The 72089-nt window shown below is 44.2% G+C and overlaps 4 protein-coding genes and 1 pseudogene across 4 annotated transcripts; 3 read left to right on the top strand and 2 right to left on the bottom strand.

Annotated features, from left to right (window-relative positions):
• Positions 1–8199: 8199 nt before the first annotated feature.
• LOC123057634 (disease resistance protein RGA2-like) lies at positions 8200–9912 on the bottom strand. Its single transcript, XM_044480563.1, has one exon. It carries the CDS (start codon positions 9848–9850, stop codon positions 8360–8362), a length of 1491 nt encoding a protein of 496 aa, XP_044336498.1. The 5' UTR covers positions 9851–9912; the 3' UTR covers positions 8200–8359.
• Positions 9913–35242: 25330 nt separating this feature from the next.
• On the top strand, positions 35243–43470 carry LOC123057633 (receptor like protein 22-like; annotated as a pseudogene).
• Positions 43471–43847: 377 nt separating this feature from the next.
• Positions 43848–47136, top strand: LOC123056653 (receptor like protein 22-like). Its single transcript, XM_044479973.1, has 3 exons — positions 43848–44694; positions 44789–45004; positions 45287–47136. The coding sequence occupies exons 1-3, from the start codon at positions 43848–43850 to the stop codon at positions 47134–47136; spliced, it is 2913 nt and encodes a 970-aa protein (XP_044335908.1).
• Positions 47137–52303: 5167 nt separating this feature from the next.
• Positions 52304–63100, top strand: LOC123059930 (receptor like protein 22). Its single transcript, XM_044482486.1, has 2 exons — positions 52304–55634; positions 60942–63100. The coding sequence occupies exons 1-2, from the start codon at positions 53597–53599 to the stop codon at positions 62813–62815; spliced, it is 3912 nt and encodes a 1303-aa protein (XP_044338421.1). The 5' UTR covers positions 52304–53596; the 3' UTR covers positions 62816–63100.
• A 2934-nt stretch (positions 63101–66034) lies between these two features.
• On the bottom strand, positions 66035–69855 carry LOC123059928 (aldo-keto reductase family 4 member C10). The gene is made up of 7 exons (XM_044482485.1): positions 69562–69855; positions 69389–69439; positions 68154–68230; positions 67940–68027; positions 67020–67292; positions 66640–66888; positions 66035–66350 (listed from the first exon to the last, which is right to left on the bottom strand). The coding sequence occupies exons 1-7, from the start codon at positions 69670–69672 to the stop codon at positions 66267–66269; spliced, it is 933 nt and encodes a 310-aa protein (XP_044338420.1). The 5' UTR covers positions 69673–69855; the 3' UTR covers positions 66035–66266.
• Positions 69856–72089: the final 2234 nt, after the last annotated feature.

The raw sequence follows: 72089 nt of genomic DNA, 5'->3' as shown, positions 1-72089 counted from the left end.
CCTAATATGTATTTCCAAATCCCCACCCCACCCCCCCACCCCGGATGTGTGTTATTATAGGATCTTGCGCCTATTATGACCAGCAGCTGATATTTGTTGGATTGGGTATCATGTCGGGAAATTCCTATTTGGCACTGCAGGCGCCGTGCAGCAGGTACTCGCGGACCGGCCCATCTCGCCCCCATTTTTCTGTTTTTTTTACACGCAAAACTGTGCTCGTGAGGAGAATCGTACTCAGGGTAGAATTATTCGCCAACAACCACCGCGCCACTATGCCCGAAGTGATAGCCTTTTCTGCGACCTTTTTTATATCTTCGTTCCTATTTCATTTTTCGTTCTTTCTGTTTCTGTTTTTTTCTTCTTCCTGGAATGATGATGTCTTTAAAATTCGTGAAATTTTCTTAAAATGGATGATTTTTTTCTCAAAATCCATTATTATTTTTATTCAATTCAATGATTTTTTTCAAATTCGATGAACTTTTCAGTTTTGATGAACTTTTTTGAAACTGGATGAACTTTTTATAAAAATGGATGAACTTTTTGCAAATCAATGTACTTTTTTCCAAATTTGTTAATTTTTTCAAAATCCATGAACTCTTTTCAATTTTGATGAACTTTTTAAAATTGGATGAACTCTTTTTGAAAATGGATGAACTTTTTTCAAATTCGATGAACTTTCTCAAAAAAGGATGAACCTTTTTCAAATCAATGAATTTTTTTCAAAATCGATGAACTTTTTTCAATTTTGATGAATTTTTAAAAAATTGATGAACTATTTTTAAAAATTGATAAGCTTTTTCGGAATGTGATGAACTCTGTTTCATAAAATAAACAACCATTTCCAAAAAAAATTCAGATAATTCAAAATATAATAAATAGTGCAGATACAATGTTCTTTAAGTTTTTGCGTTCCTATTAATCACTACCGCTTAGCAGCTCTGGTGGTTAACAAAGCACTTCGTTGGTTGTCCTGGCATGGCCTGGGTTCGATTTTTGGTAGCCGCACCTTTTCTGTGTGCGTTTTTCGCGAGACTTTTTTCTACTTTTTTTTTTCTGAACAGGAGCTCCCATCATGTCGTGGCTAATAGCCTGTGTTGGGCAGTCTCGGGATTGAATCCTGCAAGTTGCCGATTTTTTTCATTTTGTTGTGTCGATAGGAAACAACAAGCGCACGTCGGTGGGCCGGCCCAGGAGGGCTGCCTGTGCGAACCCCTGCCATTCTGCCGCAAACTGCGGCAGCTAGGATGTCCCGTATGAACTTACCTCTCCCAATGGCATCTGATGATTCTGAAGCATAACTATATTTTATATCCCTTCTCTTAAAATATGTGGGCCTGTCAGCTCAAATGGCCTATGATCATGCAGCCCATTTTGCACCTTTATTTTTTAGAATATTATTGATCTACGGATTACAAAATTGTTTCTATAATTTGAAATAATATAAATATTTGTAAAATTAAATTTAAGATATTATATAAAACTGTACTGCATTTTTTTGGCAAAGACGGTACTACTCATAGATGACCAATTTAACATAAAAACGGAGCCGCTAGGACTCGAACCATATGAGGAAAATTAACATAAAAGGGAGATGCTTGGTCTCAAACCTGCAACCAATGAATAGAACACATACCGATCTAGCAACTACACACCTTTGAAGCTCTATTGTCTAGTGTGGAGTATGGATAACAATATTTTTTGAACCAGGATGTATGTGGAGCTTAAATGGGCTGCGGATACTACGGCCCATTTTGCACACGCTATTTTCTTTAAGATGTTTGTAAAACTTAAGTAATGAAGTTATGTTCAAATATTTGTGTGTTAAAAATATTATAAATAAAAAATATAATTATTAAATAAAAAATTATAAGCCTGAGTATTGTATAAAAAAATATCCAGTAAAACGTAAGTAATAAAAACATTTAAGATATTTTTTAAGATATTCTTAAACATATGTAATAAAATTATGTTCAAATATTGGTGTGTTAAAAATATTATACATACAAACGATGCTTTGTGAATAAAAAAATTAAGTATAAACATGTGTGCGTACTAGAGACGACTGAATATTCATATCATCGGTTTAAATTTAAAACTATGAATATTTATAGGAACATGGAACTATACAAATGTGCGTAAATGTTTTGCACAATTAAAATAATATTGTTGAATTGAAATTTTACAAGTATTTGTATTATTTTAAATTATACAAACATTTTTGTAATTCATAAATATATAATTATTTTTCAAATAATACACAAACAGTTTTGAAAGGAATTTATTTTTTTGTATTTACAGTGTTTATAACATGCGAATTTTAAACATTACTTTTACTACTGAGATCATAATTTACATAAAATTTCTTAAAAAATGGAAGTAAATGCAAAGTGCATAATGGGTTGCACTGATCATAGTTCATTAGAGCTGACAGGCCCACATGTTATAAGCGACAGAATATATAATGTAGTTATCCTCTAGGATGTTTTAAGAAAAATAGTTATCCTCTAGACTCATTGGATATCCTTAGGCATGGTGGTTACAGCGTGCGCGCGTCTTTAGTTGGTGGCGGGTTCGAATCCTGCCACCTCGTCGCCTGGGTCTCACCTGGGCTTTTCTGCATACTTAAAGATAACCAGGGAGTTATATGAAAAAAATGTACCCAGCCACTGACATATGGACCACTCTCATGTTTGCATGCCACACAGACATGGTGTACACCAGATGTAGTAGAAAGCACCGTATTTGCATCACACAACAAGTTAGATGACCATAAATACATATTTTAAAAGTCTTAGCATCAAACTTAACATCCAACGCACATTTATAACTAACACCGATATTACCTCATTGTGAGAGACTATAACTACCATAACATAGATGTTTGCCTGATAGGGGGTATTATGTCAGATTACGTGCACTAATAATGTTGCTTACAATTGTGTATGTTTATACAAATTTCCTCACTAAAATATTGATCAATTTCGCATGGGTTTTCTGTGGAAGTATATGTAGTCTCTATTATGATTTATAAACTTTTCTCATTGATAATTGGTGTGCCTGAGTTTGAGTACTCGCTACCCATTCTGTCAGTTTGGGACATATGAACTGAAATGAGATCGAGCGACTTTCCTCACAAAAATAGCATGTTCCAAGTTGTAGATACTAGAACAAATCTCCATCATAAATATTATCATCGTCACAAATAGGGGATGTAAGAGTTGGGTAAAATTGTCAATGACAGTGTATTCTAGATGATGAAACAAACCTTACCAGGCTCGCATCTGGATGATGAGCGGGGTGTGCAGGCCACTAGCCAATTGGTTGGCACTTAGTTCCCTTGCCATCGCACTATTAGTAGAAGTATGAAGTATATATGAAATCTGAAATATCAACTGCTATGTTGCCTATCAAAACTGTTAAATTCCATATCCTGTAGTGATTGTGTTATGTGGCCTATGAAAACTGCCACGTTACCTATCATCAGGTAAATTGGTGTTCTTGTGAAGCAATTCATCACAATCAGCAAGAAACTCTTAGTTTTCATGTCTTAGTAAACTAAGCTTTCTATTTTGTTTATTTGCTGTTCATTTTAGTCCCGCAAAGAAATATTTGGGGATGCGGTTTTGATTTGCTTCAATCTGTAGTTATCGGCAGTATGCACGGACTAATCAGCAAAACGTCAAAAATTGACCGTAACAACTATGTACAGAACCGGTCCAACAAATATTGGGCCTCTTTGCGAATCAAATATATCAATATTTATACTAAATTTTAATCCTTGTTTATAAGTCAATTTTCCAACTCACAATGATAACTAATTGTTATGGTAAATTTAAATTATTACTTTTATAATAAAAATACATTTCTGAATAAAATATGCCTTAAAACATGTTTAAATCAATTCAACTTAAATGTGACAATAATAAATGACAAAATTCCATGTCCTCTTGTATTATTTTGCGAATCTTGTATTAATGTAGCATATATGTATGTTTGTGTCGTTAACTATCTTAATATTATGTGATATACAAAGATATGTTGATAATGAATTTTACGATTTGATATATACAAATAGAAAAATCTAGAGTACATGAGATGTTTATGAGGTTGCTACCTAATAATTGGCATGCTGCTTTATTCATATTTTTGGTCAAATATGTGAAACATATTATGGTGGGTTCAATAATAATGTTGATGTGCTGCATGTAATATGTACTTGGTATTCAAATACTATTACTCCATGTTGTACAATTTTTAAAGTGCTTACCAAAGAGAGGGACCAGCATTATATAAGTAAAACTGATTTATAATGTGAACTTGCTGTTACAAATTGGGTCTCTTATTTTGTTTAGATATCCAACGATCTCTATATAATTGGAGACACTTGGAGGTAACACTTTTTCTCTAATAATGTTTTTAGGGGTTTTCTCTAATAATGTGGTGATTAATATGCACACTTAGTGTAGTGTGTGTGCTCGCGCGCCCTCGCCATTGGGCCTGAGATCATCGTTTTCTCGCCCCGTGGGTTCGCTCTAACATCAAGGAGCAACAAAACAAGATTGGTGTTGGCTATGATTACTCACACTCACTAAAGAAGACAACCGAGAGTAGAGACTCAAATTTCAAGCCATGTAGGAGAAGCTCAAAGGTGCAACTGCTTGGGACATTTTATGGAGGTATGTCTATATAGCACACCTTAGTTAGCGTCTAACTACAAAAGGTCGCCCAGTGGATGACCAACCTTGGTCATGCTCATGGTGTAGTTATTAGGAGACTTATTTCAATTTGTTTTCGAGAAAGATGTCCAGCTTCTTCATTCCAATCATCATGGGTCATTGCTTCTTCGTGTTTTAGGTTGTAATTTACATTGTTAGATATTAGATTGGTTCTTACATTCCATTGATAAGTGTGTGCTTGATATTAACTATTCATTGTATGTACCTAGTATTTTTTTTTGAGACACTGTATATGTACCTACGAATAGTATTTATTGTATGTACATAAACGGGCCCCTATGTTTAATTACCAACCGTAGGCCTGATAACCATCTATTGATGTTTACCCCCATACTTCAACACATGACACCATGTTAAAAGCGGTCCCAAGATGTGCGGTCTAGTTTAGGTGTGGCTGCACCATGGCTCCGTGCAAAATTTCCGACTTAGTGAAACTTGCGATGTGTTTTTTGGGTGTATTGTAACAAGTTAGTGCTGGTGCTTGTAGTAGTCTCGAGGAATTACTCAAACAGAGTTACTATAATAGTAAACATTATGTGCTTAATTTCTTGTTCAAAAACTCAAAATGATTGATTCTTATTTAATGGAAGTTCTTGATCTTCATGTTCTATCGTAGTACAATCTCCGAGTGTGGCTTGGTGATGATTTTAACTGAAAATGGTTTAGGGCTCATCCAAGGCGAACAACAAGACATGGTAGCATTAGAAGATTGCAGAGTGTCAAGGTGAGGAAATGAGTAGAGAGAGCCTAGCAAGAGAAGATCATGGAATCTTTCAAGACGATTTTGTCCTCATTCCTATTTCCAACTATGTTAGCACTATTCACAAGTAACTTCTCTTCGACAAACACGCGAAACCTTTCTTGATTACATTGTTTACTCGGGGTGCGGGTGGGGGGGGGGGGGGCTGCTCATTCTGCTTGCTATGGTGTCGTGGCATCGAGTCGAGGATGGACCAGGAAGGACAACTATGGTGTCTCGACTTATACTGGGGCGGTTATCTATGTGTTTGGTGTGCTCGTGTATTGCTATGTTCTACTTTGCAGAGTCCTACCAGTTCATGGCCTTGTGCAGGAGTGTCGTGTCTATTTCATCTTGGGAACAACCATGCTTTGGGAAAACTTGTTCAAGGTCAGTATTGTATTTTTCTCACTCGAGTTTACTTACTGAATTGTAATTATTCACTGCCAGACTAGCATTAAATGCTTGGGGTATTACGATGCAGTGAGGTGCAGTCCACTTTGGAGGTCAAGCAGTTGAATTTCATTGATTTGGCAAACCCGCAGAGGATTCGGAGGCACCTTTCTTGTGCATAATTGATCAACTGTAGAACATCTCTTGTTGAGCAAAAACTGGAAAGTTGTAGTACAACCTTTGTTGAGCTAAACTGTTCACCTGTAGCACATCTCTGGTTGAGCAAAACTGTTCAAGCTACATCACATCTTTAGATGCTTAGATCATCCATGTTTTTTTAACACAGATCGTCCATCTTGTTTGCTGCTTGTCTGCCAGAGTTGTAGCAGAATGGATACGAACACTCCTTCTTGAACATAACTATCCAGCATCTTCTTTCAGCTTGTGTACATATTCCTTCGTTTGAGTATTTATGGATACTCACTTAAGTGTACATATACATATTCTTTGAGCCACCTTATAAGCACATACTCGCTCCGTCCCCAAATCTTGAGACACTTAGTTTAGGACGGAGAGAGTATTTCTTTGTTTGTAGCCTAATTGTATAGCCGATCAATTTGTGGCTTAACTGTAATGTCGTTTACTTTGTGTCTTAAGTGTCCATATTCCACTGAAGCATCACCGAAGAAAATTTTCGTAAAATCTAAACAATGTTGGCAACATTTGAAAAATGTTATTGAATTTTAAAAAGTTCACAAATCAAAGAAAAAATAGTCTAGGATTATAAATGAAGAAATTAAAAATGAACTCCAAATAAAAAGAGACAAGAAAAGGAAAAACATTTAAACCGATGGAGACAAACAGATAAGAAAAAAAAACGAGTGAACACAAAAAAACTGTTTTCTGTATATTTGGTCCAAGGCAGCACGACGTGGGTTGGTGCTTCTACTGCTCTGGTCTCTCGGAGCATCTACACCCGCGGACGCGTCCCGACACATCCGAGTACCTTTCATCCCTTAGATCCATGCAAAGCATGCAGAAGAAATCTGACGTACTACGCATATCATCCTGGTCTATACTACGCTTCGTCGTCAGAGATGTGCAGATCTCTGTGTCGGGCGCCGGGTAGATGGGATAGTAGGACGGCTCCGGCTCCTCCTCCTCGTCCATATAGGAGAGCATCTCGTCGACGTCCGCTCCCTGCTGCGCCTCCGCCTTCGCCTGGAGTGAATCGAGGACTGCCTGCTCCCTCGCCTGCCGATCCTACTCCGCGTCCTCCTCGTCGTCCTCCTCCTCCGGATCCACCGTGTTCGGAGGTAGCCCCGCGACAATCTGGGCTTCACGCCTTGCCCGGATCTACTCCAGGAGCTATAGCCGGCACTCCGTCGTTAGATAAGAATAGCTCCTGACCCGTCGGCGTGTTGTCATGGCTACTTGATTGTGGAGACGAGTTTCAGACCGACATGTTTCCCAGTGTTTTTCTGAGGGACCCGCATGTCAGTCCGATGTGGCGGACGCACCCTGTGGCACCCGGGCCTCCCCATATCTGCCTCAAATTTGCGCTGGATATGAGGCTTGCCGGTCAGCCCAGGCGTTTCTTTAGCACAGTAGAGGCGCAAGCGCTCATATACACGTGCATACACTCACCCCTATAGCACATCCGACAGACTGAGCCGGCATATCTATCTTAAAATTTACGAAGTCGCCGTAGGCACCTCGTCGTCGACGGGAACGTCTCCTCTCACTGAATGCGCATCGCCGAAAATCCTGAAATAAATCCAGGAATAAATGCGAGCACCAGGATTTGAACCCTGATGAGCTGGGGATACCACAGTTCGTCTAACCATCCAACCACAGGTTAGTTTGCGTCAGCCCGGGCGTTTAAGACCCGTTTGAGGAGCCCGTCTGGGTCACAATTTTTTGACCGGGTCGTCCGCTTGGACTTTTGAGGCGTCCGGCTGTAGATGCTATGATCGTCGCTCTACGCCCCATGCCAGTGTCTCAACCTTGCTGCGGTGTGGTCGTGCCGGTCCTCGCTCCTGTCCCCTTGGGGAGCTTTCCCTGCTCTCACCGGTTCCCCGTGGCTCACCGCACATTTTTAAATTCATGGATTTTTACCAATTTTGTTCATTTCATGTAATCTACTTGTAATAAATTATTTCCTCAAGAAAAGACTTGTAATGAATTATTGTTGGGCCCATCTTCTAGATGCAAAGTCGTGGTGAAGTGAAATTCTTCTCGACGAAAGAATTGCTAGTATGATAAAAAGAAACAAATGGAAGAAGAGGGAGACTAAACAGGAAACGGAAAACAGAACTGAAATACAGGTAGCCAAATAGCCAAACGCCACTAATGCCACGAGTCATTTTAGCACGTTTCTATTCAACATATCTGAAAAGCAGGAAGGTAGTTACACTACACAAGCGTCATATTACAAGATCAGCAAGATCACTATCTAAACTGGAAGCAAATGTTATACTAGCATATAAGATCAGATAGGCACTCGGCGTTTCTTCCTCCCGGACAAGTTAACACTTTGAGGTAGATCTTGAACAGAACTTGCAACGAAGTGTTCAAACCTTGTGTAAGGGGGTATCCTTGATTCCCATGCCAACAGACTGAACTCCCCTTTTGGTCTGTTATTCGGGTTTACCAGCAGTTCTCCAAGTGTCACCGTTTCCTTTTTCAACAGATCATTATTAGTCAGTCTGTTGCTGCTATTAGTACAGTTGGTGATGCGAACTGCAGACGACGGATGCAAAGCGAAGTCAGTTATGTCCACCGGATGACCTTGTTCAAAGAGCAGATATGGATATACACCGTGCTCGGATAGGTTCTTCTGAATCACTCGTTTGGTTTTGCCCAGTACGCAAAGCCAGAATTGAACATCCAGATTCCTTCTGAACACATCCGCGAATGCATTCGTCGTGACGAGTGATCCTCCTGCCTGAAATATCTTTGCAAATTCTTCCGCGATCCGCACTAGCTGCGGGTGCTCTGATGGGTCTGCACTGCCAAACGTGAGTGTCTTGAAGAGGTACCAAAACTCCTCATAGGAGAGGTGACTGAGACAAATTGGCTTCACTGTCCCAAATCTTGCTATCCTTTGAAGCTTGCTTATGATGATCACCTTGCTTCCTTTGCTCATTCTTCTAAGAAAGGAGTAAAACTTCGCCCAATCCTCCTCAACTACATCTGAAACAAAATCAACAACCACCAAAGTGGTCCCTGATATGGTCCTCCTTCCATGCTCGATTATTCTCAAGAGACTATCTCCGTTTAAATGCAAAATAGAAGCGAAATATGAGCGGGCCCTCTCGTTGTCGCAGACATGAGCAACCAACGTTTTCTTTCCGACCGCGACGCCACCAATGATCGGGAGCACGGCTGGAAAATCACCGGGAGGGTCATGTTGCAGCAAGAAGCTCAAGAGTTGCTGCTTCTCTACGTGCCGGCCAAACATGAAGTGGTCCGTATAAAGGTAGGCATCATAAGGCCTGCCAGACATCCGCTCACATCCACCCAGAAACACAACAAATTCTGCCATGTTTGCGACAACAATCTCCAAGCTTTTCAAGGCACCATGTAAGTCCGGGTGAATGGATCTGTCCTTTTCTTTAGACGCAGTTCTTCGAGGACGCTTGAAAGGGAAGGATAAATATGAGACGCTGGATGAGTCGCTAACCTCGTCGATGATACTACTCTCAAGTAGTTGTTGGACATTGAAGGCGTCCAGTACATGATGGCCTCGGTACATGGCCTCCGAGAGCATCTTGAGCTGCATCAGCATCCCGGAGTTGGCGATGCATCGCCGATCCGCTTCCTCGACGACGGTGCCAACTCTAATCAGGAGATGCTGAAGCTTCTCCGCCAACTTCTCCTCCTCTAGTTGTGTATGGCTATGGGACTGATACTTGTTCATCAGGAAGGAGATGAACCGGCTCACAAGTTCACTTGTAACGGCAGAAATGGCGACCTCCATGGCGATGGAGTTGATTGTTCGCGCGGAAAGCGATAGGGAAGCTCGGCTTTCAGATGAGCTTGGTCGTGATGAGTGCAAAGGCTGCTTGCTTGCCCGAATTGGCCTCTGCCACTGGACACACAAGTCTCCATCCGACATCCGTGACATCAAGGGTCACACCGCATGGCACGCCAACTACGACGGTATATATCCATAGAATTCAGCTGTTCAAAACACACTCGTTCTCCCTCCGTTCAACAACATGTTTTTCTCATTTGCAAATATTAGTGGTAACATTTTATTTATACTAATTAGAGGCTATTTCCAATCACCATGGTAACTCGTTAATTTAGAAAAGGCTTGATGATTCAGACGCGGCGATTTGGCTCCCTGATGCCCCTGTGGATGAAGAAATTTCAAAATAATTAATCTGAATCCAAACTTTTTTAACATGCAAGATGCACATGCCAAACTTAGCGGTGTTTGGACATTTGAGTAGCTTTCAAAAGAAGAAAAACAGGCATGTGTGGAAGTTTTAGAAAATGCATTGTTTGAAGCTCATTTTGTCTTTTTTGCCACGAGCTCCTCGAATCTCATTTACCCACGAAATTTGGCATGCACCTGGCTCACTCAAACAACTTGCATGAAAAAAATCAGATTTTTTTGAACATATTTGCTATTTTTTTTTATTTTACTGTTCAGTGGAAGCAGATGAGCCCGGGCTCAAAGATGAATTATCGTGATGATTCTTACTACTCATTGGGAGACCTCCACCTCCGTAAATTTTATTTCTATAAACTTCGTCAAATTTTACAGAGTTTGGCATTAAAATCTAAGACAGGCTACATTTTGAGGCGAAGAGAGTACAATTCGTCTATAGAAATTACATGTAGCTTTTTTAGGGAGAGAACAACTTGAGCATCTGCACTGACTCGTCACTTACTTCAAACAGATTGGGCTGTTTTACGCCTTGTCGTCGACAGGAACGTCTCCTTCCACTAAAAGCGCATCGCCGAAAATCTTGAAATGAATCCAGGAATAATGCGAGCACCAGGACTTGAACCCTTGTGGGCTGCGGATACCACTGTCCCTCTAACCATCCAACCACAGGTTGGTTCGCATGTGTTATAGCTTCAAAAGGTTGTTGTTTCTACTTCAGATCATCACACAAGGGAAACTAGTTCAATTTTTTCTAGGCAGAAAACTAGGGTAAATCTTGTTTGGCGCTATAAGCGTCAAGGAGAGTGCAATTGGTTTTTGTTTGAGACAAAGAGAGTGCAATTGGTATGAGGGGCACACCCCCAGCAAGCAGATTTAGGTAGTGGGCTGTCCCATGTAGCAGGGCATGTTTGAACACCCCCCCCCCCCCCCCCCCCCGCCCCCTCCTCCACCGCCTGATTTTGTGAAGATTCTAGAAAGTTTAGCGCGTGGTTTTTCTTTTTCTTTTCTATATTTTCCTTCCTGTTCTTTCTGGTTTTTTCTTTTTTTCCATTTTCCTTTGTTTTATGTTTCCTCTTTTATTTTTTTATTTTAAAATTCATGATTAAAAAAAATTGCAACTTTTTTCTAGCTGTGACATTTTGAATCAACAATTTTGTTTCAAATCTATGGACACTTTTATGTTCACTAACAATTTTCAAATTTATGAACATTTTTAACTCATGAGTATTTTTTTAAAATCCATGAACATTTTTTATTTCACTAAGGCCACATAGCAGTAGCAGCCAAACTTGCTCAGAAAACAAATGAGCGCCAAATTGACCGATGAGCGAGCGAACTGTTGGGTTTCATAGTAATTTCAAAAAAATTCCTACGCACACGCAAGATCATGTGATGCATAGCAACGAGAGGGGAGAGTGTTGTCTACATACCCAACGCAGACCGACTGCGGAAGCGCTGACACAACGTAGAGGAAGTAGTCGTACGTCTTCACGATCCAACCGATCAAGTACCGAAACTACGGCACCTCCGAGTTCGAGCACACGTTCAGCTCGATGACGATCCCCGGACTCCGATCCAGCAAAGTGTCGGGGAAGAGTTCCGTCAGCACGACGGCGTGGTGACAATCTTGATGCACTACAGCAGCAGGGCTTCGCCTAAACTCCGCTACAGTATTATCGAGGACTATGGTGGCAGGGGGCACCGCACACGGCTAAGGAATAGATCACGTGGATCAACTTGTGTGTTCTAGGGTGCCTCTACCTCAGTATATAAAGGACCAAAGGGGGGGAAGGCTGGCCGGCCACAAGGGGTGCGCCAGGAGAGTCCTACTCCCTCCGGGAGTAGGATTCCCCCCCCCCCCCCCCCCCCAATCCTAGTTGGAATAGGATTCGCGGAGGGGGAAAAGAGAGAGGGGGGGCCGGCCACCTCTCCTAGTCCTAATAGGACTAGGGGAAGGGGGAGGCGCACAGCCCATGTAGGGCTGCCTCTTCTCTTTTCCACTAAGGCCCATCATGGCCCATTTAGCTCCCGGGGGGTTTCGGTAACCTTCCCGGTACTCCGGTAAAATCCCGATTTCACCCGGAACACTTCCAATGTCCAAATATAGGCTTCCAATATATCAATCTTTATGTGTCGACCATTTCGAGACTCCTCGTCATGTCCGTGATCATATCCGGGACTCCGAACAACCTTCGGTACATCAAAATGCATAAACTCATAATATAACTGTCATCGTAACCTTAAGCGTGCGGACCCTACGGGTTCGAGAACAATGTAGACATGACCGAGACACGTCTCCGGTCAATAACCAATAGCGGGACCTGGATGCCCATATTGGCTCCCACATATTCTACGAAGATCTTTATCGGTCAGACCGCATAACAACATACGTTGTTCCCTTTGTCATCGGTATGTTACTTGCCCGAGATTTGATTGTCGGTATTCCAGTACCTAGTTCAATCTCGTTACCGGCAAGTCTCTTTACTCGTTCTGTAATACATCATCCCGCAACTAACTCATTTAGTTGCAATGCTTGCAAGGCTTTAAGTGATGTGCATTACCGAGAGGGCCCAGAGATACCTCTCCGACAATCGGAGTGACAAATCCTAATCTCAAAATACGCCAACCCAACATCTACCTTTGGAGACACCTGTAATGCTCCTTTATAATCACCCAGTTACGTTGTGACGTTTGGTAGCACCCAAAGTGTTCCTCCGGCAAACGGGAGTTGCATAATCTCATAGTCATAGGAACATGTATAAGTCATGAAGAAAGCAATAGCAACATTCTAAACGATCGGGTGCTAAGCTAATTGAATGGGTCATGTCAATCAGATCATTCAACTAATGATGTGACCTCGTTAATCAAATAACAACTCTTTGTTCATGGTTAGGAAACATAACCATCTTTGATTAACGAGCTAGTCCAGTAGAGGCATACTAGTGACACTCTGTTTGTCTATGTATTCACACATGTATTATGTTTCCGGTTAATATAATTCTAGCATGAATAATAAACATTTATCATGATATAAGGAAATAAATAATAACTTTAATATTTCCTCTAGGGCAATTGCACCAGTATTGTCACAAAAGATTTTCATTGGACCCGATGCACTAGGTATGACACCTAGATCGGATATGAACTCCTTCATCCAGACTCCTTCGTTCGCTGCTTCCGAAGCAGCTATGTACTCCGCTTCACATGTAGATCCCGCTACGACGCTTTGTTTAGAACTGCACCAACTGACAGCTCCACCGTTTAATGTAAACACGTATCCGGTTTGCGATTTAGAATCGTCCGGATCAGTGTCAAAGCTTGCATCAACGTAACCTTTTACGACGAGCTCTTTGTCACCTCCATATACGGGAAGCATATCCTTAGTCCTTTTCTGGTATTTCAGGATGTTCTTAACCGCTGTCCAGTGATCCACTCCTGGATTACTTTGGTACCTCCCTGCTAGACTTATAGCAAGGCACACATCAGGTCTGGTACACAGCATTGCATACATGATAGATCCTATGGCTGATGCATAGGGAACATCTTTCATATTCTCTCTATCTTCTGCAGTGGTCGGGCATTGAGTCTTACTCAACTTCATACTTTGTAACACAGGCAAGAATCCTTTCTTTGCTTGATCCATTTTGAACTTCTTCAAAATCTTGTCAAGGTATGTGCTTTGTGAAAGTCCAATCAAGCGTCTTGATCTATCTCTATAGATCTTTATGCCTAATATGTAAGCAGCTTCACCGAGGTCTTTCATTGAAAAACTCTTATTCAAGTATCCCTTTATGCTATCCAGAAATTCTATATCATTTCCAATTAGTAATATGTCATCTACATATAATATCAGAAATGCTACAGAGCTCCCACTCACTTTCTTGTAAATACAGGCTTCTCCAAAAGTCTGTATAAAACCAAATGCTTTGATCACACTATCAAAACGTTTATTCCAACTCCGAGAGGCTTGCACCAGTCCATAAATGGATCGCTGGAACTTGCACACTTTGTTAGTTCCCTTTGGATCAATAAAACCTTATGGTTGCATCATATACAACTCTTCTTCCAGAAATCCATTCAGGAATGCAGTTTTGACATCCATCTGCCAAATTTCATAATCATAAAATGCGGCAATTGCTAACATGATTCGGACAGACTTAAGCATTGCTACGGGTGAGAAGGTCTCATCGTAGTCAATCCCTTGAACTTGCCGAAAACCCTTTGCGACAAGTCGAGCTTTGTAGACAGTAATATTACCGTCAGCGTCAGTCTTCTTCTTGAAGATCCATTTATTCTCAATTGCTTGCCAATCATCGGGCAAGTCAACCAAAGTCCATACTTTGTTATTATACATGGATCCCATCTCAGATTTCATGGCTTCAAGCCACTTTGCGGAATCTGGGCTTACCATCGCTTCTTCATAGTTCGTAGGTTCATCATGATCTAGTAGCATGACTTCCAGAACAGGATTACCGTACCACTCTGGTGCGGATCTCGCTCTGGTTGATCTACGAGGTTCAGTAGTATCTTGACCTGAAGTTTCATGATCAACATCATTAGCTTCCTCACTAATTGGTATAGATGTCGCAGAAACAGTTTTCTGTGATGTACTATCTTCCAATAAGGGAGCAGGTACAGTTACCTCGTCAAGTTCTACTTTCCTCCCACTCACTTCTTTCGAGAGAAACTCCTTCTCCAGAAAGTTTCCGAATTTAGCAACAAAAGTCTTGCCTTCGGATCTGTGATAGAAGGTGTATCCAATAGTTTCCTTTGGATATCCTATGAAGACACATTTCTCCGATTTGGGTTCGGGCTTATCAGGTTGAAGTTTTTTCACATAAGCATCGCAGCCCCAAACTTTTAGAAACGACAACTTTGGTTTCTTGCCAAACCACAGTTCATAAGGCGTCGTCTCAACGGATTTTGATGGTGCCCTATTTAACGTGAATGCGGCTGTCTCTAGAGCGTATCCCCAAAACGATAGCGGTAAATCAGTAAGAGACATCATAGATCGCACCATATCTAGTAAAGTACGATTACGACGTTCGGACACACCATTACGCTGTGGTGTTCCGGGTGACGTGAGTTGCGAAACTATTCCACAATTTTTCAAATGTACACCAAACTCGTAACTCAAATATTCTCCTCCATGATTAGATCGTAGAAACTTTAATTTCTTGTTACGATGATTTTCATCTTCACTCTGAAATTCCTTGAACTTTTCAAATGTTTCAGACTTGTGTTTCATTAAGTAGATATATCCATATCTGCTTAAGTCATCTGTGAAGGTGAGAAAATAACGATATCCGCCACGAGCCTCAATATTCATCGGACCACATACATCTGTATGTACGATTTCCAACAAATCTGTTGCTCTCTCCATAGTACCGGAGAACGGTGTTTTGGTCATCTTGCCCATGACACTACTAGAAAAAGGGCTATAGATGGGATTGATACTAATGGAGCACCACCTACTGATACGCCATTAGAGTTGAAACTACTAATGGCGCACCTGGCCCCGGGTGCGCCATTAGTATCAAAAAAAAATTTAACTAGTGCACCTGTCCAAACATACTAATGGCGCATCCAGACACAGTGCACCATTACTAGTTGTAACTAGTAATGGCGCACCTGCCGGAAAGTGCGCCACTAATGTTGTTTTTTTATTATATTTTTTATTCCCTTTTTTGCAAAACTATTAATGGCGCATTGTTCCACCGTGCGCCATTACTAGTTTAAACTAGTAATGGCGCACTATGGGACAGTGCGCCATTAGTATTTTTTTTGCAAAACTATTAATGGCGCACCACCAGGAGGTGCGCCATTAGTAACCTGGATTACTAATGGCGCATTTAGAGTTGGTGCGCCATTAGTAAGTGGGCAGCAACAAGATATTTTGGACAGCCTCTCCTACCCACACTCACTTTCTCCCCACTTCATTCTCTCCACCTCCTCCTTGTCTCGGGTGCCTCCTCTTTTTCACCTCATTTCCACCATAGATTCATTCAATTTAAGTGGTTAAATTACCTTGTTTTGATAGGTAAGTAAGGGGGGAAGCTATATTTATGTTGTTCTCCCTACAACAATGTGCACATGCACTTTTTATGGCCTAGCTAGATCTATGTATGTTCGTGGTGTTGCATATGTTTGTGGTGTTGCATATGTGTTTGTGTTTGGAGGTGTACCGGTATTTGAAATTCGATAGTTGCCAATATTTTGCCGGAATGTTGATTCATTTCCGTTTCGGCGAGAATTTTGGCATTAAGCATTCTTTTTGGTCCTATTTTTAGGGAAAGTCATGCCAAATTTTTTCTTGGTTCTAAAATATCGTTTTGCTCTACCCCGCAGGCGACCATGGTCCGCATGATGACCGAAGGCATCGTGAATAGGTTTTTGAGGTCCGCGAAGGCCGAGATGCTTCAAAAGAACGAGACGGAGATAAGATGTCCGTGTCGAAGATGCAAGCTGAAGAGCCTTATTGCGGACCCGGAATCCGGGCAGGTGCGGGACCACCTGCTCTTGCGTGGTTTCATGGATGGCTATCGGTGGCAAGGTGATGAAGATGACTACGAAGTCGTCCATGGGGGCCGGGCAAGAAATGAGGAAGGGCAGCAAGACAACCACCGCGGCTCGGGCGGGCGAGAAGACGAAGAATCCCCAGGAGATGATCACGACGGTGATGCTGTACACAGTCATCATGTAGAAGATGCAGGACATGATGATGAGGAAGATGCCGGAGCAGTCGACGGGCATGATCATGAAGATGATGATGCCGGCGGAGCAGACGACGCTGGACCATCGATGGGCTGGGTGCAGGACCCTCATATTCAAGAGCTGCTTCTCAAGCAGACGGATAACGCAAGAGCTGCCGCCCGAGAGAAAGCCAAGATGGATCAACTTGAGTTAGACGCGGTTACTCCATTGTATGAAGGATGCAGGCCCGAGGATACCCGCCTGAAAGTAACGCTCATGGCTCTGGAGATGAAGGTAAAACACAAAATGACCGACGCATGCTTCGACGAGAACATGTCATTCTGGCACGAACGTCTTCCCGAGGGGAACAAGTGCCCGACCAGTTTGGAGGAGGCGAAGAAAATCGTGTGTCCTCTGGATTTACCGCACGTGAAATACCATGTGTGCATGAACAATTGCATCATTTATCGGGACGAGCACGCGGAGTCTACCATATGTCCGGTGTGCGGCGTCACTCGATACAAGAAGAGGAAGAAAGCTCCTCGAAAAGTGGTGTGGTACTTTCCGATCACTCCTCGTCTGCAGCGGTATTTCGCGGACCCTAAGGTAGCAAAGCTCCTGCGTTGGCACGCGGATAGGGAGGAGAAGAAGCGAGAAGATGACGCAAATGATCCGGAGATAGATAAAAAAGACAAGATGCTGAGTCACCCTAAGGATGCGAGCCAGTGGCAAGCGTTGAACTTCGAAGACCCAGAATTTGGGAATGATCCAAGGAACATCGTGCTGGGCGCGAGCACCGATGGAGTCAATCCGTTTGGCAGCCAGAGAAGCACACATAGCACCTGGCCTGTGTTTGTGTGGATGTACAACCTTCCCCCCTGGTTGTGCATGAAGAGGAAGTACATTCACATGAGTATGCTAATTGAAGGACCGAAACAACCAGGGAACGACATCAATCTGTATCTGGGGCTGCTGAAAGAGGAGCTTGACACGCTGTGGAAAACGCCAGCCAATACGTGGGACGCCGCAGAGAAAGAATATTTCCCTATGAGAGCCGCGCTGCTCACGACGGTGCACGACTATCTCGGTTACGGATATGTCGCGGGGCAGGTGGTCCACGGATTTTCTGGATGCGTCAGGTGCATGGATGACACAACGTATCGCCAGCTAGATAGAGATCCCGGGTCTTCGAAAACCGTGTTCATGGGACATCGAAGGTGGCTTCGCGACGATGACCCGTGGAGAAAACGCAAGGATCTGTTCGATGGTGAAACCGAACCCCGAGGACGCCCGCGTACGAGGAGCGGCGAGGAAATAGACGAGCTGTTGAAAAATTGGAAAGACTGCCCACTGCCGGGAAAGAAGCAAAAGGCGCCAGAGCCGGGAAAGAAGCGAAAGGCGCCAGAGCCGCTGCTGAAGGTATGGAAAACGAGGTCTGTTTTCTGGGACTTGCCGTACTGGAAGATCCACCGTGTGCCTCACAGCCTTGATGTCATGCATATCACGAAGAACGTGTGCGAGAGTCTGCTTGGTACCCTGCTCAACATGCCAGAGAGGACCAAAGATGGGCCGAAAGCAAGGGCAGACTTGAAATCAATGGGCATCAGGCAGGAGCTTCACGCTATATATGATGATCATGATGATGATGATGATGATGAGGCGAAGCAGGACACGGAAAGTCGTCACAAAGGCAAAAAGGCCAAGAAGACCGGAAATGACTACCCTCCCGCGTGCTTCACTCTAAGTCAAGAGGAGATCGAGCAGTTTTTCACCTGCCTCGTAGGAGTTCCTTACGGTTACGCGGGGAAGATAAGCAGATACCTAGACCCAGCGAAGCTGAAGTTCAGCGGGATGAAGTCTCACGACTGTCACGTGCTGATGACGCAGATACTTCCAGTTGCAATCCGTGGGATCATGGACGCGCACGTCCGTGAAACCCTATTTGGCCTATGCAACTTTTTCGACGTCATCTCTCGGAAGTCTGTTGGCGTGAGGCAACTCAGAAGGCTACAGGAAGAGATCGTGGTGATACTATGCGAGCTTGAGATGTACTTCCCGCCCGCATTCTTCGACGTTATGGTGCATCTGCTGGTCCATATCGTGGACGATATCATCCAACTCGGGCCGACGTTCCTGCACAGCATGATGCCGTTCGAAAGGATGAATGGTGTCATCAAAGGATACGTTCGCAACATGTCACGTCCAGAGGGAAGCATAGCCAGGGGCTTTCTGACCGAAGAGTGCATCTCCTACTGCACGAATTATCTAGGCATCGAGAACCCCGTTGGTCTGCCCGTCAACAGGCACCTCGGCAGGCTCGCTGGATGGGGTCACCGTGAGGGTCGTCGCGAAATGCATGTCGACTTCGAGGGTCGACTCGCCGACTTTGAAAGAGCAAACCTAGTCGCGCTACAACACATAGACGTGGTCGATCCTTGGGTGGTACAGCACAAAACCTTTATTAAGAAGACGTACAATGACCGAGGCCAACAGAGGACGGACGGAGATATACTCAAAGAGCACAACTCATGTTTCACGCGTTGGTTCAAGCAGAAGCTTCTGTCGTACCCTTTACATGAGGATTCTTCCGCGGAAGAACAACTCATATTCGCCTTGTCACAGGGCGCCGAGCACAACCTGATGACCTATGAGGCGTACGATATCAACGGCTACACATTCTACACCGAGGCCAAGGACATGAAGAGCGATGGTTATCAGAACTCCGGGGTAACGATGGAATCCTACACCGGTAACGACAAGGACAGATACTACGGAAGGATCGAGGAGATCTGGGAGCTGAGCTACGCTGGAGAGAAGGTCCCGATGTTCCGTGTCAGATGGGCCAAGAGCGTCCTAAAAGAAGACCGGTATTTCACCACCATGGTTATACCCGAAGCCAAATCCAAGACCGCGGGCGCAAACGTCACCGCGAAAAATGAGCCATGGGTACTGGCTTCCCAAGTGGACCAATGCTTCTTCATTACCGACCCGTCAAAGCCCAGTCGTGTTGTCGTGAGGAGAGGCAAAAGGAAGATCATCGGAATGGATGGAGTAGCCAATGAGCAAGACTTCGACAAGTACGGCGACCCGAGGATCGAACATGACGACGATGATGAAGTAGCAGCATACACCACAAGAAGAAGCAGGACCACCCTACCTAAAGGACGTCCGTTCCACAGAAGAACTCCATTTGCGAAAAAGAAGGGCAAGAAGATTGTGAACAGATAGCTAGCTAAGATCGATTGTATTTAAATCGTAGCCTTCATTTCTCGATTGTATTTCATGGGCACTTTTTGAACTACCATGAATATTTTTAAATTTCATGGACACTCGATCTCGATCCCCCTCCATCTCGATTGCTATCCCACCTCGCCAGATCCGGTCCCCCTCGCCGCAGAGCACCCCCCGGTCCACCGGCCGCCGCCGCCGACCCCCCGCACCCTCGATTCCCCTACTCAACCACCGCTGCCGACCCCCCGCACCCCTCCCCTACTCAACCGCCGCCGCCGACCCCCCCGCACCCCGCGCACCCTCCCCCGCTCCACCGGCATTACTGTTTGATTATATTTTTAAAAAAATTATTATTGTCTTATAAAAAAAATATTACTGTTACTGTCTTATAAAAAATATTACTGTTATGATTTAAACTAGTTTAAAAAATTATTACTGTCTTATAAAAAAAATACTAATGGCGCACCACGGTGAGGTGCGCCATTAGTATGGATGTACTTATGGCGCACCAAGGGGTGGTGCGCCATTAGTATTGTGCCATTGCTATAAGAAAAAAAATACTAATGGCGCACCACGGTGAGGTGCGCCATTAGTATGGATGTACTTATGGCGCACCGAGGGGTGGTGCGCCATTAGTATTGTGCCCGGCCCCATCCATATTCCCTCCCCGGCCCCTCCCTATCCCCTCTCTCTCCCTCGCCCTCGCCCTCGATCCCCTTCCCCTCCTCTCCCGACGCCGCTGCCCCGTCGCCTCGACGCTGCCCCGCCGCCCCGACGCTGCCCCCGCCGCCCCGACGCTGCCCGCCGCCCCAACGCCGCCTCGACGCTGCCCCCGCCGCCTCGACGCGACCCCGCCGCCCGGACGCCGCCCCGTCCACACCACCGTCGCCGAAGCACCACCACCACCCGGACCTCGTCCCCGACATCCTCCCCGCGCCCCACTCCCCGGCATCCTTATCCTCTCCGACCGCCTCCTCCACCCCGGCCCGCTCCTCCAAGGTAAGCTACCGCCCCGACCCCTATCCCCTTCCCTCCTCCCATCCCATCTCCCGGCGCACCGATTATAGCTAATCTTAAATCCCCAATATTGTTTGGGTGTCATATAGCGCGAAAATTAAAGTCAGTGCACTCCATTGGTTGGACATACTTGTTGTTTTTGGAGCACAAACTAGAGTAGTAGAGTGGTCAACTGCTGTTTCTGCATAATTTGAGGACACTAACAAAATTCTGTTTTCAACCAATACATGGAACACCTTGCTAATTCATATTCTTGTTTCGGTGTACATATGTAGGACACAAACAATTAAGGTGTCTATTTTGATTTAGTGCCTTTGCCTCCACTGCCTTTATCTGGATTGAAGCTTGCTTGTGTTTACTTCTGATTACAAGATCTCCATATTCGGAGATTTCTTTATATATGTTGTAGTATAAATATATTGTTTTGTCATTCTGATATCATCGTTGCTGCACATTCTAGATCATGGAGGAATCGCCCTCTCCAGCAGTGTAATTCTTTTGTGTGTTTTAAGTGGTATTTACAGTGTACTTTTAGTGTAATTACTGTGCATTTTCAGTGAAATTTACACTGTAATTGTTAGTGGAATTTACACTGTAAATGTTAGTGGGTTTACAGTGTACTTCTAGTGGATTTTTGCTCTGTATTTGCAAGTGGCATTTTTAGTGGAATTACTGTGTATTTCCATGGTTTTTACACTGTAATTATTAGTGTAATTTTGGGCCTTTGTATAGTTGATTCACAGCAGCAGCAACTGTAATTGATCCAAAAACCAAGTCAATTGATGTCAAATTGATTAACTAAATCATCCAGAAACAAGAATGATAAGTCCATATGCTACTGTTGATCCCAAGACCGGAATGACAAGTCCAGGTGTTCCTCAATTGAGGAATTTGATTAACTAAATCATCCAAAAACCAGAATGATAAGGCCACATGCTACTGTTGATCCCAAGTTTGATGCATAACAATTGTTGTATGAGTTCTCCAAATGAACAGGAGTACTCCTCTATTTTGATATGAAATCACCATGATAGGTCCACATGCTACTGTTGTCAACATGATAAATAGTTTCAGTTAGTTACCTCTAAAACTATTCCTAATTAACTAAAGAAGAGAAGAGAGGAGGAGTAGTTTATGTCATAGAGTAAACATTAGCACTATTTGACAGTATTTAGCTAATTTGAATTAACTGAAAGCAGCAGTACATCATTTTTATTGACAGTAAAATGTTCAAAGAAACAGAAATATCAGTACAATAGCTAGATTACACTATCAGTACACTATCAGTACACTACCAGTACAATATCATTTTTATTTTCCTGCTAATCCAGCCCACGCGGCTGTTGTACTACTTGTCAAGTGATGCTGCTGCTGCTATCTGCGAGTTGCTGCTGCTAGTTGTGATTTTGTCAAGTGATGCTGCTGCTACTTGTGATCTTCTAAAATGACCCCTTTCTCCTGAAACGTTGATTAATTTCCGTTTCAGTTGAGAAATGGGGCACTCCAAGGTCAAGAAAATTAGCAAAGGTCATGCCCAATTTTCTTGACCTAGAAGGTGCCCGATTCTCAACCGAAATAAAAATTAATTTGCTTTAGTGGTTGGATTAGTTTAGTATTGTTTTCACACACTCAGACACCCTTGCTTGCCATGTGAGTGAGAGAGATAGTGAGAGGAGACAAGAAGAAGGGGGTTAGGAAGATGTTGCCTGCTCATCAAAGCTAACCATCTCCCCCTTTTCACCCCTTTTCCTTTGTCTTTTGTGGGTTGCAAGGAAGCTACTGTCTTAGCTAGCTTAGCTTGTGCACAAATCCCAGTGTTACAATCTAGAAAATTAGCCTGCAAAGATGAGGTCCCATGCTGGCTGTACCACTGCATCATGCAACAGTGCCTTCAAGATCCAAGGCAATATCACAAACATCATAGGCAATTTGACCAAACTCACAACCTTGTATCTTTGCAGCAACCAACTTTCTAGACACACCCCTCAAGAACTAGGTTACCCTGAGAACGTGGACTTGGACCTTAGCAACAACACACTAACAGGTTCTATCCCAAAACACCTAGGCAATATCACAAACATCTCTCAATTGTTCCTTGACAATAACCAACTTTTTGGCGACATTCCTCGAGAATTAGGTTATTTGGTCAACTTAGAGATCTTGTTCCTTGACAATAACCAACTTTTTGACCAAACTTTGTTCCTATTTATAGAGAAACATGGCCAACAACGATGAGGCCGGGGGTTCGGGCGGCAAGAAATTCTGGGAGCTGTCCCAGGAGATGGAGGAACAACCTCACTTGTATGAGGACGCCGCCTTCCCCACCGATCCTGAGACCACTGATGGTACCGCCGAGGATGACCCCACTGATGCCACCACTGATGGTGCCGCCGAGGATGCCACCACTGATGATGGCGGCGCACGCACAGATGGCAGCCAACCGAAGAGGCAACGGAAGGACCGGCGCCCGACCGTGCTCCGCACCCTCAAGGAGGAAGTTACTGAAGTGGACTCCAACGGGAATCCAACGGCGCCCGAACGAATAGTCAAGGGGTACTCGCTTCAGCTCGGGTGCATTCTCCGGAGCACCGTCTCGATCAACACCGAGAACCTCAGGCATCCTGACCGAGGGAATTTGCGCAACCTCCTCTTCACGAAGCTGCACGAACGATACAAGTTCCCCGCTGAATTTGAAAACACAAGCCTCAAAGGGAATAAAGTGAACAATGCTGCCCTCACGAAGATGAGCACGGCCCTGTCTACTTGGAAAAGCAATGTGAAGAGAATGATCGAGAAAGGTGAGAGTTATGAGAAGATCAAGGAGAAAAATCCTTCGATCACCGAAGATGACTACAACGACTTCAAGATCAATTGCTCGAGCACCGCAAGCTCCGAATCAAGTAAGTGGGGGAAAGAAATGCGGGAGCTGAACTTAGGGGAACACACACTCGGTCCCGGCGGTTACAGAGTGGCGGAGCCTATATGGGACAAGGAGGAGGCGGACCGTGCCGAGCAAGGCCTACCGCCCCTCTTCGATAAATACGGTGACAAGCAGACCAGGAACTTTGTCAGGGCCCGGTACAAGAAGGACCCGAAAACAAAGGAGCTTACCACGGATCCGAAGACCAGGGCGCTTGAGCTTGTTCTGGTAAGGAATACACCCCCGCGTAATTAGCTCCATATGGTTGCATTCTAATTAATGAAGCCAAATTTCTAAATGGTTCACATTCCTTCCGCAGGCGACTGAAAGCAGTAGCGCGGGGTCGACTAAGAGCAACCCTTGGGACACCACTCTAAATAGGGCGTTGAATGTAATGAAGAACAAGGATAAGCTCAGTAAGCCGACGTCAGCTGGTCGTGTGGCCGGCAAAGGCTTGTCGACAAAATGGTCGTCATACTATAACACTGGTGGGCGAAAGGAGAAAAAGACCAGCTCGGAAAGCCAGGCGCGCGAGGTTCAAGAACTCAGGGCACAGGTGGCGCGGATTCCGGAGATTGTCCAAGAGCAAGTGCAACAACAACTCGGAGCGACGATCACCGCCATTGTGCCTACCTTGATCCAGGGGATTAGTGCGTGGATTGCGGGCGGCCAACAGGGGCCGCCCCCGATTCCTAGCTTCACGGCCAGCAACTCGCAGAACGCGATGGCGGGGCCATTGGTGTCTCCGGCGGAGGCGGCATTGGTGTCTCCGACGCCGGCACGGGAGCTTAATGCACCCGGGTGTACGTCGGCCGGCACCTCTGCAGCAAGCGGCCCCTCCGTCAACTGCACGCCCGCCGTTGGCGGTGCCTCGACATTAGCCGAGCTCGACGCCATCATCACGGTAACTAATTAAGCCTCTCTCGGCCGAGGACTTCATCTCCTTGCCTTTGACTGGGCATCCCTGACGCCCTACATGTTTTCGCAGGGCGCCGCCGACGTTCCGTGCACTCTCCTGCACTTCGTGAACAACGAGTTGGTCGATGTCGCCAAGGGCAAAATCGTTCAACCGGGCAACCCCTTGTTCCACGGTACCCAGATGCCACCCAACTTGTTTAGGGTTCAACTGGTTCGGGTGCTGCCAGGCTGCGACGAGTTGTTACCTCCGATTCGACCCGTCGGGGCCGACGATGATGACGTGATGACCCTCAGCGCCTGCCTGAGCTGGCCCCTGCTTTGGCCGAAGAGCCAGATTCGTTTGGGGGCGGGGGACACCACCCCAAAGACAACACCGCCAGTCGTGCCGGCGCCAAGTCGGCCCCATGGCAAGACCGCCGCAACGGTGCCGGACATCCCTATGCCACTGGATCCAAACATGCATATGGCACAGGATCAGAACGACGACGACGACGATACATTTGCCAACGTCGATCAGTACTTTGCCGATCATGGGTACGGTGGCGACTTCATGGGGCCTCCTTCTCAAGAACCCAACCCAACAAAAGACGTGCGCGATCTAGCTGGTACCGCGGAGAAGCCAAGTTGCAACAGGCGTCGTCTGCAGTTCAGCTCTCAGGAGACGCCTCCAGCTGCCGACTTCACCGAGCCTCAGATAGGCGAGGTGCGAAATATGATCAGCCCCAACACACTCAAGAAGGCGGTCTGTGAGCAGAACTCGGTCCCATTACAGGAGAAGAAGAAGGCACGCAAAAGAAAGACTAACAAGGGTGCGGGCCAGCCGGCACCGAGTACGATCCGTGCTCAGGACGGGCCACCTTCACCTGAGGATATCTCGAGGAGGGTGCATGTGGCGGGTAGGCCGATGCTACCGAGAAATATGCTCGATGCTGCAACCGGTGCTATGCGGAGTCTGCATGACAGTGTTCTTTCTTTGGAGAAGCGGCGTCTCGGAGAGAAGGATGTGGCATACCCGGTTTTCGCGGCCAAGGTGCCAGAGGGCAAGGGCTTTGTGGATAACTCCATCGGGGGTACGATCGTCCTGCGGTTTGATGACATCCACGCTATGTTGAACCTTCATCCGCTGCACTACACCTTCGTTCGGCTATTTTCGCTGAGTATGGAGATGCGGATCATTCGCGACAAGACCCCGGACATCGTGATAGTCGACCCCTTCTACATGCGTGCCAAGATCTTGGGCAGCGCTGGGGACCGGCAAGTCGCGAGTTCTTACCTCGAAGGCGTCATTCTGGCAAACCAAGATAAGGATAACTTCCTCGTGCCTTACTTTCCCGAGTAAGTCCTCCCCTCAACCGCCCCGTAACATATGAATTCTTAGATTTCGATCGTTTTTCTTTTAACATTCCATGTTTTCTGCAGTGACACACGTTGCACGCTCATCCTCCTAAGGCCCAAATATTCCATGGCCACGTATTTCGACCCGGACCGTCAGTCGAACGTAGACTACACAAATGTCAAGAAGGTTCTTGATGATGTTCTCCCCGGCTACGTCAAATCTGGAGGCACCTTCACCAGGCCTATTCGTAAGTACGGCAAGCACGTGTTCTCCCACAATACGACGTTCTGCTGCGTCAAGCAGCCGCCTGGCGGTCAGAAGGGTGCCTACTACGCCATCCATCACATGCGGGCGATCGTACGGGACCATCATCAACTTCTGCTACCGAGTAGACTCAAAGATTGGGCCGCGAGCGTGTCGGCAATCCAGGACGCGGACATCAGACAAGAATTCTTTCGCATCCAGTCGGAGTTTGCGGAAATCATCCATCAAGATGTCCTTCGTACCGCGGGGCAGTTCTACCTCAGAAATCAACCGTCCAACAGTGACATCGACACAATCCTACAAATGCAGGCTGACAACGCCCGTTCTTTCATGACTCCCACGATAGACGGCGGCTTCATCCACGCTCCGGTCCCTTGAGTCTCATGTTGTAATTAAACTTTAATGAACTTGTAGTATGTCTCTTTGGTTTCGAGAGTCGTTCAACTTAAGATGTAATCGATGCTATTAATGTCTTGCTTTTCTCTTCCGATCGTTCTGTTGCATACTTATATATTGCTTATGTATTGTCTGTGAATTGGTACTAACGTTTCGTTTGGCTACTGCATAGCGATGCCGTGGTATGTCGTGTACAAGGGTAAGGTTCCCGGAGTCTACGACGACTGGGAGGAGTGTCGGAGACAGGTTCACCGATTCAGCGGTAACAGTTACAAAGGGTACGCCACTAGGGCCGAGGCCAAATCTAGATACGCCCGCTATCTAGCGGGAGAGGGGAGGGAGCGTTGGAGGAACCGGATGAAGACGAGTTTCATCGTGATGATGCTCATCGTGATGACCGCAGCTCTCTTCTATGTGATGGTAGTTTAGATGATCGATATCGACTTGTAATGTGAAGACAAACTCGCGGTCTCGAGACTTGTAATATAATGTTCTATCTTTGTTCGGTCTTTTCAATTCGGAGACTAATATGATGACTTGTATTCGGAGACTAAAATGATGAATTGTATTCAGAGACTAATCTTCTATTGTATTCGATGAATCTGTTGTTGATGTGTGTTGTCTATATTTTGTCCAATTATACATTTTGTAACCTGTGCAAAAAACAGAAAATAAAAAATAAAAAAACCTAATATTCATACTAATGGCGCATCACATCATAGTGCGCCATTAGTATGCCAAAGGATACTAATGGCGCATCATTAAAGAGTGCGCCATTAGTATGCCGAAGTTACTAATGGCGCATCCTGCTGTCGTGCGCCATTAGTATGCCAAAGCACCTGGGTATACATGGCCCCCTGGGAGGCATACTAATGGCGTACTATTGTATATACTAATGGCGCATCTGAGGAGCGCCATTAGTATACCAGATACTAATGGCGCACCTGTGGTGCGCCATTAGTAAAATATACTAATGGCGTGCTACTAATGGCGCACTACTAATGCGCCATTAATGGCCAAATTAGGTGCGCCATTAGTAGGCCTTTTCCTAGTAGTGTGAGGCACGGTTCGCAAGTACCAAGTGATTCATAATCAAGTGGTTCCAAAATTCCATCAGAATGGAGTTTCTTCATGCGCTTTACACTGATATGACCTAAACGGCAGTGCCACAAATAAGTTGCACTCTCATTATCAACTCTGCATCTTTTGGCTTCAACATTATGAATATGTGTGTTACTACTATCGAGATTCAACAAGAATAGACCACTCTTCAAGGGTGCATGACCATAAAAGATATTACTCATATAAATAAAACAACCATTATTTTCTGATTTAAATGAATAACTGTCTCGCATCAAACAAGATCCAGATATAATGTTCATGCTTAACGCTGGCACCAAATAACAATTATTTAGGTCTAATACTAATCCCGAAGGTAGATGTAGAGGTAGCGTGCTGACTGCGATCACATCGACTTTGGAACCGTTTCCCACGCGCATCGTCACCTCGTCCTTAACCAATCTTCGCTTGATCCGTAGTCCCTGTTTCGAGTTACAAATATTAGCAACAGATCCAATATCAAATACCCAGGTGCTACTGCGAGCATTAGTAAGGTACACATCAATAACATGTATATCACATATACCTTTGTTCACCTTGCCATCCTTCTTATCCGCCAAATACTTGGGGCAGTTCCGCTTCCAGTGACCAGTCTGCTTGCAATAGAAGCACTCAGTTTCAGGCTTAGGTCCAGGCTTGGGTTTCTTCTCTTGAGTAGCAACTTGCTTGCCGCTCTTTTTGAAGTTCCCCTTCTTCTTCCCTTTGCCCTTTTTCTTGAAACCAGTGGTCTTGTTGACCATCAACACTTGATGCTCCTTCTTGATTTCTACCTCCGCAGCTTTCAGCATCGCGAAGAGCTCGGGAATAGTCTTGTTCATCCCTTGCATATTATAGTTCATCACGAAGCTCTTGTAGCTTGGTGGCAGTGATTGAAGAATTCTGTCAATGACGCAATCATCTGGAAGATTAACTCCCAATTGAATCAAGTGATTATTATACCCAGGCATTTTGAGTATATGTTCACTGACAGAACTGTTCTCCTCCATCTTGCAGCTATAGAACTTATTGGAGACTTCATATCTCTCAATCCGGGCATTTGCTTGAAATATTAACTTCAACTCCTGGAACATCTCATATGCTCCATGATGTTCAAAACGTCGTTGAAGTCCCAATTCTAAGCCGTAAAGCATGGCACACTGAACTATCGAGTAGTCATCAGCTTTGCTCTGCCAGACGTTCATAACATCCGGCGTTGCTCCTGTAGCAGGCCTGGCACCCAGCGGTGCTTCCAGGACGTAATTCTTCTGTGCAGCAATGAGGATAATCCTCAAGTTACGGACCCAGTCCGTGTAATTGCTACCATCATCTTTCAACTTTGCTTTCTCAAGGAACGCATTAAAATTCAACAGAACAACAGCATGAGCCATCTATCTACAATCAAACATAAACAAGCAAGATACTAATCAGGTACTAAGTTTCATGATAAATTTAAGTTCAGTTAATCAAGTTAATTAAAGAACTCCCACTTAGATAGACATCCCTCTAATCCTCTAAGTGATTATGTGATCCAAATCAACTAAACCATAACCGATCATCACGTGAGATGGAGTAGTTTTCAATGGTGAACATCGTTATGTTGATCATATCTACTATATGATTCACGCTCGACCTTTCGGTCTCCGTGTTCCGAGGCCATATCTGTATATGCTTGGCTCGTCAAGTATAACCTGAGTATTCCGCGTGTGCAACTGTTTTGCACCCGTTGTATTTGAACGTAGAACCTATCACACCCGATCATCACGTGGTGTCTCAGCACGAAGAACTTTCGCAACGGTGCATACTCAGGGAGAACACTTCTTGATAATTTAGTGAAAGATCATCTTATAATGCTACCGTCAATCAAAGCAAGATAAGATGCATAAAAAGGATAAACAGCACATGCAATCAATATAAGTGATATGATATGGCCATCATCATCTTGTGCTTGTGATCTCCATCTCCTAAGAACCATCGTGATCACCATCGTCACCGGCGTGACACCTTGATCTCCATCGTAGCATCATTGTCTTCTCGCCAAGCTTATGCTTCCACGACTATCACTACCACTTAGTAATAAAGTAAAGCATTACATCGCGATTTCATTGCATACAATAAAGCGACAACCATATGGCTCCTGCTAGTTGCCGATAACTCTGTTACAAAACATGATCATCTCATACAATAAAATTCAGCATCATGTCTTGACCATATCACATCACAACATGCCCTGCAAAAACAAGTTAGACGTCCTATACTTTGTTGTTGCAAGTTTTACGTGGCTGCTACGGGCTTTAAGCAAGAACCAATCTCACCTACGCATCAAAACCACAACGATAGTTTGTCAAATAGACTCCGTTTTAACCTTCGCAAGGACCGGGCGTAGCCATACTCGGTTCAACTAAAGTTGGAGAGACAGTCGCCCACAAGCCACCTATGTGCAAAGCACGTCGAGGGAACCGGTCTCGAGTAAGCGTACGCGTAAGGTTGGTCCAGGTCGTCTCGTCCAACAATGCCGCCGAACCAAAGTATGACATGCTGGTAGGCAGTATGACTTATATCGCCCACAACTCACTTGTGTTCTACTCGTGCATATAACATCAACATAAATAACCTAGGCTCAGATGCCATTGTTGGGTTTCGTAGTAATTTCAAAAAATTTCCTACGCACAGGCAAGATCATGTGATGCATAGCAACGAGAGGGGAGAGTGTTGTCTACGTACCCAACGCAGACCGACTGCGGAAGCGCTGACACAACGTAGAGGAAGTAGTCGTACGTCTTCACGATCCAACCGATCAAGTACCGAAACTACGGCACCTCCGAGTTCGAGCACACGTTCAGCTCGATGACGATCCCCGGACTCCGATCCAGCAAAGTGTCGGGGAAGAGTTCTGTCAGCACGACGGCGTGGTGACGATCTTGATGCACTACAGCAGCAGGGCTTCGCCTAAACTCCGCTACAGTATTATCGAGGACTATGGTGGCAGGGGGCACCGCACACGGCTAAGGAATAGATCACGTGGATCAACTTGTGTGTTCTAGGGTGCCTCTACCTCAGTATATAAAGGACCAAAGGGGGGGAAGGCTGGCCGGCCACAAGGGGTGCGCCAGGAGAGTCCTACTCCCTCCGGGAGTAGGATTCCCCCCCAATCCTAGTTGGAATAGGATTCGCGGAGGGGGAAAAGAGAGAGAGAGGGGGTCGGCCACCTCTCCTAGTCCTAATAGGACTAGGGGAAGGGAGAGGCGCACAGCCCATGTAGGGTTGCCTCTACTCTTTTCCACTAAGGCCCATCATGGCCCATTTAGCTCCCGGGGGGTTCCGGTAACCTTCCCGGTACTCCGGTAAAATCCCGATTTCACCCGAAACACTTCCGATGTCCAAATATAGGCTTCCAATATATCAATCTTTATGTCTCGACCATTTCGAGACTCCTCGTCATGTCCGTGATCATATTCGGGACTCCGAACAACCTTCGGTACATCAAAATGCATAAACTCATAATATAACTGTCATCGTAACCTTAAGCGTGCGGACCCTACGGGTTCGAGAACAATGTAGACATGACCGAGACACGTCTCCAGTCAATAACCAATAGCGGGACCTGGATGCCCATATTGGCTCCCACATATTCTACGAAGATCTTTATCGGTCAGACCGCATAACAACATACGTTGTTCCCTTTGTCATCGGTATGTTACTTGCCCGAGATTCGATCGTCGGTATTCCAGTACCTAGTTCAATCTCATTACCGGCAAGTCTCTTTACTCGTTCTGTAATACATCATCCCGCAACTAACTCATTTAGTTGCAATGCTTGCAAGGCTTTAAGTGATGTGCATTACCGAGAGGGCCCAGAGATACCTCTCCGACAATCGGAGTGACAAATCCTAATCTCGAAATACGCCAACCCAACATCTACCTTTGGAGACACCTGTAATGCTCCTTTATAATCACCCAGTTACGTTGTGACATTTGGTAGCACCCAAAGTGTTCCTCCGGCAAACGGGAGTTGCATAATCTCATAGTCATAGGAACATGTATAAGTCATGAAGAAAGCAATAGCAACATTCTAAACGATCGGGTGCTAAGCTAATGGAATGGGTCATGTCAATCAGATCATTCAACTAATGATGTGACCTCGTTAATCAAGTAACAACTCTTTGTTCATGGTTAGGAAACATAACCATCTTTGATTAACGAGCTAGTCAAGTAGAGGCATACTAGTGATACTCTGTTTGTCTATGTATTCACACATGTATTATGTTTCCGGTTAATACAATTCTAGCATGAATAATAAACATTTATCATGATATAAGGAAATAAATAATAACTTTATTATTGCCTCTAGGGCATATTTCCTTCACGAACCAGACCGGCCGACCGCATGGGCTTTATTCGGTTGATCCATGCAGCGAACCAGTGTGCTATAGAGATAGTTGGGCGCCTTAAGCACCGAATAGGAGCTCTCGAAAACCAGTTCATTCGGAAAAGAGAGGAAAACCCTAGCGTCGACGACTTGGTTCGTAATTCCTGCTAGTTCCCTTCGCCTTCGGTATCATTTTCGGCTTCTAGAGGTGGGGGTAACTATAGATCAACGTTCGTGGTTCAATTTGGTTTTCATCTACGCTCGATTTTTTTGTTTTGGCAGCGAAGCCTTGATGGTGGAGATAGCATCGTACAAAATAAAAGTCTCACTGTTCTATCCCCGTCCTAGTATGGCTATTGTGGACAATGCGACCTACACTCGGGAGCTTGTGCTGTTTTGGTCTCACAGGTCGATGGTCCCCTTCTCGTGGATTGTTATTCGGTGCTTCAACCTATCTTGATGGTGGCGGCGGCAATAGTATTGTCAAGCATGCTCTTGTCACTGGGTATGTTGAATCGTTCTTTTGTGCTCCTGGTCTTCTGCCCCAACAGTATGGCAACAAAGTAGCAGTTCGACAATCTAACTTGGGTGTGTCCCTGGCCACAATGTGTTCAAAGATCTTAGGTTCTCATCTGTTGGGTGGGCAGCTCATGTATCTCTTTGAAACCTCAGCTTGTGCAGTGTTGGTTTTTTGCAGTTTCTTTACTAGATGGATGGAGAAAAGTCAAGATGCAAGAGGGATGTGGAGCCAACCACCACGGAATACTTTGATGTAACTAAACTTGATAATAGTTTCACATCCATACGGAAGCAGCCTAGCCCATATGACTACATGGCCAGGATCCAAACCAAATTGATAAAAAAAATCAGCAAGGACCCAGACGAAAACAAACTATAGGTTTTTTCAACTCAACCCAATCCAAAATGTTTCTCTTTTTTGGATTCAACCCACAAACTCAAGCCATGGACAAAGCCCTTAACATGAAAACAACATAGGCAGTTCTCAACCAAGCCAAATATGGCATAATTATTTCTACAGTAATTTGAGCAATCAATACCAAGCCAAGCTTTTCACGAATTCCTATTCATGCATACTTGTATATAGCCATCAACAGTTCTACAGTCCAGGTCTTGACCCTGCAATCTTCAACCTCAACTCACTCCAACTACTCAACCTTAGCATGAATAATTTTGGCATCGGCGGACTTGCCAACCTTATCTCCTTGGATTTTTCTGGCATCGAAGAAAAATCCCAACCCACTGATACAAGTCTTCCGTCAATACCCATGCATTGTGTTACATAGAAAGAAAATGATTCACCATCTGCATTTCATAAACTTGGCCATTCATAGACCAACCCGTGTGTCAGTTAGCGGTTGAAGCGTTTGACATATATAGTGATGACACACTTGATTTTGATTTTGATTTTGATTCTTTAGGGATTTTGATTATTATTTTTAGGCAAACTTTAGGGATTTTGATGTGGGGGCATAGTAACAAAAAAGGCCCAGTGCCCAGAAGGTCCCTCTGGGCCAGTTTTTCTTCCCTGCGGGCCGGGTGCCCACTTCCCGTTTCCGGACTCCCGAGCCCTTTCCTCCGCCCCTCCTGCTCAGACCACCGCTCGCCGCACTTCCCTCTGCTGCCATTCGGAGGCACCGTCGCCATGGCAAGGGCAGGCGAAAGGTGCCTTCCGCTGGGGAGTTGAGTCACGGAATCGATTCGCCGTCCGGCACCTGGTCGCCGTCGGGGCTGATTCCGCTGTTAGCCCCCATCAGTGCGGTGGTCAGATGGGGGCTCGGCTGCTGCCTCCTTCTGCTGCTGCTTCGTCGCAGGTACCCTTCAGTTCAAGGGTTCAACCTGTGTGCTGCGCGCTCCTTTGTTCGAGCTTTTTGATTCCAACGTCTCGCCTAATCCGCTGTATTTGTTATCTAGTTCGACTCATGATGCCTGCTTGATTCGGTAGCCCAATTTAAGGGTCGTTTGGAAATGGAGCATTTCTCGTTTGAACCCAGCTACTCATGCATCATTGGACTCATACAACAATGTAGCTCCATCAGTACCCAACAATTAAGTTAACTTGCAGTCCTGCACACATAAACAATGCCTACTCTTGCTCGACGGAGTACTGTCAAACAACCAAACAAAGCTACGTGTTGGTGCTCCAATCAACCTGCACCACTACGTGCTGCTTTTGACTGCTTGCGAGTCACAATCTAGCTAGTGCAGTCAACCAAGTCGCCATCTCATTCAGACAATTTCACTAGAATAAACTAGCTACAGAGAAAATTGGCTGATATGGCTGTCTGACTCTGCTGGCATATATGGTCTCTGTACACTGGAAAATAATCTATAGGAGTCACAGTTGTGCTCAGTAGTGCTCAGTCATCACGCACATATGGTACAAGTCTTGCTTCGCAGGAGCTTTTTTGTCTTGAACTGTTGCATTATTGGGACGATTCGAGTCTTGACCGTAGACCAGTGAAAAATTTCAAGTAATGCGACTTCTGAAAAGAACTATTTCTGAACCCCTTCTTTTTATTCCGATTTGCTGGAGTGCTTCCCTCATTATCCATCTCCGGCCGGCCTGACCATTACATTATTGGAGCTGAAGAGTTCAGTCTTGACTCTTCCTATTTTGCTTTGATCGCCCTCTCTATAAAAAGCCTTGCAACAATCCTGCCTTCCTACCAAAGAGAAAAGAAACAAGTACACTGCCGTGTTGGAACTTAGATCAATGGCTTCAATCGGTTGGGTGCTACTACTCTTTATTGCGGCGCTTTCTGCGCTACCCACCTCCGGCGCCAACGGTGATGGTAATAACCTCACTCTCCGGTGCCATCCAGACCAGTCCGCAACCCTCTTCCAACTAAAGCAATCCTTCTCGTTCTTCCATTACCCCAACGCCCTTGAGTCATGGCAGGATGGTACTGATTGTTGTCTTTGGGAAGGTGTCAGGTGCAGCAATTCCTCGGGCCATGTGACTGCTTTGGAGCTCGGTGGGCGTGGCTTCTATAGTCAGGGCCTTGACCCTGCAATCTTCAAGCTCACCTCGCTCCAACAACTTGACCTTAGCATGAACAATTTTGGCCCGTACAGTCTCCCGACAAATGGGTTTGAGAGGCTCACCTCGCTCACCCACCTCAACCTCTCCTATTCAGTCTTCCGTGGCCAGATACCTACTGGTATCGGCAAACTTGCCAACCTTATCTCCTTGGATCTTTCTACTACTACTGATGATTCTGCTGTTTATGGCTATGATACCAACGCCCTTGATGTTATTAGTCTGCCCAGGCTGTGGAGGAACCGAACTTTGAGATTTTAGTGGCCAACCTCAGCAGTCTGAGAGAGCTCTACCTTGATGAAGTGGATATGTCTAGCAGCAGAGACTGGTGCCATGCTCTTGCTAAATCTCTTCCCCATCTCCGAGTTCTTAGCTTGAGGGACTGTCAACTCAGGGGTCCTATCTGTCCATCTCTCTCAACCCTCCACTCTCTAAATGTGATTAACCTTCAAGACAACTTCGATATGCCCGCTGCTCCTTTTCCAGAGTTTTTCATGGATTTTCTCAATTTAAGTGTGCTCCAACTTGGTTGGACAAATATCCAAGGGTGGTTCCCTCGTAGAACCTTCAAATCAAAAACTCTACGAGTTCTTGACTTATCCTGGAACCACAATCTCTCAGGGCACGTGCCCAACTTCTCCAACGCAAGTTCTTTAGAGACAATGATGCTAGATGGGACCAATTTCTCCTTTGGAAAAACAGGCTCTTTTAGCAATTTCAAGTCTTTGCAAACGTTAAGCGTTGATGTGAATTTTGCTTTTATGGAGCATCAATCTTCACTCGGTATTCACATGTCTTTACGACATCTGGAACTCACCCTGACGGACTCGACAAAAGATTTGGGGCTAATTTTGTCATCGATCGGAGACCTGCAGAACTTGGCAAGCCTAGAACTCTCAAGATGGAACTTCTCTTGGACATCCTTCTCTTCAGTTGCGAAACTCAAGAACTTGAAAAGCCTGTCAATCATTGACTGCTACTTCACTAAGCCATCACTATCGGCAATTGGCAACCTCACAAACTTGGATAGCTTGGAAATCTTTGCTTATGATTTCTTATGGCCAATACCGTCTGCAATTGGTAATCTCAGAAGTTTGAAAAGCTTGGAATTTGTTAATCCTTATGGTTTCTTAGGGCCAATACCATCTGCAATTGGCAATCTCAGAAGCTTGAAAAGCTTGGAAATTAATGCTCATGGTTTATTAGGGCCGATACCATCTTCAATTGGCAATCTTAGTAGCTTGATAAGGTTGGAAATTTCTGCTTCGGAGTTTTCTGGGCCAATGCCAGCTTCAATATGCAATCTTAGTAATTTGGAGGCTTTGGAGATTCACAGTTCTGGGTTTTCTGGGCCAATACCCTATGCAGTTGGACTACTCAAGAAATTGACATCACTACGGCTTCGAAAGTGTAGCTTTTCTGGGAGCATACCAAATTCAGTATTTAATTTGACTCGCCTAATTGAGTTAGATCTTTCATTTAATCTTCTCAGTGCTAAGACTTCTATATTCTTATTCTTGAGAGCAGTTTTTTTTAATTATTATACAAGTAATATCCTAAGTTTCTAGTACTAAACGACACTGCATATTCCTTCGTAAATGTATGCTTTATTTAAGTTTATGTTCATTGGTTACTATGACTATTCACTGTTGCTTTAAGAGACAAATAAATTTAATGGAACAGTAATAACTAATAAGCATGCATCCAGATGGTAATATTCCGAACAATAATACTGAATCAAGATTACCTAGAGGTGGCACTCCCTTCGCACTTATGATAAGATAATCTCTACTCCCTCCGTTCCTAAATATATGTCTTTTTAGAGATTCAAATATGGACTATATATGGAGCAAAATGAGTGAATCTACACTCTATACAATGTCTATATACATCCGTATGTAGTTTATATTGAAATCTCTGAAAAGATTTATATTTACGAACAGAAGGAGTATGTCCTTTGTGAGATAGGATTTCGGTGTGGAAATGCCGGTCTTTGAAAAAGTAAGTCATATAGGAGTATATGTTGTAGTCTTGGTTCAAAATACCAAAAAAGGCTTTCGCCCGCTTTATATATAAAGCAACATTAGCAACAACCCGGTACAAACGCACGCCATCACAACACACGCACACACCCAAGGCAGGATACATAGGCGTTGAGCGCAGCAACACCACCTCTAGCACTACAAGAGCAACCAGGGTACCACCGCGAAGAGATCAAGCCACATACGACGAATTGTGGGCTCCAAGATGGCGCCTTCAGGAAGGTTACGACACCGGCGCGCAGGCACCGTCCGATCCGAGGATTAGAGTTTTCCCTGGAGCAACATGATGGGCAATGAGAGCCGTGATGAAGCCTTCGAGAAGGGGACGAGCTTCGCCGCCGCCGGTCTGTCCTAAGATAGAACATGTTCTCATCCCGGCTAACACTCACCGCCACCGAACGCCACACCCCGGCTACCACGCTGCCCATGGCCATGGCCACCGGGCAACACTGAGTCACGGGCTCTGCCCATGAGCACCGCGCTCCCACCGCCAGAGTCGCCGCCCCGGCATCCAAGACCCTGACACCACCTCACCCGAGACCCGCCGCTACACCAACCAATGAGATGAGCGGAGAGGGCCCTCCTTTCGCACCCCTGGGCGGCCTCCAGCGCCGAGATCCAACTAGGCCGGCCAAAACTAGTCTCCATCGATCGCCCCGTCTTGCTGCTCCCGGGCGAGAGACGAGCTCCCCAGTTGCTCACCACCACCATATAGGAGGCAAGGATGATTCCGCGGTCGCCTGGCGGCGAAACCCTCTCTCAACGATGGACAACAGCTGGGAAAGGGCCAACCCTTCGACGAATGTAGCACCCGGATGACAAGAAGAGGGATCGAAGGCCGAAACAAGCCGCCTACAGACGAGCCGATGCTGGAACATGCCAGCCGTCGCCGCGGCCGACCTGCCAAGCTGTTGTCGAACCACCCATGACCGGGGCAGCAGCCACACCGGGCCATTGCCAAACCCACGCCGCCTGTTGAGCTCCAAGCATCGGATCTGCCGGGCACACTCCTCCCTCATCCAGATTTGGCGAGCCGGGCTCTAGCTACTGCAGCCCGCAGCAGCTAGCGCGGCCCAGTAACCAGCAGACGAACGCGCACCTCCAGCGTGCCGCCATCGCCACCGACTACTGCAGAGGTGGCCGCCCGTGGCCCAAGCCGCCCGCTACAACCCATGCCGCCCGTCCCGGCAGCCGCCAGATCTGGCACAGCCAGCCACCGATGTCTCCTGGCCAGACGCACTCCGCTGCCACGCAACCCACCACGCCACAAGCTTGCCTCAGCGACGCCATCACCGAGGCCCGTCGTCGCGCCGCCACAGCCTGCACACAGTAGCCACCCAGTCATATGACACCGACCTGTGTTAGTCCCATGCGGGCGAGGTGGATAGAGATCCCCGCCGCCGTCGGCAGCGGCCGGGTTTTGCCCGGGCGCGCCCTGCGACGGCGGCAAGGGGGAGGAGGGAAGAAGAGGCGGGGGGCGCGGCCGGCGGCTACGGTTCCCCCGGTCGCTCTGGGGGCGAGGGAAGGACGAGGGGAAACTTTCTCTAGACTTTTTCTATTGTTTGCCCTTAGCTTCATTGTTTTGTAAGGAACTTGTTCTTCCTCGTATTTTCATGCTATTTAGAAGAAGGGTTGTATCGTCATTTACTTGTATTTTTCTCTTGGTTTTGCAATTTAATTCCTATGTCTGGCAAGTGGCAGCCTGAGAAAATTATAAGGGAGGCTAGCGAAAAAAGTTATGTTGAGATAATGATATTTTTTTATAGGACTCAAGAAAGTATGAGTGCAATGTCAATCGTAAATACAACCTTGTGATCTATGCGTATGTCAGATCCTACATTTACTAGAACTAGTAATAATGTACGTGCAATGCACGTTTATATTAGATAGGATATTAGTTGCAAGTTATATTAGGTAAGATATATCTGTTGCACGTTGGTATTTGGTAAGATATCAATTACTTTTTCACGGAAATGGTAGGATATTAATTACATGACAGATTTCAAGAGATAGCGTTAAGTCAAAATATGTTTATAACCTATGGCAGTGGTGGGTAATTATAGCGTTAAACATGTTTAGTGCTCAACATTGAAGCGATTTGAACCGCTAGATAACATGATTTGACGGTCGAGATGGTTTGGATCTGTCCATTTGGGTCTTTTTATATTGGTATAGATATGTAAAAATTGCTTGGTATGTTTATACATGGTCCTCTTGGGTTGTTATGGCCACATGACATGTTTCTACATAGTCTCCCGCGTGTTACCATCAGGTCTAAACAATCTTGTAGCACATATGTCCATGGGATGCGTTTCAAATCTTGGATGTCGTTGCTCCTAGTTGATAAGAGCCACCTTCTCGTAGTAGTATCCTACTTCATTTAGTGTAGGCAACATGTCCTGAGGTTCAACCTCTTTGCTCATTGTTAATAGTGTCCTAGACTTTTCAATGACATGGAGGAGAGATGATTAAAGTGAGAGAATATAGTCTTCCCTTCGTGAAGTGATGATGTCTCCATATGCATCCCAATATGCATCTGCATCAGCATGCATTTGCATCTGCATCTGCCGAACATTATTCTCTACTTTCTTTACCATTGTGCATTTCCTTGGGAGACAAAGAAAAGACAGTGATAGCGCGCGACACAATTTTTTGGGGGTGTTTGTAGTCATTTTTTGCCCTTTATTGGTAAGAGTTGCATAAGTGATAAGCCTAAACAATAAAAACCCCAGAATAAAAAGGGACAGAGCGGTTAGTACATTTTGAAGGAAAGATGTGTTTTAGTTCACTTGACGTGCTCACATCCATGTCTTTGACATTTATGTCTAATAAATATTGGGCTTGACTTCGCAGTTAACACCCTCTATTGCACTTACCTTCTTTCTACTGCACTTTTTCATACCTTCGTGTTAGATTCTACTGCATCTACCTTGTTTTTACAGGACAAAAATGCAATGGAGTAGAAAGATGCAATACAGTGGAAAAATACAATGCAGTAGAAAAGATGGTTATCCAAATCTTAAAATGTAAATATGCACTGGTTAGCAATACACTAAACATTTAAGATAAACATTCACTCTCCTTTCCCGGACTGTTATTACTAATAAGGACGGATGGTTCAACATTTGTTTCTTTAGCAACTTCTGGAGTGGAGGCCCTTAACTTGATTTTCACTAAAAAAAACAAGTCAAAAAACTCGGTGGGGGTGTTACATAGATTTACGTGCACCATCTCGGATAGCTAAAGAGGATCAGAGAGGAGGAAGGAAAAACGAGGGGGGATGGAAGAAGAGGACACTAGCTAGGCCACTCTTCCATCCAACATTTAACAGAGACAAGTCCTTCTTTCTTAGCTCTGCGAGCTCATAGCCTCACCATAAACACACATTGACTTTCCACCATTGCCGTCAGCACGACAACATTGTCGAACACCTTCCTATTTGTCATTCAGCCACTTGTCTGTATTATTCTCTTCAACTAAAGATTTGTTTTAATATTGTATGTATGCATGCTCCTAAACTTTGTAGTGACTAATTTCTAGTTAAGTATTCCCTCCGTCCCATAATATAAGAGCGTTTTTTACACTAGTGTAGTGTCAAAAAACGTTCTTATATTATGGGACGAGGGGAGTATTTCATATAAGTATATAATACATGATAGTCTAACTGGTAAGTGAGAGCATGTAACATCTTCACACTTTATGCAGGGGAAATTCCAACATATGTTTTCACTATTCCAACATTGCGACACTTAGATATTCGTTTCAATCAGCTCTCTAGCTCTGTACAAGACTTTGATGCGACATCTTCGCACTTGGTGTCAGTGGACCTAAGCACAAATAACTTGACAGGAAATATTCCCAAGTCGTTCTTTCAACTCAGAAGTTTGGCCTATCTCGATATTGCCTGGAATAACTTGTTTGGTTTGGTGGATCTTTCTTCATTTTGGAGGTTAGAGAGTCTCACTCATTTGGGTCTTTCCCACAACAATCTATCAGTTGTGGAATTGGATGGAGAAGATAACAACTCTCCATCTATCTATCTCCCTCGAATTACCATGTTGGGATTAGCAAGCTGCAACTTAATGAGATTCCCAAGTTCATTGGCACACCTTAACCAAATGACTTACTTGGATTTGTCATCCAATAGAATCAGTGGGGCCATTCCAAAGTGGATGTGGGTGACATGGAACAGTAGCCTTACATATTTGAATCTTTCACACAACCTTCTCAGCATTATGCAACTTACATCATATGTTCTCCCTTTCGATCGGTTGGAAATTCTTGATCTTAGTTTCAATCAGCTTGAAGGGGAGCCTTGGCGCAGTGGTAAAGCTGCTGCCTTGTGACCATGAGGTCATGGGTTCAAGTCCTGGAAACAGCCTCTTACAGAAATGTAGGGAAAGGCTGCGTACTATAGACCCAAAGTGGTCGGACTCTTCCCTGGACCCTGCGCAAGCGGGAGCTACATGCACCAGGTTGCCCCTTTTTTTTAGTTTCAATCAGCTTCAAGGGCAGATTTCCTATGCCGAGCCGCCCAGCGGCTATCTTAGATTATTCAAACAATAGTTTCTCTTCAGTGCTTCCAAACTTCACTCTCTATCTTGGCCATGAGTTCAGGATTTCTAAAAACAAGATTAGTGGACACATACCTAAGTCAGTTTGTGATTCAACTATTCGTGTCCTCGACCTATCTTTTAACAACTTCAGCAGGCAGATACCTTCATGTCTAATAGAAGATGGTTACATGAGCGTGTTGAGTTTACGGGAGAATCAATTTGAAGGTATGTTGCCTAACAACATCAAAGACAATTGTTTCCTTCACACATTAGACTTGAACAACAATAAAATTGAAGGGCAGCTTCCAAGGACACTTACCAAGTGCTTGCAGCTGGAGTTCATTGACATAGGAAACAATAACATGGTAGGTACTTTTCCATCATATCTGGGGGTACTTTCCAGACTTCGTGTCCTTGTCATGAGATCCAACCGATTCTATGGCTCAATGAGTGGTGCTCTTCACAGCGGTGACAAATCTGGAGAATACTTCTCTAGCTTGCAGATTCTTGATGTTGCCTCGAACAATTTCTTTGGTAATTTGAGTCCAGATTGGTTTGAGGGGTTGAAATCAATGATGACAGAGTTGAACAGTACTGGTGAAATTATGAGTGCTTTGAATGGAAGTGGTAATGTTGAACATCCCTATCAGGATACTGTTACTATATACTATAAAAGCATCTATAGGACATTCAATAAGATCTTGACAACTTTAACAGCCATTGACTTATCAAATAATTCATTTGATGGCACCATTCCTGGATCGCTTGGGAGGCTTACTTCGTTACATGTACTAAACATGTCAGGCAATGCCTTCACCGGTCACATTCCGCAAGTATTTGGCAGGATGACTCAACTAGAATCACTCGACCTGTCTCAGAACCAGCTTTCCGGTGATATTCCAGCGGCACTAACAAAACTTAACTTTCTTGGTATCTTGAACTTGTCCAACAATCAGTTGGTGGGAAGGATACCCCAGTCAGGTCAATTTGCGACGTTTGAAAACAATTCATTTGAAGGGAATCTGGGGCTGTGTGGACTGCCATTGTCCAACCCCTGTGGCGTTTCACCTGCTCCTCCAAGCACCATGCCTGCAGATGATTCGTCTCATACTGATGTGGTACTGTTTCTCTTCTCTGGGCTCGGCTTTGGTGTTGGATTTGCAGCTGCCATTCTGATGAGATGGGGTCTAATCGGCAAATGGTTTGTTAAATCTGCAAGAGATTTGAGGACTTGATCTGATTGTTGGAGACCGCTTCCAAGTGCAGTCATGCTCTGCTGGATGGGAGCCAAATACGTCTTGTGCAAGTGTTGCTTGGCCAAATGGTTAAACATCTTGTAATATATCTCCTCTCATCTCCCGGTTTGAATGTCTTGTGTAGGTTTCGCTTGGAGACAAATCATGTAACCAGTTTGTAATATTATTTGACTAAATATAAAATCCACGCGGCCTGAGAAGGGTTATACGCTTCAGTAACACTTCTAATTTCCTTAATATACTCGTGGCAAGATGCTTCTGTGAAACATACACTAGTAGAAAAAGGGTCAAATGTTCACCCCTTTAGCCCCGGTTTGTATTTGAGACGGCACTAATGTGACCATTAGTGCCGGTTCGAATGGCTATGCATTAGTGCCAGTTCGTAATGAACCATTAGTGCCGGCTATGCATAAGTACACATTGTATGGGTGGTGTGAGTTATTGTGAGCTCGTCGGTCCTATTTGTCCGTCCCTCTCAAACCTCCACTCCCTAACTGTGATCAACCTCGAAGGCAACTTTGATACATCTGCCGCTCCTTTTCCAGAGTTGTTTATGGATTTTCTCAATTTAAGTGTGCTTCGACTTGCTAAGACAAATCTCCAAGGGCGGTTTCCTAGTGGAATCTTCCAATCAAAAACTTTAAGGGTCCTTGATTTATCTATGAATCAGGATCTCTCGGGCTGTGTGCCAAAGTTTTGCAACGGGAGTTCATTAGAGTCTCTTATGCTAGATGGGGCCAATTTCTCCTATGAAAACCCAGGCTCTTTCAGCAATATCAAGTATTTGAAGACGTTAAGTCTTGATGTGAATTTCATTCCTGTGGACAATCAGTCTTCACTCGGTGTTCTCAGGTCTCTACAGCATTTGGAACTCTCTCAGATGAACTCAATAAGAGATATAGGTCATGTTTTCTCATGGATCGGAGACCTGCAGAACTTGGCAAGCTTAGAACTCTCTGGAAATGTATGGATGTTCTCTCAGACATCCCTGTCTTCATTTGCCAAACTCAAGAGCTTGAGAAGCCTGAAACTCATGAACTGCAACTTCACTAGGCCAATGCTACCAACATTTGGTAATCTCGTAAGCTTAACAAGCTTGGAGATCTCCGGTTGCAACTTTAATGGTCCAATACCATCTGCAATTGGCAACCTGACAAACTTGAAAAGCTTCAATATCGATGGATGCAATTTCTTAGGGCCAATACCATCTTCAATTGGTAATCTCGTGAACCTGATAAGCTTGGGAATAAATGGTGTTTACAATGATATTGGTAACTTTTCTTACTCCTATGTTCCAATACCTTCTTCAGCTGGTAACCTCAATAAGTTAATAAGATAGGAAATCTCTCATTTGTGTGTTTTCAGGACCAATACCATATGAAGTAGGAAATCTTAGTAACTTGGAGAGTTTGGAAATAAATGTAGCTGAGTTTTCTGGACCAATACCCTATGCAGTTGGGCTACTCAAGAAGTTGACATCATTACGCATTCGAATGTCTGGCTTTTCTGGAAGCATACCAAATTCAATATCTAATTTGACTCGCCTAATTGTGTTAGATCTTTCGTTTAATGATCTCAATGGTAAGGCTATAATTGGTTGATTCTTATATAAATGTTTTTTAAGGGTATTGCAATGATTTATGTGACATGAAGTTAGTCACTAGATTCACTTTCAAAATATTTACTTATGCTTGTGATTTTGTATCATATATATTAGTGTAGTAATTTTTGCTTAACGGCTTGTCTTTAAAAAAATGAAATACACTTTGTATTTGATTTAGGAGGGAGTAATATAGTATAAGCATTCTAGCTTGTTAGTTTAAGTGGTACTCCAGAGCAGGTAACGTGCTTTATTCTGTGCAGGGGAACTTCCAGCATCTGTTTTCACTATTCCAACATTGCAACGCTTATACATTCAATCAAACCAAATATCTGGCTCTATACAAGACATCAACGCGACGTCTTCACACTTGGTATCAGTGGATCTTAGAAGAAATAACTTGATGGGAAATATTCCCGTGTCATTCTTTCAACTCACAAGTCTGGCTTATCTCGATATTGGCTGGAATAACCTAATGGGTTCAGTGGATCTTTCCTTGTTTTGGAGGTTAGAAAATCTCGTTCATTTGGGTCTTTCCAACAACAATCTATCAGTCATGGACATGGATGGAGAAGGTAACAACCCTCCATGTACCTATCTCCCTCGGGTTACCAGGTTGGAGCTAGCATGTTGCAATCTAACAAGATTCCCATGTTTATTGGCACACATTAATCAGTTGTCTTACTTGGACTTGTCATGCAATAGAATCAGTGGGGCCATTCCAAAGTGGATATGGCCAACATGGAACAGTAGCCTTACATATTTGAATCTTTCACATAACATGTTCAGCATTATGCAACTTACTTCATATGTTCTCCGTTTCAACCGGTTGAATGCTCTTGATCTCAGTTCCAATCAACTTCAGGGGCAGATTCCTATGCCAAGCCCACCAGCAGCCATCTTGGATTATTCAAACAACAATTTCTCTTCAGTACTTCCAAACTTCACTCTCTATCTTGGTCTGGAATTCAAAATTTTGAAAAATAATATCAGTATCCTTGACCTATCTTTCAACAACTTCAGCGGGAGGATAGCAGCATGTTTAATAGAAGATGGTTTCATAAGCGCGTTAAGTTTGCGGGATAATCAATTTGAAGATGTGTTGCCTAACAATATCAAAGATCAATGTCTACTTCAGACATTAGACTTGAACAATAATAAAATTGAAGGTCAGCTTCCAAGGACACTTAAGTGCTTGCAGCTGGAGTTCCTTGACATAGGCAATAATCGCATGGTAGGTACTTTTCCATCATGGCTGGGGAAGCTTCCCATACTTCGAGTCCTTGTATTGAGATCCAACCAATTCTATGGGCCGGTGGGTGGCGATCCTCCCATAGATGACAGATCAGGAGAATACTTCTCTAGCTTGCAGATTCTTGATATTGCCTCGAACAATTTCTCCGGTAATTTAAGTCCAGAATGGTTTAAGAGGTTTTACTCAATGATGGGAGATTTAACCACTTCAGGTGAAATTATGAGTGACCATAGCAGTACCGTTTATGAACCATATCATCAAGAGCCCTATATAGATATTGTGGTGATAACATATAAAGGCATTTATATGACATTTCATAAGATCTTGACCACTTTAACATCAATTGACCTGTCAAACAATTCATTTGATGGTACAATTCCTGTATCACTTGGGAGACTTAATTTACTACTTCTACTAAACATGTCAGGCAATGCCTTCACCGGTGTTATTCCGCGAGAATTTGGTGGGATGACTCAATTAGAATCACTAGACCTGTCTAAGAACCATCTTTCTGGTGATATTCCGGAGGGGCTAACAAATCTCACCTTTCTTGGTATGTTGAACTTGTGCGACAATCAACTGGTGGGAACGATACCACGGTCAGGTCAATTTGCAACGTTCGAAACTAGTTCATTCGAAGGGAATCTGGGGCTGTGTGGACTGCCATTGTCTAACCCATGCGACATTCCACCTGCTCCTGCAAGTGCGGTGCATGGGGAGAAGTCCTCTCATGTGGACGTCATCTTGTTTCTCTTCACCGGGCTGGGCTTTGGTATTGGATTTGCTGCTGCCATCCTCATGAGATGGGGTCGGATCGGCGAATGGATTGTGAAATCTGCAAGAGCTTTGAGGACTTGATCTGAACACTGAAGATTGCTCCAACCGTTGCTTCTAGTGATGTGTGTGCAGTGCTTTTATGTAGAGTATTATTAAGCCTTTGCTACATCTTATCTTCTGTATCGTGTAGTTATCTGTAAGATATTGCTTGGACAAATGGTTAAATATCTTGTAATGTATGTCATCTCCAGGTTTAAACGTGATGTTTAGGTTTAACTTGGAGGCAAATGTTGTAATAAGGTTGTAATCTTCTTAGTCGACTATAAACAACAACACGCAGCCTGAGAAGGGTTATACGCTTTGCCAACACATCTGATTTCCTTTATACGACTAGCTTCTTGTGGCAACGCCTTCTGTCTGAAACATAGTTCGTTCTTTGTTTCAGTTACCACAGTGAACGTATGAAACTGACCATCATTTTCCAGAACTGTTTCTGTATATCCTTACAAATGTGTTTATGAATTATTTTGACTGCATAGCCTCGAGCCGCAAAGGACAACTCTTTCCCAGCTCCCTTAGTTCTGTTTATGATTTATGCTTTAATCTTGCCAACGTATATTTTTACCTTTTTCATTTTTTCATTTTAATATCAAGAACATTATTTCAATTCATCAATATTACTTAAAATCCACCTTTTTAGAAATTCATGTATATTATTAAATCCATGAACATTTTAAAATTTTGTGTACATTTCTAATAAAGTCTTCAACATTTTTATTAAATTCGGGATTTAAAAAATTGTCAATGTGTTTTAAAATTCATGAATATTTTAAAATTAAGGAAATTTTTTATATATTTTGTGACCTTATTTTAATTTAATGAAAATATTTAAATTCCAAAATATATTTTATTTCGGCAAATTCTTAAAATTCTTGCAGTAGACGATTTTTGGAAAAAAATCGATCAGCCCAACGTGCTGTATAGGCCACGGGGGTGTGCCTTTCCTGCCTATCCAGTGTGGAAGAACGGAAACCCCTATTTGCCGCTCGTTGTGGCAAGTTGTCGGGGCGACGCACGGGGAGACCGACGATCGTTAGTGATGGGCCAGCCCGTTAAACGTTTGAGCTATTTACGGTTTTGGCAACGTCGAAATCACTAATTTAGGAGTACTCGTTGCAAAGAGCCCTCCACTTTCCCAGATCGCGACAAGTGGCACACATGCAGCACGCCACTTGTCGCAACCTGGGAGTTTTCTCTTTTTTCGTAGATCCGTTTATTCAAAATGTTTTATCTCTTAAACTGTGCGTCCAAATCTCGAACCGTTTTCACCGTTGGATTCCTCGCGTCGAGATCTTTAAAACTAGATCCAATGTTGATAGGTTTTGACGAAATTTTTTTTCACGAAAAAACTGGATGAAAAAAACCGGGCGAAAAAACCAAGACCGGAAGCATGGTTTTTTTCCCTTTCCGAAAGAGGCATGTCCGTGCCTCTCACGAAATCACAACCGTGCCTCTCGTGGAAGCAAAACCATGACTCTCGTGAAAGAAAAAAATAGAAAACACGTTTTTTTCCGTTTCCGAGAGGCACGGCCGTGACTCTCGCGAAAGCACAACCGTGCCTCTCGCGAAAGCAAAATCGTGACTCTCGCCAAAGAAAAAAAAAACAGAAAACGCGTATTTTTTTTCCTTTCAGTGAGGCGCGGCCGTGACTTTCGCGAAAGCACAACCGTGCCTCTCGCGGAAGCAAAACCGTGACTCTCCCGAAAGAAAAAACAAAAACGCGTTTTGTTTTTCCCTTTCCGAGAGGCACGGCCGTGACTCTCGCAAAAGTACAACCGTGCCTCTCGCGGAAGCAAAACCGTGCCTCTCGCGAAAGAAAAAAAACAGAAAACGCGTTTTTTTTTGTTTCCGAAAGGCACGACCGTGACTCTTGCTAAAGCACAACCGTGCCTCTAGCGGAAGAAAAATCGTGACTTTCGCGAAAGAAAAAAAAAAGAAAAAGCGTTTTTTCGCGCAAAATTATTTTTTTCCGAATTTTTTTTATCGGAAAGCTAAGAAAGACCGGAGGAAAACCAAAACGTCGAAAAAACCCGGAAAAAAACCCGTTTAAAAAGCCGAAAACACGTGCGGAAAAATAAAAAAAAATAAAATCCGAAGGGAGCGTGCAAAGCGCGCCACGTGGCAAATGGCTGAGAGCGCGCCAAGTGGCGCTGATCGTTGCGAGGCTCCCGAAGGAGCGATCATTAACTAGTTGCTCCCTGGCAACGTTCAACTTTTTTAACAAGGAAAAAAACGCCTTTTTTCCTTGTTTTCTTTCTCTTTCTCTTTCTTTTTCGTTTTCCCTTTCTTTTCTCCCCTTTTTTGTTTTTATTTATTTATTCTGTTTCTTTTCTTTCCTTTCATTACTCATTTTTAATTTTTGACTTTATTTTTTAAATGTTAAGAAATTTCAAAAATGATTGCAATTTTCAAGAATTGTTCATTTTTCCAAAACATGTTTCTATTTTCAAATTTCATTTAGAAATTTCAATGAAGTTTAGTATTCCTGAATTTGTTCTCTTATTTTCAAATGAAGTTAAAAAATTCAAAGAAATTCAAAATATTCCAAAAAGACTTCAATTATTGAAGTTTTGTTCGCAAATCCAAAACTGTACGTGAATTTGACAAAATATTATTTTTTTGATTTAGTTCACAAATTCAAAAAAGTCCATATTTTCAAATTTTGTACAGAGATTCAAAAATGTTTGGGAATTTCATAAAATGTTCGCATTTTTCTAAAAATGTTCTTGTTTTCAATTTGTTCACAATTTCGAAAATGTTCTTGTTTTTATAATTCTTTCATAAATTTCAAAAATGTTCAGGGAATTTCGATAAATATTTGCGTGTTGAATAACTAGTTCATATATTCGGAAAATGTTCATAAATCAATGATGAATGAGTTGAATACTACAGTACATTGTTTGGCTTATGATTTGTTCCATGTATTTGTATGGGTGGTGTGATTTTGCAGATCGAGTCGAAGGGATTTCTGCAACTGATTTTGCATCTGGTGAAATTTATCTGTTAGGTACATGCATGCTTTCCGGGAAGGGTGCTGCATTTACTTCAGAATTACATGTTGTATTTCTAGTTGTATATATCTGCAGCAGCTTACTGTCTGTAGTCTGTGGATGTTGTTTGGCCTAGATGGTTTGACGTACCAACTTGCTCTGTGCTGCTGGTCCCGTACTGTTATCTGAGACGTTTCAGGCACTACCGTGACACTTGAAATTGTGAATGATATCAGTCGTATTTTACAGTTTGTATTCATTTTATCCATCCGTTCGATGATCAGTTTCAGAAAACTTATTTCATTGATACATAGGCGTGAACTGCATACCAATATCCATGGTAGGTGTGGATAGCAGCTTCCCAAGTATGGATGAAAACAGAGCAGAATGGTTGGAACTTGGTGCTACCATATTATTATTATTTTGCCACTACAGAGACCTGGAAATGAATATGGAAATAAATAGTATCAGAAACAAACATGAAGCAAATACGAAGCGGACACAGCAAGGGAAGCATGTGTTCACCAGAACATAAAAACCCCTTGAATCATAGAGAAAAACACAACCAAACCAACAAACTTAATCAATTGTTAACATGGCTAGAAGATAATATGATTAGATTAGCGACTTAGTGTAATATTCTAGTTGTATTGGACAACTGTGTATATGGTCTAATTAAGTACATTTGTGATAGTGGAAATTGGGTCTCACATGGGCCATTCTGCTCAATGAGTTATTGTATGTTGTTTGGTGATTGGGCTACGATGCAGCCATTTTTTTTGCGAGAAAACTTTCCATTTATTCATCAATTGTCAAGATAGTACAAAGAACACCAGAACTAAAAGTTACATCCAGGTCCGTAGACCACCTAGCGACAACTACAAGCACTGGAGCAAGCCGAAGGCACGCCGTCGTCATCACTCCTCCCTCGTTGGAGCGAGGTAAACATTGTTGTAGTAGACAGTCGGGAAGTCATTGTGCTAAGGCCCCATATATAGGACCAGTGCACCAGAAAAGAACCACCGCCGATGAAGAGAAGCATAGATCGGAAGGATCCAACCTGCAGACACACGTACGTAGACAAACGAAGATCGGATCCAAGCAGATCCACCGAAGACAGACGCCGACCGGATCCCATGAGATCCGCCGGAAACACACCTCAACACGTCCTCCGACGATGTAGAAGCTCCACCTTCAAAAAGCCGCTACCGCGTCTTCTAAGCATGGCACAAACCCTAACAAAACTTAAAAAAAAACACCTACAGACGGAGCCCTCCCACCGGCAAAAGCCGGGATCCACCGCGCCTCCATGGTTCAAGAACCATATAGGAGACGAGACAGATTGGCGGCGGCGCCGGCGAGATGCAAGGAAACCCTAGCACCTTGGTCACAGGAGGCTAGAGCGAAGGGGTACGTCTAATCATATATGTGCTTGATCAGCATAAAAGCTTGGTTGGCGCGGTTCAAATGGCCATCTAGCAGGGCACGTGTCGAGATGATCTAATAAATTCTATCCAGGATGACTATGATGCAGCCATTGACCTATAGTGAAAACAAAAATTCCATATCACGAAACCAGAAAGATCTGTCTCCGAGTATGTTGCTCGGAAAACATCGTTACATTTTTATTTCCATTTCCGCATAGAAAATTTCCATTCCCACTTTAATCTTTCCTCTTTGTTTCCATTTTTTCTCCGGGAAATTGCAAAGTCTGCGTTCTGTTTTTATCCCTATTCCAAAGTGTCGATACGTGATTTTGTTACATTATTGTTAGGTACAATATTAAGTAGAACAAACTCTCAAATGGTTATGTTCCTTATGGTAAAACTTGTAGACCAGGTCCAAGTCTTAAACTTAGCACGTGTGCTCGCATTTTCGCTTTATTCTGCAATATTCGTTTACTAGGTGACAACTTTCCCGTCGATTGATCTAGATTTTTCCGGTGAATGTTTGTTAGTGAGAAATGATGTTTCGTTGATTAAGAATCGCAGTTTTGATTTCGTCAATCTAAAGTTTATATTTGTGGTCGTCTACGTCTGTATGTGTTTCTAAAGAAAATTAGGAGTATATATATTATTTAAAAGAAATTGGAGGAGTTACGGACTGGTGAGCTACTTACAACCCAGTGGCCACTATTGTGCGTTGCGTAGAGGGCCCAGTGTGGCTGGGCCTCCTCGACCTCCCTGCGGCCCGGTGCCTGTGGTGTTCCGAGCTCAAACGCCGCTCTGCCTCGCCGCGTCTCAGCCTTGGTGCGGTGCGGCGGCGCGGATCCTGACTCCCGTCTCTCGAGTCGTCCCCGCTCTCACCGGTTGCTTGGCCACAGGCAGCCCACCGCACTTCCTTGGCCACTATCTGAGCTTCCGTCTTAGGGGAGACCGCTGCTTCCGCGACGGCCGGTGGCGCTGCGCGTTCGGCTTCCCGTGGCTGACGGAGGTGCCTCCGCCGCCGCGGAGTTGAGCCATGGACTGGTTCGCCGCCATCGTCAGGTCGCCCGTCGCCACTTGCTTCCTGTGCTCAGGTCAGGTACTGTTCACCCAGGTGTGCTCCCTCCTTCGTTTACACTGTACTCCCTATGCTCTTATATTATGGGATGGAGGGAGTAAATTATAATCTCTGATTATATGTTGTTCAGTTTCGTAATCGCTCGGTCGCTTATCTGTTTTGTTTGGTGCATCCTTGACTGTGTATACTGTATAGGAATTGAAGTTTAAGTAGCAATTTCACGGATTTGATTCTATCTGAATGACTGAATGCGTCTACATAGAGCAGAGTCCCAATTATGCAGAACCCATCCAACACACACATACACACGCAGGTGCTTGATCTATACCCAACGGTGACTATTCTGCATAATCTGATGCCTGTGACACGTACTTCAGTAGGATAAGACTTAGTCTCGTTTGCCGGAGACTATATCAATCAAGGATATTTATAGCTACAGCAACGTGCCTGCTGCTCCTGCAATTAAGCTGCAAGACTAGATGGTTGGTTATTGACTGGTCGCAGCTCACAAATCACAATCTAGCGCCACTGGGACAGTGAACCGAGTATCCTCCTTCGCAAAGTTTCGCCACAATAAATATAGTGATGAGTACTAGCTCCAAAGACAAGTAGCTGATGTGGCTGCCTGATGGTACATATGGTATCTGTCCAAGCCAAAATTCTACAAGGATAACCATTACGCGCAATCCGTCTCACACGTCAGTACAGATTTACAGTTACAGCAACGTGTTGGTGCTACAATTTTGATATTTATAGTTACAGCAACGTGCTGGTGCTGTAATTAATCTGCAACACTGGATTGTGGCTGACTGGTCGCTGCTCACAAATCACAATCCAGTGGCTCTTGGACAGTGAACTGAGCTGTGCCCTCCTCCGCACAATTTCGCTAGAAGAAATGTAGCGATAACTACTAGCTCCAAAGAAAACTAGCATGTGTGTCTGTCTGGTGGCACGTATGGCATCTGTCCAAGCGAAAAATCTACAATGGTATGGTCGCGCAACCTGTCTCACACGTCACTGCAACTTTTGCTTCACTGGAGCTTTCCTACCTGGCCCATTCCATCCATTGGATGACTTCTGTGAAGACCAGCATAAAGATTCAATTAGTATACCTTTCTGAAAAATCCGTCGCCACACTGTTTCTGAACCTCTTGTTTCTTTCTTTTGCTCCAACAGTTCCCTCTATAAAAGGCCTTGCAGCGATCCTGCCTTTTCTCCAAGAAAGAAAACAAACAAGTTCTTTGTTTTGGTTAGGACCAATGGGTTTGATTTTCCGGGTACTACTAGTCTTTCTTGTGGTGCTCGCCGCACTCGCCACCATCTCCAACGCCCATGGTGACGGTACACTCACTCTCCGATGCCATCCGGATGAGGCTGCAAGCCTCCTCCAACTGAAGAAATCCTTCTCTTTCTTCCGTTACCCCAGTGGCCTTGAGTCATGGCAAGATGGTACCGACTGTTGTCTTTGGGAAGGCGTTGGCTGCAGCAATTCCTTCGGCCATGTCACTGCTTTGGAGCTCGGTGGTTGTGGCCTCTATAGTCAGGGCCTTGACCCTGCAATCTTCAAGCTCACCTCGCTCCAATTACTCGACCTTAGCATGAATAATTTTGGCATGCACATTCTCCCGGCAAGCGGGTTTGAGAGGCTCTCCTTGCTGACTCACCTCAACCTCTCCAATTCGAGATTCCAAGGCAAGATACCCATTGGCATCAGCAAACTTGTCAACCTTATCTCCTTGGATCTTTCTGTTTCCTATTATGACACTACTGAAGATTCACTTAGTGACTATGATAGCAGCATCGCTATCATTTCTTATGTGTTCTGGCTGCCCAACTTTCAAAACCTAGTGGCCAACCTCAAAAATTTGAGAGAGCTCTACCTTGATGGAGTGGATATGTCTAGCAGTGGAGACTGGTGTCATGCTCTTGCAGAATCTCTTCCAGATCTCCGAGTTCTTAGCTTAAGTTCTTGTTTTCTCGGCGGTCCTATCTGTTGGTCCCTCTCAAGACTCCACTCTCTAACTGCAATAAACTTGGAAGATAACTTTGATATACTGGCTACTTTTCCAGAGTTTTTCATGGATTTTTCCAATTTAAGTGTGCTCCAACTTGCTCGGACAAATCTCCAAGGGTGGTTCCCTCGTAGAGCTTTTGAATCAAAAACTCTGCGAGTTCTTGATTTATCCGGGAATCAGGATCTCTTAGGGCATGTGCCCAACTTCTCCAATGCAAGTTCCTTAGAGACAATGATGCTAGACGGGACCAATTTATCCTTTGCAAAACCAGGATCGTTTAGCAATTTCAAGTCTTTGAAAAGGTTAAGTTTTGATGTGATTTTTTTCTCAGTGGATCCTCCATCTTCACTCGATATCCTTGGGTCTCTACGGCAATTGCAAGTCTCCCAGGTGGACTCGGCAGTAGATGTAGGGGCAATTTTCTCATGGATGTCAGACCTGCAGAATTTGCAAAGCTTAAAACTCTCCTGGTGCAACTTCTCCCAGACATCTTTTTCTTCAGTTGCCAAACTCAAGAGCTTAAGAAGCCTGACAATTTCTGACTGCAGCTTAACTAGACCAGTGCTATCAACATTAGGTTATCTAGTAGATTTGAGAAGCCTGGAGATCTTTAATTGCATATTTAGTGGTTCAATACCGTCTGCAGTTGGCAACCTCACAAACTTGAGAGTCTTGAAAATCAATGGATGCGACTTTTCAGGGCCGATACCATCTTCAATTGGTAATCTCATGAACCTGAGAAGCTTGGAAATAAATGGTGCTTATGGCTCTTTCGACAGCCATGCTGGCTCTTCTGTGGCAATACCATCTTCAGTTGGCAACCTCAGTAACTTGGTAAGCTTGGAAATCTGGTATTGCTTTTTCTCTGGGCAAATACCAGATGCAGTTGGACTACTCAAGAAGTTGGCAGTTCTTCGACTTGGACAGTGTGGCTTTTCTGGACGCATACCAAATTCAATTGTTAACTTGACTCAACTAATTGATCTAGATCTTTCATCTAATGTTCTCAACGGTAAGATTGTATAGATTTTTTTTCTTTTATGATGAATAATATTTATTTTCAGGAGAAAAATTGTTCTTCTACATTTTCAAGGTAAGTAAATTATAACCCCAACTATACATATTGCAAATGACATAATTTACAACATTGCTTATGTCAGATGTATGATACATCTTACTGAGTCCAACATATTTTTCTTTTGACAATCAGAGATCGATGTCTTTCTTTATTGGTTAGTATGCCATAGATGGATGCTTCAGGAGGCAAATTTACTTTAGCGAGCGATAGTAAGTAACACACATTCACTAAATATATGATGGGTATGCTGTGAGCAACTATACAGCATGAAGAAAAGAGGGAGTGCTACTTTCGAATTTCTAATTAGATAATTTTCATGTCCTTAAAGAATCAATGCTCTGGGAAGTCGATCATTCTGAGAGTATGAATTTTAAAATTGTGTCACATATATTTTTGCAGTCCTGTTTCCAATTATGACATAAAATCGAATTCAGTGAGTGTGGTTTTGAACTGTCTTGTGTCGAATCTATTTTATTGCATGTTGGAGACATACCACAAAAATCACAAAAGCTGGTCAGCCAAATAATTTAATAGGAAAAAGCTAGTTAGGCAAGTAGGACATAAAGATAATCCATGTAATACCAGCCTTAGGACACAATATTGTCAAAGAAGCAGTGCTCTGGGAACTCATTTGTGAGAATATGAATTTTAATATTTTCTCACATATATTTTTAGTCATGTTTCAAATTATGACATAAAACCGAATTCAATGCGGTTTTTTAACTGTGTTGTGCTAAACTTACTTTTTTACATGTTGGAGAAATAACCACGGAAATAGGAAAGTTAGTTAGCCAAATAATACAATGGGTAAAAGCTAGTTAGGCAGGTAGGATTATCATAAATCATAATACGTGTAATATCAGCCTTAGAACAAATTAAAGCCAACGATTTAGTTTGCAGCACAAAGTTAATTGGGGTGTGTGTTGTGCCTTGTCTTGATAAAGTGGCATAAGCGTAAATCATGAAAATAAAAAGGAATGTTATTGTATCTAGGGCACTTCCAGTGGTATATCGGTAGTGTGCCACTAGGATAAAACATAAGGTGGAGAAACTCATGACCCCGAGAAACCCCCCGGCGCTCCCCCTCCCCCCGCGGGGACGGAGCACCGCCGCTCTGCTCCGCTCCCTCCCCTCCTCCCCTCCCCCGTCGCCACCGCCGGCAGCGGCCATCGGCGGACTTCCCTTTCCCGTGTGCTTGGAGACGGAGGCGGGGCTCCTTCCTTCCCGGCGGCGGTGCTCCTAGGGCGGCTGCGGCTCAACGCGAGCGGGCCGAGGGGTCCCTGATGCGGTGGTGCAGGTGTCGCTTGCGGAACGTCATGGTGGTGCGGCTGGCCGACGGCGCCTGTGCGACCCAGATCTAGGCCCTTTGGGGCCCCATCTGGGTTGTTGCGGGTCGGCTGTCCTGCGTGCGCCATCGACGCTCCCTAGTGGTGGAGGTCGGCGGTGGAGGTCGGCGTGCGGTGCTGTCAGCCGGCGTGCTGCAGCGCGGTGACGGGGCTTTGCGGGCCCGTTTTGAGCCTGGCCGGGCCAATAGGGGCCTGGTTTGCCCCGGTCGGTTGCCGCTACGGCGGTGGAGGATGTTCCCTCCCGCGTGACCGCGGTCCTGCTCCCCCTGTCTTTGGTGTCCTCTTCTTCTTCTTCCTCTTGGCTCGTGTCGGTGTTCTCAGTGAGACGTCGAGGATGACTCCATGACCGTGGTGGCGCATGCTGGTGGGTGGACGGCTAGGTGGAGCTTGATGGAGCGTCTGGGGTGGTGGTGGTTGTTTGGGTCGGGAGAAATCCCTGGCGGCTTGTTCGTCACCGATGCGGTGATGCCTGCGGGCACCGTCGTTCCTTCCTGAAGGGCGTCGGGTTACCCCTTCCACACCGCCCTCTGCGTACCAGGGGAAAACCTAGAACTAGTCCGGGCAGTAGTAGCGTCGTCGTCACATTCCTTCTTGGAGGTGCTGCTCGGTACACGACACTTCGGAGTTCTAGGAGCACGATGGGACATCTCCGGAGGGCGCAGTGGTTGCCGGTCATCTTCGTTTCGTTGATCTGTCGGTGTTGTCATTTGTTTTCTTTTTCATTTCTCTTTTGTTTCCTCTGGGCTTTGATGTGTTGTGGCCCCAACAAGTTTGGTGTATCGGGTTGTTGCTTTATAATATAAAACGGAGGGAAACCCTTTATCATCTATAGAACATAAGGTGGAAGGAGATGTAATGGAGAGAGATATGAAGGTTTTATCTCGTGCAAGATATCACCAAATTATGAAAATCAATATACTTTATTATTGAGGACTGAAACCACTCACACCAACAATTATGCAATTATTTTAGGTACAACACACATAAACTATGCAATGGAAGGGTTGTACCACAATCTTGAAAGGAGAATGGACCAGAAAATAGCAGTACCAATATAAAGAAGAGAACCAATCGGCTTAGGCACTTCCCATAACCAAGACCCCAAAATTGGTGACATGTTCCAAGTTTGTTGTATCTATAACAGTTAAGAAATTAGTATTCATGGTTGCCATCACAACTAATTATCAGGATTGTACTGTAAGCACATAGGTCCACTAGTCATTGTACTGAGATCGCGCTGCATAGGATCTACCAAGGAACATGCAAAAGAAGAGACGACGGTATTTGTTGACCAAGTTTAGCCGAAGGCTACAACCCCAGAAAACCCTTGTACTGGCGCATCTCCCTTGGTAAATTGGTGTTATTGGATATCCTGATGAGCTCAAAAACCGTGGGAGCCGTCGGTCAGACCGCCCCCTCTCTGTCCAATCTTCATCGAGAGTTAGCTTACATGCAACTGTGTCCCTTAATATGTTTTATACAACAGTGCCTCATATTCTTGAGGCATGGATTACAACATGTTCGACTGAAGCAGTACCTAACCCTGCCGTTTATACTACCACAATTCCAATTATAGGTTAACCTACATATATTGGATACAATCTCAACAATAATATGTACATGCAAAAGATAGAATTCAGGATGGTTTATCCATTCACCTTTGTTATTCTCTCAAACTGAAGATTTGTTAATTTGTGTGATGTTACTACATTTCATAGTAGATGAGCTTTTTTAGACATCTCATATAACTATATACTACTCCCTCTACATCAAATATTATTTGAAGTTCTAGGTTTGTCCAAAATCAAACATTTTTATGTTTAGCCAAGTCTACAGAAAATGTATGAACATCTCGAACACCAAATTAGTTTCACTAGATTCATTATAATATTTGATGTTGTAGATCTTGTTGAAGTATATGTGGAATACCCAACCTTCTCCATCAGTTCAAACTTTTGGTTCTATGGGTTGGTGCTTGATACTTAATATGCTATCCGAGCCAAGATGTCTTGGGTTCATGTCTTAGCTTTCACAATTTAAATAAAATATTTTTGCCTTCTTTATGTCCACGTGCAGGACTTATCATCTAACACGTGAGATGGGGTGGTGAAGAATATTTGGCTTGCCTAACCTTCTCCCATCAATTTGTACTTTTGGGTCTACTGGTTACTGGTTAGTGCTTGAAAATTACTCCCTCCGTAAAGAAATATAAGAGCATTTAGATCACTAAAGCAGTGATCTAAACACTCTTATCTCTACTACTATAATGTGTCAGTTTAAAATTTGGATTTACCACGTTTGTCTTGGCTTTCCCGCCAAAACAGCACTCGAGTGATTGCAGCCGTTGATTTGCCAAGATGGACTAACAGTGACCGTTCATCCATCATCAAAGCTAAGAATCCAACAGCTAGCGTGCGCTGGATTCGCCAGTCCTGTCACACACATCTGCCCCCGCAACACGTTGCGTGCCTGGGAGCTACGCGACATTTCCAGAAGCCCTGTCCGTTTGAGGACTTGTCACTTGTGGGCCGAGTGAATTTTTTGCCTGGCCCAGCCGGAGTGGATGTATCACTGCAACCAAGATTACATAGCAATATACCTCTAAAAAAGATTACGTACCAATATACCCAACCAAACCCCAAGCAACGTAGAAGAAAACTAAATCTGAAGCTTCACATTCTATTGCACACCATCTTTGCATTTTATATGATGAACGTTTCTTTAGTCCACTAAAGCATTTATTTTTAACTGGAGTTTACAAGTAAAACCAACTAATAGGAAAGTGCAATAACAAAAAACGTCAATAGTTGAGAGGTTAATTTGTGTAAACTGTACCATCAATGGACATTTCCATTCTTAAAGAAAACTGTAGCATTCCATCAATGAATATCTTAGTTCTTAAACACAGGTTGAGACATCAAAAAGAAAATAACTTGTGTCTATATCAAACTCATTTAGCTTGACCTAGAACATGTTTTCCAGAAAAATCAATAGAGTAGATTCTGTTATCACAATTTCAGATTTCTTATGTACATATAATTTTATTGGTATTGGACATTTGGCAATTGGAATAGTCTGGAACTATTCAAGCTGTTTTTATTTGCATTTTCCAAAATTTATACAACAGTCATATTAATACCAAAATTTCACAAGAATATGCCAATTGTAAAGTTTATGAAAAAAAACTTATGCCTGATTTGAAAAATAACATTACTTCAGAATAAATTATTTGCTTGACCGTCTTATCTTTATATCTTACTATATAAGCATATTCAATTTCTGATAACAGTCGTATTACTCCCTCCCTTTTGGTTTAAAAGGTCCAATTCAAAAAACTCTCGAACCAAGGTAGATGGTGGGTGATGTAATAAACTTCATATTTTGTGAAAGTACTCAATTAGCGTACTCATTTTCCTCAAGAATGGAGTTCATCGACACGTTAATTTGAATTAACTGCAATGCATGCATGTGTGACCACTAAATGGCCAGAGACTTCTACATACATTTGTGAGTTTTCTTTTAATTCTTGCATGCAACGATTTAACGTGACTCGAAATCTAAAAAGGTGACCGAGAACAATAAAAACAAGACTTACAAAGCAAAAAAGGAAAAAAATGAGATAGACTTTTGAAACCGAATGAATGGAATATGTTTTTATATGCCTCTCAACGTGCAGAGCACAGGCTACTTACTACTGTTAGTTTACAGAGGGAGTAAGAGATATTAGCAGATTTTTTTCCTGTAGACTTGGTCAAATATAGACATGTTTGACTAAGGATAAAACTAGTACTTCAAATAAACGGAGTGAGTATATAGTATATGGCGTTTCGCGCTTGCTACTCTAATCTAACGTGTGCACTACCATAGTAGATAATGTTCTCTACTCTTTATGCAGGGAAACTTTCAACATCAGTTTTTAGTATTCCCACATTGCAACGCCTAGATTTTCACTCAAACCAGCTCTCTGGTTTTATACAAGACTTCAATGCAACGTCTTCACACTTGGTTTCAGTGGACTTAAGCACAAACGAATTGACAGGGAATATTCCCAAGTCATTCTTTCAACTAAAAAATTTGGCATACCTCGATATTGGCTCGAACTACTTGGTGGGTTCGTTGGATCTTTCCTCGTTTTGGAGGTTGGGAAATCTTGTTCATTTAAGTCTTTCCCACAACAATCTATCAGTCATGGACATGGATGGAGAAGGTAACAACTCTCTGTCTACCTATCTCCCTCGAGTTACCAAGTTAGAATTAGCGAGTTGCAATTTAACAGGATTTCCAAGTTTATTGGAACACGTTAAGCAAGTGTCTTACTTGGACTTGTCATGCAATAGAATCAGTGGGGCTGTTCCGAAGCTGGTATGGGTGACATGGAACAACAGCCTTACATATTTGAATCTTTCACACAACATGCTCAGCACTATGCAAGTTACTTCATTTGTTCTCCCTTTCGATAAGTTGGAGGTTATTGATCTTAGTTCCAACCAGCTTCAGGGGCAGATTCCTATGCCAAGCTGGTCAGTGTACTTCGATTGTTCAAACAATAGTTTCTCTTCAGTGCTTCCAAACTTCACTCTCTATCTTGGCGATGAGTTCAGAATTTCTAAAAACAATATCAGTGGACATATACCAAACTCAATTTGTGATTCATGGATCAGTGTCCTTGACCTGTCATTTAACAGCTTCCGCGGGCAGATACCTTCGTGTCTAATAGAAGATGGTTACACTAGCGTGTTGAGTTTGCGGGAGAATCAATTTGAAGGTGTGTTGCCTAACAACATCAAAGACCAATGTATGCTTCACACATTAGACTTGAACGGCAATAAGATTGAAGGGAAGCTTCCAATGACACTTACCAAGTGCTGGCAGCTAGTGCTCCTTGACGTTGGAAATAATAACATGGTGGGTGCTTTTCCATCATGGCTGGGGCTACTTCCCGAACTTCGTATCCTTGTCTTGAGATCCAACCGATTCTATGGCTCGGTGGGTGGTGATCTTCACAGCAGTGAAAAATATGGAGAATACTTCTCTAGCTTGCAGATTCTGGATCTTGCCTCGAACAATTTCTCCGGTAATTTGAGTCCAGATTGGTTTGAGGGGCTGAAATCAATGATGTCAGAGTTGAACACAACAGGTCGTATTATTAGTAGTTTTAACGGAAGTATGGAACATCCCTATCAGGATTCTGTTGCTATATACTATAAAAGCATCTACAGGACATTTGATAAGATCTTGACCACTTTAACAGTCATTGACCTATCAAATAATTCATTGGATGGCACCATTCCGGGATCGCTTGGGAGGCTTATTTCGTTACATGTACTAAACATGTCAGGGAATGCCATCACGGGTGATATTCCGCAGGAATTTGGCGGGATGACTCAACTAGAATCTCTCGACCTGTCTCAGAACCAGCTTTCTGGTGATATTCCGGAGGCGCTAACAAATCTCACTTTTCTTGGTATCTTGAACTTGTGCAACAACCAGTTGGTGGGAAGGATACCTCGCTCAGGTCAATTTGCGACGTTCCAAAACAGTTCATTTGAGGGAAATATGGGGCTGTGTGGACTGCCATTGTCCAACCCATGCAGCAATTCACCTACTCCTCCAAGTGCAGTGCATGGGGAGAAGTCCTTTCATGTGGACGTCATCTTGTTTCTCTTCGTCGGGCTGGGCTTTGGTATCGGATTTGCAGCTGCCATCCTGATAAGATGGGGTCGGATTCGCAAATGGTTTGTTAAATCTGCAAGAGCTTTGAGGACTTGATCTGAACACTGGAGATTGCTTCAACCGTTGCTGCTAGTGATGAGTGTGCAATGCTTTTTATGTATTATTATTAAGCCTTTGCTAGGTCTTATCCTCTGCAGTGTGTACTTATCTGTAATATATTGATTGGCCAAGCGGCTAAACATATTGTAGTGTATCCCCTGTGATCTCCAGGTTTAGACGTCCTGTGTAGGTTTAACTTGGAGACAAATCTTGTAACCACTTTGTAATCTTATTCAACTATAAATGAACTCCACGCGGCCTGAGAAGGGTTATACCCTAAACCCATCACATCTGATTTCCTTTATATACTAGACTAGAGTAGCTTCTTGCGGAAATGCAATTCGGCTCCCAGGTCCAGATGATCCTGAAATCTGGACCGCCCCTTCTCATCGCGATGCGTGCCTTGGTGTGTATTCCACGTTTTTCAGAACTACACCTCCCCTACTCTAGCTTGTGCAAGAAGTTTCTAAATCTCTACTGTCAGTCTATCATTCAGTCACACTGAAGAACCCCCAAATCTCACAGTAAATTCCACCAGGCAAAGTTTATCTGCGTTGGCTTTTCGTCCAGCTAGGCGCCTGTTGATCCATCTTCCACGTTGATTGAGCCAATGCTTCGTAATTATCGTGAATCAAAGCTAACTGCTCGCCACCAATTGCATCTCCGACTGCAGCGGCAGACGAGGCGTGCCCATTGTCAGCTGTGCGGAGCAATCGAATCATGGCTGGGCACTCGCACCCAACAGGACCTGCAGTTTTCTGATTTTTGGCTTCCCCTGCAATTAGAACAAGCACTACATCGTTAAACAGCAGAGCCCCATATGCACCAATAGGAAATTGAGTTACCACTTCAGCTTTTTAAAGAACACTTACAGAGCATCCACAGACAACTTCCTGCATACACTTCTTCTCAACGTTAAGCCTACTTTCCCCATATCTGATGGCAAAACCATGCTTCCATGAATGAAGAATATAAAAATCGTTGGTTTCCCCCGGATATGTTGAAGTTGCTAGGCTCTTCATCACCACCATGCCTTGTAGATCCACAGACATGAACAGGAGCAGCATCAAGCTCGTCGACCAAAGCTGCACACACGAGTCAAAATAAATCCCAAGTTAGACCATTTGGTCCTCTAGAAACTACACAGTGGGGAATGGAGCAACTGGTAACGTTAGTGAAACTGCCAAAACCATTACCACGATCAGCTGTGTTTGCACGGGAAGCAACTACCATGCACACCTTCAGCACTTGCAATGCGTGAGGCGCTCCCACTTCCATCTGCATTTTTTTTCATTGCTTTTACTTTGTTAGGCACTCACATATGCTAGTTGCAGAAAAAAAAATTATAGTCCATATCAGGGAATTGTGGTGCCATGCTCACAGCATCAGGGTATAGTCTGCTTCCAAAGCAGAACTGTAGTTTTTTTATTATCAACTACGACAATTATGTCCACAGGACAGCTTCCATTCCTTTTTTGCTCACTTAACCATGATCCAATAAACCAACATACATTTTTTCCATAGTGAACAGTGCACCATACATTATACCAAAATCATCACAACTACGGTTGCAAGAGAAAAAAATTCAGTTGTACAACAACAAAAACCAATTACCTTTTTGTCCATCCATGTGTTTGGGGATCCACCTTCCCCGTAGATTGAGCCGAGCCTCCATCGCCACTTTCTGTTTGATCTTGAATCACAGCGTCATGGCCTTCAACGCCGCCGTGTTCAATGGCATCGGCGTTGTCACCCTCATTCTCACTGAAACCGGACATGGCAGGGGCGCAGGCAGCTACACTGGTTTCCTCGCCATACATAGCAGCACCAACGGACTGCCCAGGTGAGCTCAACCCAAATCCACATACGACCGCCCCGCCCGATCCATTGGCGGACTCTTCTTCCCCACGACCACCGCCACCAATCAACTCCATTAGGGCTGTCGCGCTACAGCCCTCATCAGGAAAGATGGGCAACCTGCGTGTCTTCAATCGAAGCTCTAAGCTTTTCCTGATGTTGGATTGCAAATAGGAACAAAGAACATTTTTGCACAAAGAGGGATTTTTTACCTGTCGACCGGAGAGACGGGGAAATCCATCGCCATGGCTGCGCCACCTCTAATCGGAGACCCACGCGAGTATAAAAGCAGTTCGGGAGAAACCCGCCGACGCACCCGCCGCCGCCGCCGATGTTTTTCCCTCGATCCCCTTTCTTCTCAAACAGCGCCGAGGCTGCTGGATGGGGATGCATTCATTTTTGGCCTCGTCTACCTTGTGGTTCCAGCTGACAAGTGGGTCCAGCTAACGCCCTGTAACGAACAGATGCACACGGCGCGGGCGCGCGGCTGTAACCCCAGACGGCTCCGCGCTAGCCACCGTTAACGGCGACTCCACGGACGTTTCCAACGGTCGCCTGATGCTATACGTACAGATGTATTCCCCTATTATTTGGTTTTCGTATAGCAACTTCAATAATTTCCGGCACAGATCTCACAGCTCACCTGGACGGGCCAGATATCAGGTTCACCTGGACCTGGGAGCCAAAACGCCCCTCCCCTTCTTGTGGCAACTTGTTGTGTGTGAAACATAGTTGGCTCCTTACATAGTGTTTATGATTCATTTTGACTGCAGAACCCCCAGCTGCAAAGCATAGCTCATCCCCAGCTCCCTGGTAGCTTTGTGTATGTTTCAAACTTCTTGATTCCACATGATCCATTTTCACCCCTCCGATCCATATTAATTGACGCTGCTTTAGTACAACTTTAGTATATGGTTTCGAACCTCGAGCTATACTTCGAATTCTAATACCGTCTTGAACATCACTTTATCCACATGATTATATTAAAGTTGTACTAAAGTATAGCTCGAGGTTCGAGAATTCGAAGTATAGCTCGAGGGGGGTCAGAGGGGGGGGGGGGGGGGGAGCAGACACCCCCCAACGAAATCAAGCCCAAGGCTACTTTGCCTCCATTGATATCCTGTTGTGTCTTGCGAACACTAGATTAAAAGGTAAATCTCACACATCTTAATAGTTAATACTGGTGGCCAGTGCTTTTTATGAGTTTAGATCTACCAGTCTAGTTACTTAATACTCCAACGTTGATTATTTCTGCCGAACTAGATGGATTGTTTTAATTTTGTTCATCGAATATAATGTGTACAAGACAATAGATTAATTTGTTGATTAGATGCGCTTAAAAATATGAGCACTGCTACATGACAATATCCCCAAGGGCACATTAATAATAAAGCTTTGTCTCAGAAAAAAAACATAAATAATGAAGCTACTGACAACATAGTTCATGGATCAAGATACAGGACAGAATCGCGAAGCTCAGAGCACTGAACCTTGGTCTCTCTCCGAAGAGCGGATCCTGAGATAAACGAATTGACAGGCCCTGATATGTATGCTTGCTGCTCCCAGCTCAGGATCAGCGATACCAGCCTTCCTAAATCTCACCGTCCCACAGCTCCTCGTGGGTCTTGTAAACGCTCTGTGGGTTAACGGCGAAGTTGCCTCTGAGCAGCCTAGCCTGAAGATCACGAAATAAAAAGATAGTAGATGCAGATTATCACTGAATGAATGATTGAAAACGGTCTAGAAATTTCTGCTGTGCAGCTAGTCACACACTTCTTCATTTTTATTTTTATTTTGGAAATGCTCATCATAGTATATGATCAACTCTACTGTTACTAATGTTCTTCCAGAAAAGCAATTGATATACCATACCCAAGGGACACACAGTTGTGCCCTTTGTAGCGAGCAAAAATGAACATTAGATGAAATCATATGAATTTATTCAGTGCATATATGCTAAATACCTCCTTAATCTCTGAGAACTTTGCAAGCACGTCATCTGGAATTGACCAATCATGAACATCAAGGTTTTGCTTTATCCTTTCTTGATTCGTGCTCTTTGGTAGCACGCTGTGACCCATCTGAATGTTCCAGCGCAGAGCCACTTGTGCAGGTGTCTTCCTGAGTTTCTCGGATATTGAGATGATTATTGGTTCTTTAAGGATGTTACCATTCATCCAAGTAGTACCAGGTGAACCTAGTGGCGAGTAAGCCTGCAAAACATATACAGATGAAAAAAGAAGAACAACAAAATATTCAGCAAAAGCAATCCAGCTTCTTGAGTGAGAAATAAGGCACAAGATAATCACACTAATATAGAAATAGCTGAGGTAATCAGACTTACACTAAGATGAACACCAGCTGACTGACAAAAGTTGTGGAGCTTAGTTTGCTGCCAGCAAGGATGGCATTCCACCTGATCAACAGCTGGAGGTACACGAGCTACAGCAAGCAAGTCACCCAACTTCTTTGATGAAAAGTTACTCACACCAATCGCGCGAGCTTTGCCAGCATCATGTAACTTCTCCATTGCCCCCCAAGTAGCAGGGATGTCAGGTGTAACAAAGTTTTCAGGGTTGTTGTTCGTTCCCTTCTTGACTCTAAACGGCCAATGGATCTACAAAATACACAAAACGGTCAGAGATCGTAATCAAATTATTTGCAAAAAAAATCATGCTAAACAGGTTCAACATGTACCCATCTAAGGCTAAGCTGAAGGCACCAGTAAAAAAGATAAAACTCATTGAACAATACATAATATTTTCTGCAATGTATTTTTTTGAAACGGAGGCAAAAGATTTTCTGCAATGTATTCAAGAAGCCAAAAAACGAACATCATAAGTGATCTTGAAATAATAAATAATTTGACACAGAAATCAATAAGACCCATGTTAATCCATACCAAATAAGATGGAAAAACATCCATGGGTGTAATATGGCTATATGAATAGACAGAATTCAGGGAATAGGAGCACATTTATTCAATAAATGACACAGAACCATATGCCCAGTTTCAACATTATATACCATAGAAATAGCACGCGATGGATTAGCGCGGATACATAATTTTGTCAGTAAATATGATTTAACATTTAAGTGTGATATAGACCAGACAAGTGACGCTTTCCTGCTGAGGAGACCTTCTAATAAAATAGAATAAAACGATAATACACAAAAGTAGAGATATCAGTACACACAAAAAGATATATTAATGATATAGAGGCCAGAATAGAGGGAGTATAATCGTAAATAGGAGATGCTCACAAGATAAAGATCCAAGTAATCAAGCTGTAAATCATTCAGGCTTTCATTTAGTGCCTCTGGCACATCTTCAGGAGCATGATGATCATTCCTGAAACCATAAGCCATCCAAGATCAGTTAGACATGAACAATTAAAAACTTCAAGTAAGCATCTAGATACTCGACCTGAGCTGCAGAGACATAACAACTATGACACCACAAGAGATTTGGGCTTACCATAGCTTAGAGGTGATAAACAGATCTTCCCGCTTCACTACGCCTTCTTCAAATAACTTCTTCAGTGCCAAACCGATCTGGATAAAGTAAATAACGGATATCAGGATCTGGATAAAAGAAGAAGCTCTGCTTTTGCATTGAGAAGGTGGAAAACTGTACATCAGCTTAGACAGCTTCCAGAAAAAATAAAAGAAAAGCAACAACTCTATATCTCTGCAAATTACAACTTTCAAACACCCTCGCTCCAGGCAATCCAGAGCACATCAATGTCGTCCTTCAAGAGGGAAATCAGTCTTCACATTTGCCAATTGATCCTGAAAAATCCTCTTGTTTCTCTTTTTCCACATATGCCACACTGCATAAATGCAATCCAATCTTCCTCCAAAGCTCCTTCACAAACAAGCAGTGCAAAAAAAAGATGGGCCGCGGATTTGGGTGAAGGTCGCACATCATGCATGTAGGAGAATGGGGCCAATCCATAACCTGTTCTGAATCATGAGCCATGTGTGAAACTTAACCTTGCTTTCAGCTTTAGTGCACCAAATCCCCTGAAGCTCTGGCTGCAAAATGCGACTCTGAAACTGGGCCTCATCTTTTACAGAAATACTTCTTCTATTGGCCTTCCTTCTTTTTTTTTTTACTTCTTCTATTGGCCTTCCTGAACAGAGCAATGGAGCAACCATCTTGAGGAAAACCCATGCAACCAAAACTGGGTCTTGGAGCCATTGGCAACCGTAATCTTAGTGCAAGCTCTAAACAATTCCATGTCACCATCATCACAGCGCACTGGCGTACCAATCGCCACTCGAACCACGGCCATTGCTACAACTGTTCTGTAACATGAATCGAGACGATACTGCAAGCAGCACATGTCTTAATGTAAGAGGGGCCAAACGCTGCTTGTCAGGCCTGTGGATGCCATGTCAATCTGACCAACCGAGCTTAAAAAACAGTCCTGAATAAATTAACCCTTTATTTTAATTCCTACGCAGGTTCACTATGAGACCATATCCCATTGCCAATATTTTGCTCAATGGACAGAAGAAATTCCTAGTATAACGATATGTTGCTCAGATGATTAAAGGATGACGTTTGCAAATTGCAGTAGTTGTACTCACTCTGCTTTCCTAGTTGCATTTGCAAGGGTAGCAGATCGTGCACGCATTAAGCAGAAAAACAGGGCTGACGAAAGGAACTAGTTTTATAGGCGGCAGCCAGCTGGTAGTTACTCCTACCTCCTTTTCGTTGCCGTAGACTCTGGCGCAATCGATGTGCCGGTACCCCGCCTGCATCGAGGAAGAAAGATCTGGTGTGAACCAGGCAGTAAACAGGGTCGTACGAAGGGGGGAAAACATGCCATCCATCTGGACGGCGAAGCGAGTGGGGATTAGGAGGGGTTTGCGCGGACCTTGACGGCGGCGTAGACGGCGGCGCCGACGACGCCGGGGTCGGCCTGCCAGGTGCCGAGCCCCACCGAGGGGATCTTGGCCCCAGTGTTGAGCAGGAAGTGCCTCGCCATCGCCGCCTCTCTCTCTCTCCCGCACGGCACCAGAAGGGGATTGGGGAAGAACGTAGGTAGGGCAGGGGGCGGGCGCAGCAGCGGTGGGCAGTGCGGCCTCGCTCCAAGTGTCCTGCCTGGGTTTCCTGTTCCCGCGGCCGTGACAAGACCGGCCCCTGCCCACTTTTGTCCGAAGCATGTCCAGGTGCACTTCAGCGGCAAAGATGATTATGCAAATCAGCTTTGTCAATGAAGTGAATTTACAGGTGATTTCAAGCCAACTGAAGCCGGAACAAACAGGGCCTTCTGGTTTTCGCCCAACTTTTTCGCCATCAGACTTTTATTAGTGATGATGAAAGGATCTGAATTTTTATTTAGTTCATCAGTGACAGTGAAAGGATCTGTGGGAGATGCCCCTTGCTCTCTCTACGACGTGGACAAAAAGGTTTCTCCATTTCGCTTCCTTGTGTAGATGCCGAAATAGCTATTTGTTTGGGCTTCTGGTTTTTTCGTACAAGAATTTGCTTCCTGAAACTGAAACAAAACAGATCCCTAGGTACACGCAATTGCACCAACACCGAAAATCACTAATTAAGGCTATCTTTTGACCGGACGGTCCGCCGGGTCAGTGACCGGTCACGAAAATGTGACCCAGACAGCCATCTCAGACGGGCCTCCTGGACTGATCGGGATCCCTCGTATCCAACTCAAACATGGAGACGCTCGGGCGTGTCCGCCACGTCGGACCAAGCTCACGCTAGCCCACCTGACCGCACATACATTCCTTCCTGTCCACTCGTGGACCAAATCCTAGTCACTTCACTTCACTCGCCTCCACTCCCCTCCACCACCCAATCTCACCTCCGGCGGTCTCTGGCCGTCTTCGGCATGGCGGGCAGCGGGTCTGAGTCCTTCACCTCCAGATCCGTCGACCTCGAACTCATCCCACGCGGTCTCCTCTTGGAGTGGCAGAGCGCAAGCCGGACAACCGTGGACGTCAGCGAGGCAGAGTCGCATTCTTCGGCGCCCATATGGTGAACCAGTCCAGGCGCGCAACCGCGTCATGGTGGATGTCATCGGCTCATCCCAGAACGGATCCATCATCGATCTGACATCCACCGGCACGCAACGGGTTCTGGGCTCCGACAAGGAAGAGTAGGGCATAGGAGACGGTGGCGCCTTGAGTCCAATGAGCCGGCTAGCGTCCCATGCCCTACTCTATCTTGCCGGCGACTAGACCAACACTCCGGGGAGCGCAGCCGGCCGCCGAACATGGGCACGGCGGAGTCGGACGAGCTCCACTTAAGGATCGCTTTTGTATGTAATAATATGGATTTGAGGTTTCTAATTTGAGTATTCGGATATGGAATGTATTATTTGAGGCGTCGCCGGGCAGTGTCCGCGGACTCATCCGGGCGCATCCACGGCCGTTTGAGGGGTCAAATACGCTATGTCCGGATGTAGATACTCTTATATATTTTAAAGCTGCTATATTTTGTTGTGCATAGGTACAAAACTAACCCCCATTCCCAACATATGTATCCTATTTAAAAGCTTTGAGGAGACTACGTATCTGATCAGCCATGTATTGATCACTTCGCATTTTTCGAATACAAAAAAGGCCATTGCACACCAAACCACGATAGCCCATGCTGCTGCTCTAATTGAACGCTTGATATGATGGATACAATGCTTTATAGGAGTATAGTGCTAAAAAGTGTTGGGTGTAAGCAACCCACAAAAAACTTCTGTGGACACAGATGCAAGAGACAGCCATCCAATCGTAGCCGTATACATCCGGTCTTTTTTTTCAAGTTCGCACCATCAAATAGCTAGATGCAAAAGGTTTAGACGTTCAAATAGTCGCATGCAGCACAAGTTCAAATTAAAAGAAGTTCAAAAATTACATCCCAGTATTGTTGTCCCCTTTCACCGCCCATTAATACTCAATCAAATATTTCTTCAGCTGCTCATGAGTTGGTCGACGCCGAATTTGTTGATGCATTTGAGTAAACTCCTCAAATGTGACTGAATTCTGGTCCGGAAGTTGGATAGGATCACCCATGTTTTCAAATTCCAGAGTTGTGGCAACATCCTCACCGTCATCCTTGATGATCATGTTGTACATGATCACACAACATGTCTGTTGGGTTCTACGCTGCGTGCATCGGCTGCAATTTAAAATTTTCCCTACGCGTAGATCAAACAGGAACATGATACGAGAGATGGGTCATAAATTGTTACCACTACACTTGCAGTGCCGTGCAGCGGAAGTAGAGTAGAGGCAGCGCATCTTCGGAGTCGTCTCCTCCTCGTCGATCTCCCACATAGCCGATCGAATCCCACAAACAGGTTCGCCGAGCGCGCAAGTGCACCACCTCTAACGGTATTCGCGCGCGTGGGAGGAACGTCGTGCGGCAGACTGCTAGGTCCGATCA

The sequence above is a fragment of the Triticum aestivum genome, chromosome 3A (assembly GCF_018294505.1).
Source record: "Triticum aestivum cultivar Chinese Spring chromosome 3A, IWGSC CS RefSeq v2.1, whole genome shotgun sequence".
In the NCBI taxonomy this organism is placed as follows: domain Eukaryota; kingdom Viridiplantae; phylum Streptophyta; class Magnoliopsida; order Poales; family Poaceae; genus Triticum; species Triticum aestivum.
Note: the sequence above shows the minus strand (reverse complement) of the source record. Positions and strands in the feature narration are given on the sequence as shown.

Bases quoted from the DNA above. Each gene is read 5' to 3' on its own strand.
- LOC123059928 (XM_044482485.1), bottom strand. From the start codon at position 69,672: ATGGCGAGGCACTTCCTGCTCAACACTGGGGCCAAGATCCCCTCGGTG. The intron at 69,440-69,561 runs GTCCGCGCAAAC...TCCTCGATGCAG, and splicing joins CCGTCTACGCCGCCGTCAAG to GCGGGGTACCGGCACATCGA. The intron at 66,889-67,019 runs GTAAGTCTGATT...TATGTTTTGCAG, and splicing joins CAGCTGGTGTTCATCTTAGT to GCTTACTCGCCACTAGGTTC.
- LOC123057634 (XM_044480563.1), bottom strand. From the start codon at position 9,850: ATGGAGGTCGCCATTTCTGCCGTTACAAGTGAACTTGTGAGCCGGTTC.
- LOC123059930 (XM_044482486.1), top strand. From the start codon at position 53,597: ATGGTCGCGCAACCTGTCTCACACGTCACTGCAACTTTTGCTTCACTG. The intron at 55,635-60,941 runs GTAAGATTGTAT...CTCTTTATGCAG, and splicing joins TTCATCTAATGTTCTCAACG to GGAAACTTTCAACATCAGTT.
- LOC123056653 (XM_044479973.1), top strand. From the start codon at position 43,848: ATGGGTGGTGTGAGTTATTGTGAGCTCGTCGGTCCTATTTGTCCGTCC. The intron at 44,695-44,788 runs GTAACTTTTCTT...GTGTGTTTTCAG, and splicing joins TGGTGTTTACAATGATATTG to GACCAATACCATATGAAGTA. The intron at 45,005-45,286 runs GTAAGGCTATAA...TATTCTGTGCAG, and splicing joins TTCGTTTAATGATCTCAATG to GGGAACTTCCAGCATCTGTT.